The sequence below is a fragment of the Martes martes genome (genome assembly GCF_963455335.1).
Source record: "Martes martes genome assembly, chromosome: 15".
Taxonomy (NCBI): Eukaryota; Metazoa; Chordata; class Mammalia; order Carnivora; family Mustelidae; genus Martes; species Martes martes.
The window spans coordinates 55,082,549-55,154,637 of record NC_137903.1 but is presented as its reverse complement, the minus strand read 5'-3'; the positions used below and the strand labels follow the sequence as shown (position 1 = coordinate 55,154,637).

At 41.2% G+C, this 72,089-nt stretch overlaps 2 protein-coding genes across 3 annotated transcripts; one reads left to right on the top strand and one right to left on the bottom strand.

Annotated features, from left to right (window-relative positions):
* Nucleotides 1-2,238: 2,238 nt before the first annotated feature.
* Nucleotides 2,239-2,532, bottom strand: SPATA45 (spermatogenesis associated 45; the record flags this gene model as incomplete). Its single annotated transcript, XM_080824505.1, has 1 exon — nucleotides 2,239-2,532. The coding sequence occupies one exon, from the start codon at nucleotides 2,530-2,532 to the stop codon at nucleotides 2,239-2,241; it is 294 nt and encodes a 97-aa protein (XP_080680631.1).
* Nucleotides 2,533-37,358: 34,826 nt separating this feature from the next.
* On the top strand, nucleotides 37,359-67,062 carry FLVCR1 (FLVCR choline and heme transporter 1; the record flags this gene model as incomplete). 2 transcript variants are annotated; one of them, XM_080825204.1, is made up of 10 exons in its annotated part: nucleotides 37,359-38,096; nucleotides 42,859-43,003; nucleotides 48,773-48,913; nucleotides 55,909-55,976; nucleotides 57,003-57,106; nucleotides 61,249-61,359; nucleotides 62,092-62,197; nucleotides 62,406-62,517; nucleotides 63,863-63,930; nucleotides 64,087-67,062. In XM_080825204.1, 10 exons carry the CDS (start codon nucleotides 37,359-37,361, stop codon nucleotides 64,162-64,164), a joined length of 1,671 nt encoding a protein of 556 aa, XP_080681330.1. In that variant the 3' UTR covers nucleotides 64,165-67,062. The 2 variants fall into 2 exon arrangements, with proteins under 2 accessions (XP_080681330.1, XP_080681331.1); XM_080825205.1 differs by having other exon boundaries at nucleotides 63,863-63,934; nucleotides 64,094-67,062.
* Nucleotides 67,063-72,089: the final 5,027 nt, after the last annotated feature.

Below are 72,089 nucleotides of genomic sequence, written 5' to 3'. Positions count from 1 at the left end.
TTAACTCTCACTGCTTTTAAGCCAATTTTTCCAGTAGAGATAGTTTTCCAGTAACAAAGCCAATTTTTACCTCCATCCATCTCTCAATTGATGTAAACTCAGGAAAGATATTATTGTTGACATTTTAAACCTTAACAGTATTCAAAATAAAGTAGACACTCAAAAAAATGTCAGCATCCTTCTCTATACTCACATACTTTTTACTTGTGGAACTAAAATAATAATAATAATAAGCCCCCAATATATCCTAATTATCCTTGATTAAAATTGAAGTTGAAATGGAAGACCTTAAGTTTCAAGTAGAGATTAATGGGGAAAATATTCTAATAAGCTTTTGAGAATACACAGTATTGGGTCAATAATTACCTACCATTTGTTCAAAGAAATGGTTCTCAAGCTTTTTGGTCTCAAGATCCATTATATTCTTAAAAATTATTAAAGACCCTATATCACGGGGTGCCTGGGTGGGTCAGTGGGTTAAGCCTCCGCCTTCGGCTCAGGTCATGATCTCAGAGTCCTGGAATCGAGCACCACATCGGGCTTTCTGCTCAGCAGGGAGCCTGCTTCCCCTTCTCTCTGCCTGCCTCTCTACCTGCTTGTGATCTCTGTCTGTCAAATAAATAAATAAAATCTTTTTTTAAAAAAGACCCCATATCAAAATGTTGTTCATGTGTGTTGTACCTCCCAATATTTACCAATCAGAAATTTAAATGGAGAAAAAATTTAGAGCTCAGGAGTACAATTCCCCATTCCATTTAATGGTTAGAAGAATGATGTGATTGAAAGTATATTGCTTCTGGAAAACTCTGTTGCAGTCCAATGAGAGTAAAAAAGGTAAGTAATATCTCAGCATCATTATGAAAATCGCTTTGAGCTTGTGGATCCCCGAAAAAGACCTGAATACTCAGGAGTTCCCCAGGCCACCCTTTCAGAATTACTAATTTAGTCTAAAAAAGAAAAGGCATGTATTTGCATGCTAATTACCATAACATTTAAATTAGATCTATGCTTATTCTGCATCTCGTCATCATAAAGTTGAATTTCTTTTTGAGTCTGTTCACTTAAAAGAAACAAAGAGCTTTTCTGCAATATTTAAAGGTTTATTTCAATGTTCCAGAATTGTTGGTTTCTAACCTTGATATCATTCATGTTGACTATGGAAATGACGTTTATTAGACTCTGTTTTGTAGAAAACCATGTGTATTCATGTGACGTGGCAAACTATGTTTGTCATAGAAGGTGGATATTACCCTCTACCATTAAACTTGTGAAAACTAACCTTCTAGTTATGGCTTAACTCTTCTAATTCCAAGTAATTCAAGCAGAGTAAAAGATTATGCAGATGCACTTAGGACACTAGAGGCATTCCTCCTTGTAAAGAGTTATGTTTTTAGTATAATAAACACATCGCTGTTACAGATTAACTTTGAAGCACATGGAGCACCTCGGTTTCCCATGCCACCCTGTGTCACCTCTCTATCCCACTTGCTAAGAGCATGGGGCAAATGAAAAGACATAACTGCTTCATCAAAGAAGTTAAATCTCCAAAATAGTGATTCTTTTGTTTCTGATCTAACTCAATCGTGTTGTTTGTATTTAATACAATTACACTCTTTTTTCTTTTTACATCAAGGACAAAATGCCATCAGTTGCTTGTCTTGACTTAGAAACAAGCATTCACAATCAAGAATAGTTACCCTTTCTCCTCCTCCTCCTGTAAAATAATATGACCACCACCACAAACCCCCATGCCAACCTCCTTCCACATTTTATTATTGTGACTCAGGGCCTCTTGTTTGATATGTCATCAAAATCATTTCCGTTTATCTCAGTTTTGCTCATGAAATTTTTGCAGAGGCAACAGAAGTTGGTGAGAGGAGGTCTCTGCAGTTTTTGTGGTCTATTACAATGATCTACAACAACTTTCCTCAAAATACGGCTTTCAGGCCATCAGCATCAGCCTCCTTATCCTGCTGAAAATGCAGATTCTGGGACCCAAAGGAGAACCTACTCAATGAGTCAGTCTGGAGATGGAGCTTGGGATTCTCTAAGCACAAGAAACTGACAATCTCTGGTCTAGAGTAGATCTTATATCAACTAACCTCCTTTACTGATGTTTTTTACTTCAGACAGATTTCTTTTAAACTATCTCAGAACGATACTTCCTGAAACTCTCTCAACCCCAGAAACTCTCCACAAGTTTACTTATAAATCCCCCCTGACAACTGAGCGGGAATCCTACCGTAACAACTTACTTTTTGCAGGAAAGTGCTTTTTCTCCGTGTGAGCAAGGAGACTCAGTGTGATCCAGGAGCTCCTGCCACTATCAGGAACGGATTCTTTGATTTGGGTGTGAGTAGAAGACATGTATGCACCACTGAAATGCCTCTTTTGAACTCTCAGTAAACTGACTTGATTGCTTCTTTCCACAAGGCAGTTGGATTCACGCTTTTCATTTATCTCCTCCAGAAGACAGCGTTTGCCTTCTTTGAGCTTTCTAATTATTTCACTGGTTCTTCTCTTGGAAGTCATTATGCTGACAAACTAAACATCAAGTGATTCTTACTGTCCTGCAAACAAAGGACAAAATACTATCAGTGACTGCTTGACCTCGCAGCCAATACTCATAGTCGGTTCCTCCTTCCCCTCCTGGAAAATACCACCCCCACTGCGCCCCTCACCCCACATCTCACTCCATTTTATTATTGTTTCCGAAGGTCTTTTTGTTTTTTGATGTTTCTTCAGGGGAAAAACATCCTGAAAAGAGGATTTTACACTGAACTACATAAAAAACTAATGAGGTACCATATGTTGGCTAATTGAATTTAAATGCATAAAAAAAGGGAAAAAAAGAGGATTGTAGTAAAAGAATATATTTCGGTTTTGAAACAAATACTATTTGTTGATTCTTGCTTTAAGGGACTCTTGTTGTTTCTTTTCATTATAAAATAAAACATATTAACTGTAGAAAATTAAAAGAATGCAGAAAAGCATAAGGTAGACAAGCTAAAATCACTCTTGATCCAGAGACAACCAAATTAACATTTTGGATGTTTCTTTCCCAATAAATATCCAAAGGGATTTTATTATAAAAAGTACAGAAAAGGACATTAAATGGACTACGGCAGAACAGAAATTTAAAAACTTTAAGTATTGTTAAATATTGTTAAATATTTTGCTTGTTAGGGCTATCTATTTGTCTTTTCAGACACGTGAAATACTTAAAAATCAAATATGTTAAATTTACAAAAGAAGTTTAAAATATTTAAATATTTAAAGTATTAAATAAGTTTGTAAATGGACTGATTACTTAAAGGTGTTTAGTCTTCTCAATTTGGGTTAACTGAACATTAATTTCAGCGAAAATGAGGGTGAGCTATATATAAAAATAACTCAATTTATAGATAGAATACAAGAGTTATATGTTGAAATCAAAGGCTGACAGAAAGGTTTTTAATGTTTTAATTTTATAAAATCAATATTAAGGGTGCCTGGGTGGCTCAGGCATTCGACATCTGCCTTCCGTTCAGGTCATGATTCCAGGGTCCTGAGACTGAATCCAGATGTCAATCTCAGGACCGCTGCTCACCGGGAACCCTGCTTCTCCCTCTCCCACTGCTTGCGTTCCCTGTCTCGCTGTGTATCTCTCAGTCAAATAAATAAAATCTTAAAAAAAAAATATATATATATATATATATATACAATCAACTTTAATTTGAAATCCAAATAACTATAAATGGTCCTTTTTACACACAAAGGCTCCTCTCAAACATTAAAAAAAAAATTCACATCAACATTTTATCTCACATTAACATTTTATATAAATGAACAGAACTTTCTTTTTAGTGACTACATTATTTAGACATAACTCCCAGTGAAAACTACTAAAAATTCTGGGGGAAGTTGTTTTTTTTTTTAATTTGTTAACAATGAAATGATAAGAGAGCTAGAAAAGAGCAGGTCCAAAATGAAGGAAAGCAAGAACAAGGACGTAGAGAGGTGGACAGAACCTGTGCTTGCCTGAGGACATCTTCTGATCCTGGAGGTTCAAGAAGTCATTTTGCTAACCTAGAGGACAAGGGACAGAAAAATCAAAGCCCAAAGCCTATGCACAGTGGAGAGTCTAAAGTAGACCTTTTTCCACATTAAGTTGGCGTCCAAAGGGTTACCCCCTCAGGGTGAGAGTGAAGACGCAATAAACTCACATTCCTTCACCAACTTGCTGGAAGAATGTTGCCTTAGCATTAAGTGTTGCTCTGGGGGAAAACCCCTCCATGAAAAGTTGTAAGTGCTTCCTGACTCTCACATGGATTTTCAACCCAAATTCACAACTAGGGCGGTTGCAAGAAATATCAAGGTGAAACACAAGAACGGGGCAAGAAACAGCAAGCTGAGGAGCAAGGTGGTAGCAAGAATTTAGCTAAGGGGGTTCCGGGCTGGGAGGACATCCGAGTAACTGACAGAAGCAAACTCAAGTCTTTTCTGGAAGAACTTCATCCTCGGCATCTGGGGCTGCCCAACAATACTTTTTCAAAGACAACAAATAGCACACGGCCAAGAACAATCAGTCAAGCACAAAGGTAGGTGAGGCATCGTAAAGTGAGAACAGCAGCAAGAAAACCATGAAATCTACATACGTGAGAAGCATCAGATGAATTATAGAACAATTATACATACGACATCTAAAAAAAACAAGAAAATAAGTTTGCAGCAATGTTCAGGAAACAAGAAGCCAAAAAGAATTTCTAGAAATGAGAAAATGTTATTAAGTAACATTTAATAAAGGCTTAAGCAGCAGATACGGATTCAGATGAAGAGATAATTAGAGGCCTGGGGAATAAATCAGAAAGCCATTATCCCGAATGCAGCATAGAAGGACAAAAAAGACAAAAGGTATGAAAAAGCAAAATATGTGGAGGACACAGTGAGAAGGTCAAACCTACATGAAATGGGAAATCCAGAGGACAAAAGTGAGGCAGAGACAAGACATAAAAAGTTGTATGAGAAATATCCAGAACTGACAAATGATACCACTCCATAGACTCAAGAAGCTCAAAGAATAACAGTCAATATTTTTTTGTTGTTCTTAAATCCACGCTTAAAGTGGAATTTGAAAAAAATTAAAAGGAAATCTTAAAAGCCATGAGAAAATAAAAGGGCAGTTGAACTAACAGCTGACCTCTCAAAAAGGAACAATAGAAGTCATAAAACAGAGAAATCATATTTCCAATGTGGTAAAGAAGTTATATAGATGGTAAGTTAGCACACAAAGAGATGCTCCGTCTCACTGATTATTAGGGAGATGTAAATCAATACTGCAGTGAGATACTGCCTATCACTAGAATGGCTGAAATTAAAAAGATTGACCAAATCAAGTGCTGAAGATGTGGAGGAACTGGAACTATCGGACACTAATGGTTAGGATGTAGAGTGGTACAACTACTTTGGAAAATAGTGCAGTAGTTAAAAAGTTAAACATATGTCTGCCATATGTTCTACTCCTAGTATTTACCCAACAAAAGTGAAAGTCTCTCTACAAGTGTATGAAGAAACTATCTGTACACAAGAAAATTTAGATAGGAATGTTCATCACCGCTTTATTTTTATGAGCCAAAAAGTTCTACCAACCCAAATGTCCATGAACAGCTGAATGGATAAATTATAGTATATCCACACAATGGATACTACTCAGTTATAAAAAAGGAACATTTTTAAAAATATTTTATTTATTTTTATTTATTTGACAGACAGAGATCACAAGTAGGCAGAGAGGCAGGCAGAGAGAGAGGAGGAAGCAGGCTCCCTGCCGAGCAGAGAGCCCAATTCGGGGCTAGTTCGCAGGACCCTGGGATCATGACCCGAGCTGAAGGCAGAGGCTTTAACCCACTGAGCCACCCAGGCGCCCCTAATAAATATTTTTTGAATGAATGAAAAGTATATTACTTATAAATCTTGACTACTGTTCACTTACTATTATATCATGAGAATTTCTCATGCCATCACATATAGGTAATTCATAATAAAAATGAAATATTTTATGACAGTATGGTAGTCTTTCACATGGAATTAAAATAATATATTTGATTAGTCCATTTATTGTTAGGCTTGCAGGTTGTTTACACTTCGAACAGTACACTTTGAAATGTATTGAAGTGACAAAAATCACACAAACACTGTTTTAGGAAACCCATCGGAGTCATCAGTTGGTCATTCCTGGATACACAAAAGGAGAAGAGGCATATTTCCACATTCTCTGGCTAACATGTAAATCTTACATGTATTTGTATTTGCAGAAGATAGTCCCTGAACAAAAGGAAATGGTTGAAGGGAGAATGGAATTTGAACCTTTACCCCCTCCCCTTGTCCAAAGCCCAAGAAAGACTAGAATTTACTGCAAGATGGGAAAGAATTGTCTCAGGCAGATAATGCCATAGGAATGCTGCAAAACTCAACAGCATACAACAATAAACATTTATTCTCATGCTCAGTAGTGGATTGAGCTTGGCTGGGCTCACCTGAGAACTTGGCTTCTGGCTTAAAGGTCTGACTGGGCTTGGCTCCGCCAAGCTTAGGTCTGCTCCCAAAATTTTAGGACTGGGAAAAACAAAGAAATCTATTTTCCTCTAATCCAACATGTCAGATGGGATCTACCTCTCCTATCCTTATTTTGCTCCTAGGAATTTTAATAGTATAAGAGAATTTTTTCTTTTTAAGGTAAAAGGAGAAGAAAACAATTTTTTAAAAAGATTTTATTTATTTACTTGACAGATAGAGATCACAAGTAGGCAGAGAGGCAGGCAGAGAGAGAGGAGGAAGCAGGCTCCCTGCAGAGCAGAGAGCCTGATGCGGGGCTCAATCCCAGCACCCTGGGATCATGACCTGAGCTGAAGGTAGAGGCTTTAACCCACTCTGCCACCCAGGCGCCCCAACAATTTTTTTCTTGAACTGCAGTTTCATTTTGCCACCTCTGGCAGGCATAGCATTTCCATTTTCCATTTCTGTTTCCTGTCTCCCTGGAAAACCCTCGATATTAGGCAGCGTATCTTTCACAGTAAAATTGGAGTTCAAGCTCATATAATGTAGTAGTAGCCCAATAAAAAGCAGTTGACAACTGACCTTCTTAAATGTATAAATCCAGTAATGTTTGCTTGCAAACATAAAAGAAAATATACAACCCACCAGAAAATGAACCCTTGCTACTCAAATGATTTAAGTAAACTTTCTCTTTAGACAAGATGTCAGTTGCAGACGTGAAAAGAGAAAAGATGCCTTTTCAACTTTGGATCTAGCAAGTTTAAATTGAAGGAAGACAAAATATTTTACGTACTCAATTAACACTAAAGAACTGAATTGGCCTCAATAAGCCTAACTCTATTCCAATCACCAATTAATTATCTAGTGTAGTGGAAACAAAATATGGTTTTACTTAAATAGTTTAAATACCTCATTTTTTGTCATCAGTTTCAACTTACTTTTACTAGAGATACTAGTTTGTCAGAATTTAGACTTTTTGAATTATATCCCTTCTAACACTTCTCCTGCTTATCCTCTCTAGGGGATGAAATCAAATTGGGACATGACTAAAGGAAAAGAAAACAAGGTATGTTTTTATATGACACACAAAATAACTGTATGACCTTAGTTAAGTCACCTTAAGAAACTAAGGCACTCAGTTTCCTTAAATGTTAAGTGCAAATAATACCCAACTCGCAGAGTGTTACAAGGGTTAAATGACCTAATACAGCCAATCCTTAATAAGTGGTAACCTTTTTGTAAAGATTGGTGTATTTATTTGAGAGACAGCACAAGCCGGGGCAGGAGCAGAGGGAGAGGGAGAGAGAGAATCTCAGACCCCCCTACAGAGCTCAGAGCCTGACGAGGGGCTTGATCTCACGACCCTGAGATCATGACCTGAGCTGAAACCATGAATCAGAAGCTTAAGCAGCAGAGCCACCCAGATGCTCCAAATGGTAACTTTAATACATCAGTTAGGCACGGTGAAATAAAGGATTTGGGCAATTGGAGAAATAGTATTTCTTGTCCCTCCAGTTATTTTTTGTTTTGTTTCTTGTTTGTCCCTCTAGTTATTGATCTGTTTACTTGCTATGTAGCCAGAATCAGCTACGTCATTTGTGGGGCCTAGTGAAAAATGAAATTGTACGGCTCCTTATTGAAAATTTCAAGATGGCGATAGTAGAGCATTAAAGCAAGTGTGGGGCCCTTTTGAGCATAGGATCCCTGTGTTAGTGCAGAGGTCACATGCCTATGAAACTGACTCTGTGTATGATATAGTAACAGGATGATTTCTATGATTTATTCACCCAGTTTTAGTCTTTTAAATGGCGGTAAGTAATGTGCATAACCTAAGGTTTTCTAAAGGGCTTTGAGTGGCACCTTGCTGGCTCAGTAGATGGACCTTTGACTCTTGATCTCAGGGTTGTAAGTTCAAGCCCCACAACGGGTGTAGAAATAACTTTAAAAAAAAACAAAATCTTAAAAAAAACCTAAAAAAATTAAGAAGAGGGTTTTGAAAATAATAAACATACACAGAGAGAACATCTTCATTATTCATGAATTCCATATTAGCAAATATGCCTACTCATAAAAATTTGTTATCTCAAAATCAATACTTGTGGCATTTTCATTGTTATTCCCAGAAATTGACAGAGCAGCAAAAATTTGAGTCTCCTTAATGTGCATATTCCCAGCTAAGGTCAAACAAGGGAACACTTTCCCTTCTTGCTTCAGCTCTCATACTATAAACAAGCGTCCTTTTCCTCATGTATTGAGTGTCATTATATTTTAGGATGCTCCCCCACCCAAGTTCAGTGCCAAAGTGTTGTCCGGGGCTCTGAACAGCGAGGCGGCTATAATGAGCCTTATGTGTGTTAGATAAGCTTTGTTCAGGTGTGACTTATAGTGCTTTTGGTTTTGAGTTCAATGTTAATAAATCAACAGTATGTATTAAATATTGTGTCTTTAAATAGATACATACATAAAATAAGGTTACATATTGATTGGTTGACAAATATGTTATGGCCAGAGGCTCACAAGAACCTAACCGTCTTTTTCCCCTAGGAACAGTGGCTGAGTATTTGATAATTTAGTGTTTGGGGCCACTTTATAGAACATAACTACTGCAATAACAAGAATCAACAGTGCAAATAGAGAAAATAGACTACTGTTCCTACAGGTATGTTATCATAAATTACCTTTACTGTACTGCAACCCGAAGCCTATTTGAAGTCCACTGGTTTGCATCAGCCTACTGGAACGTTACCCTGGTGATGGAACATTATGATCTAAGCCATTCCATTGTTGTTCTATTCATAGAACCCTAATTAAGAGAAACTTTAGAGTTAGAGAGACCATTTACTTATCAGCCATGTATCCTTGAATAAATTACTCAATCTGTCTTAATATCAGTTTCTTCATCTGAGATGAAGATATCAATTTCGTGAAGTTGTGTGTTTGTGTGTGGGTGGTAGGAGGCAGAAGGGGGCTGGAATTAAATGAAATATGCGTGTAAATTAGATGAGAAATACATTTTTACATTGTGCCTGGTATCGATTTATTACATGTACTGATATTTCTTGAACATGTCCTCTGTGCCTGGTATTGTTCTGGGTAGTGAGGACAAATGGGTACCTACCCCCACAGCTTCGAGTTTAAAGGTTTAAGGTAGGTACTTAGTAAATCATAGCTACTCTTAATGATTCTTTTTGAACCTCATATTTTACTTGGGAATTATTTTATTCATTTATCATTTTTTTAGAAGAGGAAGCCTCCCACAAAAACAAGTCTTCAGAAATACAAAAGTCATAATTTCTTTCTCTCTTTACAGGACTTTGTGATAGAAGAAAGAAGACTGGTATTGAAGAAAGGAGAAATGAATTCCCTAAGGAACTATTGGAAGGGTCAGCAAAAAAAGACCACCTAACTCTGCTGAGACTGGGGTAAAACAAACAAACAAACAAACAAGAAAACTCTTGAGACTAATGCAGGTGGTTGCTGAGGATGAGAAGGTATTTTGCCACTGCTGGCTTTTTGTTTTTTAGCAAAGTTCCCAGATAATCCAAAAGGCTTCCAAGAGACCTAATTTGTTGGGCACAACCCTGACATCTGAGGGCCAGGGGCTATATTCAAACCCTCTTCTTACAGTGCAAGCTGGAGGAAGATTTCTCCCTCTGTGGGCTTCAGTGTCCTTAGCTGTGAAAAGGGCGGCTATCACTGCAGAGCTATTGTGAGGATTAAATGAGATAACATGGGGTGCCTGGGTGGCTCAGTGGGTTAAAGCCTCTGCCTTCGACTCAGGTCATGATCCCAGGGTCCTGGGATCGAGCCCCGCATCGGGCTCTCTGCTCTGCAGGAAGCCTGCTTTCCCCTCTCTGCCTCTCTGCCTACTTGTGATCTGTCTGTCAAATAAATAAATAAAATCTAAAAAAAAAAAAATTTTTTTTTTTAAATAAATGAGATAACACATGAAGGGACTTGGAAACCATAAAGTATATAAAGCAAATGTTGGGGAGGAAAAATTTTTCTCTACCCTCAAGCTTTTTCTGGCTGGTCTAAGAATTAAATTAACATGAGACAGATAACAGGAAAGAATCAATCTAATTTGTATATAAAGAGATCCTACAGATATGGCTAAGGTAGGCAGCTTTTTTTAAACAAAGAAATAATAAATTAGTGAGGAATTGACAGGATAAAGAAGACTTATGTTTGGGAACTTCAACTAGTAAGGAATTCGAAACAATTTGGGTGGGGGTTGTCAGTTAATAAAAGTAACAAGGTTTGTTTCTATAGGCTTCGTCACCCTAAATTCTCTGTGATGATAAGGATGTCTCTCTACCTCCTGATACAGGGAGGGTACCTTTCACATGGGAGGTTAGTTTCTTGCTCTCTGGACACAAAGGAGAGTCAGTGTATCTATCCTTTTTGCACTGGCTGTTTCTTAAGTAACTTTAATTCAAAATAATCAAGATGCCAACATAGCATATTTTGGAGTAGCCTACCCTGAGCCCCAACACCAGCATTATGAGTTTTTCTAAAATGTACATTGGTTAGACAGATTATTAATTCAGAAAGTTATGTGTGTTGTATCCAAGAGTAATTCTCCATCATTATTTTACAATGCAATCATTTGTCACTTAAGAAAGCCAATTTGAGTAATTCTTAAGCCAACGATTTTTCTCTCACTCAAAGGTTACTCTCCCAGGAGAGAGTTCAGGCTCCATGCTAAGGTATCCTATTCCTGTCTTCCTGGATTTACTCTGGCTTGCTACCATGAGTTTAGGGTAGGCCACCAGAGGATGTAATGCTTTAGCGTGAGCATTATTTTGAACCCCAAACAATCACTGCACATAAGCATGAGGGTATACCCAATGCTATAGGGTCTAACTGGCATGAGAAATATGCTATAGGTTGTATCTGAGAGGCAAAAGTTTGTCCTAGAATGCTTGTAGCAATGCCATTATTTTCAAGGCAGTATTGATGTAAAGGTTTGTTAAAATTAGGTAAGCCTAGGGCTGGGGGTGTTGACAATATTGATTCCCAGGCTTTAAAGGATGGTAATGTCTCTGAAGGCCAGGAAATGGGCTCTGGGGTTGTCTCTGGGAGAAGAGCACACAGAGGTTTAACAAAGTCTACAGAATCAGGAACCCACTGGCTGCAGTAGCCAGCTGCCCCCCAAATTCACATAATAACCACTTACTTGTCTGGGGGAGAGGGATGAACAAAAGTGACTCGGAGCCAACTTTCGAATGCCCTGAGGTCTCTCCTGTCCTAAGTAATGAGCAGTTGTTTTCACCCACTGAAGTTTAAATCTGGAGGCTTTATGGCCTCAGTCAGCCAGTGCCTTTAGGAGGATGAGGGAATCTATGAGCTCCCTGCTTGGTTTGATTATCCCCTGATTAGAGTCAGAGGTGACAGGTAGAGATAAATCTTCTGAGCAGATGGTACAGAAAGTCACATGAGTGTCAATTTAAAAATCCCATTCCTGGGGCGCCTGGGTGGCTCAGTGAGTTAAGCCTCTGCCTTTGGCTCAGGTCATGATCTCAGGGTCCTGGGATCGAGCCCCGCATTGAGCCCCGCATTGGGCTCTCTGCTCAGCTGTGCGCCTGCTTCCCCCTCCCTCTCTGCCTGCCTCTCTGCCTACTTGTGATCTGTCAAAAAAATAAATTAAATCTTTAAAAAAAAATCCCATTCCCAATCCTCTATTTTAAAGTTAATGGTGGGCTTTGGGGTGTGACTGAGGCCTGGCTAGCCACTGTCATTTAAGGGCGAATTGTCCCTCAGGAGAAAAACAAATTCTCTCAGGGTGATGGAGCTTAGAGACATTGCTTCTTAAACTTTACTTTTTCATAAGTACAGGACAATTTCTCTTCCAGTGACCTGGATTCTTGAAATATCTATCATTGCCTGGAGGCGAACAGTGAGAGCTCTGAATGGGCCTTGAATTACTCTCAGTCACGCTCTCACCTTTCCAAAGACTCAAGTTGCAAAGCAAGAATTGTTGCCTTGAGTTCTTGCTATGAGTTCTTTTTTAATCCTGCTTTCCTGCTCTTTTCAAAGAATTAAGTAGCTGCCTCCATTATTATGCCTAGTGGCTGCCCTGACCAACCGACCATGTGGATTTGTTATTTGATATCAGGGAGAAAATTTCCCACTAAAGCAGAAATTAAAGGTTCCTATGTTCCAGAGCTTCTGGATTTAATAATGTCTGCCTTTGAAAAGTTTATATAAAACATTCAACAAAGGCTTTTATGTGCTCTTCTAAGTACATGGTTCAACCTCAGACCAATTTACTTTGAGGGGGAACACCTCTAACGGAGCTCCCATGTGAGCCTCCAGCTGAGCTGTTTCCTGGTCATGTGCAGGAGGGCCTGGGAAAGGCTCAGGCCATCTGCTTCCTCTGGGAGGGGTTTTCTCCAGGGACCATCTAGCTTGTCTCCTAACCATCATATAATCCTGGGTAGGAAGAACACCCCTTCATAGCCGGTCTAGGTCTCTGTGAGTGGGGTTGTAAATAACCACTAATCTTTCTAACTCATCTCTAAATTTGGTAGGATGTGGAGAACAAAGGCAAAAGAAAAAATTAAATTTCTTTACGACTTACAGCCCATTGACAAGTCCTTGAGACAGGCCAAGTGACATTTCTCTAGGGACTCAACTGCCTCCATGTTAATACTTTGATAGGCAAAAGGCAGCCTTAGCTTAACATTAGCACAAACTGCAGGAGCCTATTAGTCTTCTTTAGCATATGCAAATCCCTTTGGAAACTTCCTTATCTCTCCGCCCAACCCCAAGATACCTGTTAGAAATCACCCTCCAAGCATATGGCCCACTGATACACATCTGAAGCGTCTCATGACTAGGGTTTTACTAGACAGTAGTAAATGACTTTTCCTAACAACAGCTAGCCCCTCAAGGTGCTGGAAACCTTGCCCCCAAATTCCTTAGAGACTTCACCATCCCAACACCCCCTCCCAACTTGAGAGTATATGATCAGCCCCTCCTCATGCCCCCAGTGCTGCTCTCCCTGCCTGCTGGTCCTATTCCCGAGCTTTCATAAAACCACCCCTTTTGCACCAAAGACACCTCAAGAATTCTTTCTTGACTGTTCACTACCGAACTCCAACATTGTCACATCACTCCAAGGGCAGAAGTAAAAGGATTTTATAATTTAAAAGATCTGCTGCTGTCCTGGGGACATGAATTCTTTGCCCTGGCGGTCCAGGATACATGCACAAAGGACATAGCACAGGAATGCCTGAAACTGGCAGAGCTTGATTACAGAGCCCTGGGAAGTAGGAGGAGTTGAATCGTAAGGGATAGCAAAGCAAGCCCTGTTGCTCTTCCTGGGCACTTTTGCTAAATTCACTTCCTGACATTCAGTACTTACATAAGGAAACTATTTCCTGGGCCTAGAGATCAGGCAGAAGTACTCTCTGCAAATCTCATGAAGAAAGGGAAATTATAACAGGCAGCTGGTTGTTAAAGAGGTTTTTTGGGGGTAAGGGGAGGTGATAGCAAAGGCCTTTGTTGTTGCACAGGCAATAAAGATGCTGTTGGGAAAACATGAAACACTTCCGGTCACAGATCACTAATCTGTGACACCAGGCAGGTGCTACTGAAATGGGACTTTTCCGGCACTAACAAGCAACAAAGTTTGAGAAAACAAAGGTCCCTTATGTTCTGGGCCCCTTACAACAAACTCCTCTGACTGCTGACGCTGCCAGCCAAAGAGCATGTCTTGGAGCCCCAACTGGCCACCAGGTAGACCCCAGGAGGTGCACGCTCCAGATGGTGAAGACCAGAGAGCGTATTTTTACTGGTCATAAAAATAAGCAACAAAGGCCTTTACTTTTATACTCTATCTTTGTAAATGAACTCTCTAGATCTTGCGAGAGCAGCATATTTTACACTCTCTTGTGAGACGCCTCTTGTGTCCTTGGCTTAGGTTTGACTCACTGTTGAGATGAATAGATCCTATTCATCAATGACCAGACAATGGAGCTTCTTTTTTTGTTTGTTTGTTTTTTTAAGATTTTATTTATTTATTTGACAGAGAGAGAGAGAGAGAGAGATCACAAGTAGGCAGAGCAGCAGGCAGAGAGAGAGGGGGAAGCAGGCTCCCTGCCGAGCAGAGAGTTGGATGCGGGGCTCCATCCTAGGACCCTGAGATCATAACCTGAGGCGTAGGCAGAGGCTTAACCCCCTGAGCCACCCAGGTGCCCCGACAATGGATCTTCTGAATCAGAGAAACTTTGATGTTTGAAAAATTTAACAGGGCTTTCATCCTAAAGAATTGTCTTAACGGCATCTATGCAAAGACCAAATTCAGAAGTGGATACAAAAGAATATAACAGCCTTTTTCCAAGGGAAATCCTGGAATCCTTTTTCCAAGATGAGAACAAAAACAAAAACAAAAACAGAAATTAGACTTGGAAGAAAAATTTAAAAAATTAAAACTCCACATCCGACATAAGTTCCTCCTTGTGGGGTGTCAGCTTCTGCCTTGTCATCAGCTTGCTTTCTGCTCCCTCATCATTAAGAAGGAGGAATGTCAGATGTGGAGTTTTAATTTTTGTTCCAAGTCTAGTTTCTGTTTTTGTTTTCATCTTGGAAAAAGGATTCCAAGATCCAACCCCCCCAATAGTATATAATCAGCCACCCCTCACAACGCCTGTGCAGCAGCTCTTTCTGCCCACGAGTCCTGTCCCCGTGCTTTAATAAAACCACCTTTTTACACCAAAGACATCGCAAGAATTCTTTCTTGCTCATTGACTCCTGACTCTACCCCACCAAACCTCACCTATATTCTAAAATCCTATCATTAAGAACCAAACAATTAAATGCACCATCTTCTGGCACACCTGTTTATTTTATGTCTAAGATCTGTGGTCCTGGAAACCGTAAGAAAAAAGTTGGTCACTATTGCTTTAGCAGCAGATTTTGCAATACCTTTAAGAATCAAGGGAAAGTTCCTGATTATTAGCCTTAATTTACATTTATCCCTAACCAGAGAAGTAGGGACCTGCCAAAAGAACTAAAACCCTTCTAGTGGTTCCTTTCTAACTCCATGATGTAAATTTGGGGAACTGACCAATGAGATGTCTTCTTTAGCTTGTAAACACTTAGAGGCATAGTTAGATTTTCAACTTCCCTGAAATAAAAGGTTGCTTTCAGTTGCAGAGGTCACCCCTTTAGCTATGGCCTGGGAAATACACATGAGAGCATTATCCTTCCGGCCAATGCCAGAATCAAGGAAAGGAAAAAGAGAAAGGGTTTCATGTTTAGTTCAAGTATGAAGTCTTGATCCGCCGTCTTGGGCAGAAGCAGTTTACCTCGATGCCAGCTACTTCTCTTCCTTGCCAATTTGATTTGGAGATCTCCAGCATCTATGGAGGGATCAGGGGGACCTCCTTCAGCTGTGACGTGTATATCCAAGGCTCAATGCCTTCTACTTTTGCAGCAGTATTGGTCATCAGGGGCACTTGGTAAAGTCTCTTTCAATGGGGCTCAAGGGCTGCCTTTCTTTGATAATATTTTCAGAATACCTCATCATCAGGCTCTAAACCGTGACCAACAGAATCCTTTGAACTGGGAAACCAGGGAGCCTTCTTTAACCTGTGGATGATAGACATTAGAGACGTACAGCAGCTCGTCATGCTTTCATGAGACAACCAAGTCAGCAGAAAGTAGTACAGTGGTAGAATTTTAAGAAGCTTGCAAGGTTTTTGTTAAGGCTGGTGTGATTTGCTCAGTGAAGTGGGTGCCCCGATCATTAGAGATTATAGATGTACCCCAAGTGGGAAGTACATTTTTTAAACAGTTTTTGTTTTTTTAAACCCATTGTAAAGGCATCAGACTTTCCATGGGGAGAGGCTTCAACCCACCTGGAAAAACATACAAACAGTAACAAGAACATATTGATCACCCATATGAAGTGGCAGATGAATGAAGTCCAGCTGTAGTTGTTCAGAGGGTCCAAAGGGAAGATGTCCTCTGGAGACAAAAACAATTTTTTTAGGATTATGGACCTGACAAGTCGGACATTGCTCATGGACTGTTCTTGCAATTTTATCCAAGTCTCCCCACCAATGTCTATAGTTTGAGTCATCTTAAATGCCCCATGGTGGGTAAAGGAATGCAAAACCCCAAAAAATGGGATTTGCCAGGGACCTGGGAAAAACCCAGCAGCTGTCTCGGTTTTCCCATAGCTCTGACTGTTTATTTTACAGCCATTGTTCAATTTCGCAGATTCAGGAGCTGACTATTGCTATGTTACAAGGACATCAGGATGGGAAGAGTCTGGCTGTGAGGGTTTATTGTTTGTAGAAGCAGAATGGACTTATCACATGTGCCTAAATCTTACAAATACAACATAAAGAAAACTTAGTATTACTTCTAATTTGGCAATGCTTCCTATATAATTTGACACATCAAACGAGCCTACTTAGTTCAGTAAATCTTTTGGAATGTTCCAGGTCAAAAAGACTTAAGCAGACCAAAAGTCTACAAACAAAACAAAATCAAAAAAACCAGTTACCCTTTTAACATAGAGAAAACCAAATTTTAATTTTGTACCAATTTACTTTTGATATTAAAACGTACTCATTTTAATCTTAGTCCTAACCGCTCATAAAATTCCTTTCCAAGGATTCCTTTTTCATAAACCTCTGGCAACTTTATTTTTTACATTCAGATTTCGTCCTGAGGTTTCCATCTTAAAATAACCAGCCTCACTTCGGACAGAATTACTTTCTTCTCCCTCAGCTAAAATGTATTCCCATCTCTCTTATTTATTATTTTTTAAAAATTGTTTTTATTAACATATAATGTATTATTTGCCCCAGGGGTACAGGTCTGTGACTCATGAGGCTTACACATTTCACAGCACTCACCATAGCACATACCCACCCCAATGTCCATCACCCAGCCACCCTATCCCTCTTATTTATTTTAACGGAAAATACACATCTTACTTCTTTTGCATGGAGTATGTTTCCCTTGTTAGAATTTTTTACCTCTTAGAAACCTTAATTTCTAGTGAAAGCTAATAAGTAAGCAATGATGAACTCTGTTACACCAGTACTTTTTTTAAGTTGGTTAAATGACATTTTGGTCCACGCTTATTTTGGGGTCCTCAACCTGACGGTTACTGATCGAAGTTCCTCAGGATACAAAACAGGCTTAATAAGATTTGCTGTTTTTGCTACATATCTACAACTTCTGGGGCTATAGGTCTTAGACATAATATGCTGAAAGGTGGCACACTTGACTCTAGGATCCAAGGATCCCATTAGCTAAGCCTTTGGGTTTCCTAGAGCCGAAGTAATACTTAAAAGGAACATGCCGCTGGATTTGGGGATTGAGTTTGACAGTTTACCTCACTGCACTGAGATTTTCTTGAGGTTGGCAGGTGACCTAGTGTCAGTTTAACCCATTCTGTGACCCACTTATCCTATCATTGGAGTCTTCTTGAGGTGCCTAGAACTCTAGCAGCCTTTAAATGGTTGACCCATGCCCACAGTTTTTGTGGCTTTTTGACCTCTGAGATCCTCTCTAGCAGTAGCCTTTATCTCCACCAAACAAGACAAACAAACACGTGCACCTTAAAGTATTGGCCGTTACCCAGAGGTAGATGTTTCTTCATCTTGACCACAAGAAGGGCCTGTGCACATACCATCAATTCCCATGGAACCTTGCTAAGGTTTTTCCCCGGGGGCTCTATGGCCTGAAAGGTTAGGGCCTTGGCTCTGGGGAGACCTTTCTCCAGCTGAGTCGGGCTATAAGCAAAACTGCTAGCTCTCCTGAGCTCTAGGCTGGTCTGTCAGCTCTGTTGGCAGAGTAGCCAACTCAACTGGGCTCCAGCTGGCTCCGGGCATAATGCAAATATGCCAGCTCAGTTGGCTCCAGGCATTATCATGTCAGCTCAAGCTGACCTACCCAGTAAAGGAAAAGGAAAGCCAATTAGACAGGGATCTTAAACACACAAAGAGCAGAGCTCAGAATCAACAGGGACTTATCCGTGGCCCTTGGAAACGTGAGAGAGTCAACTCAAAGTATTCTCGGGTACCACACCTGTTTTTCTTGTTGTCCCCAGACGCTGCCACCAAATCTGTTAATTAACAAAAATTCAACCGAGGAAATTTTTGAAGGTATAACTGGCTTCGTTTAGTCAATTCATGAATCAGGCAGAGTCCCATTTAGCAAGTACAGGGGAACTCCAAAGGGCTACAGAAAAGGTAAAGGCTTTTAAAGGGAGAGAGGGAGTTGAAAAAAGGAAATTATTAGCAAAGAATCCATTGTTTTAGGCAAGGTCACCTCCTAAGTAAACTTCCTAGTGCTGACCAGGAAATTCCCGTGTTGACCGGTTAAAGATTCTGGAACATTGAAACTGCTGTCAGGTTAGGTATTAAGCCTTGGCTTACTGACTTGGGGACTTAACCTACATAACACCATTTTGGGCCTGTGGTTTTTCTTTTTAACAATCCAGAAAAATAAAGCAAGTGGGAGCTAATGTAACTGGATGGGCAGATCAACCCCTGGTTATCATTTACGCTCCAACCCAATTCCTTGGGGGAAAAAATGAAGAGCAATTATCCTTATATTAAATCTTTACTAAATAAAAAAAATGCAGCTCTAGAGGCAGTGCAAAGTCCATTTATTCCTTCTCGCCAGTCCTAAAACTTCCCCTATTTTTTTCATAAGGCTTGCAAAATTGTTGGCCTTAAAAAACCAAAGTCTTTCTTGGGGAACTTACATTTTTTCTCTGTCCTTTCAAGATATGAATCTTACCTTGTATTTGCAATGTAAATACCCAGGAGGCATCTGAAACAATGCCAACCCTAAGACCAAATGGGGGATGGGGTTAGGGACCTTTTAAAGAATACGAAGTGCTCCACAGCTCCTGTAAGATTTCTTGTCAAGGACAAATATAAATCACATGCCTTCTCTACAAATATTACCAGTAAAAAGCTTTAGATATCCAAGCAGATAAACTTAACTTACAAACTAGTGAGTTTTGTATTGTTATGCCTGTTTCATGCTAAAATTTTAAAATGGAAAGCTATAACAACCTGTTTTAGACATTATAAATATGATATTTTTCTACCTCCAGCTAGTATTTCCAAAATTAACTTGTAAGAGAGCTGTATTTGATTGGCCTAACGTTAAGCACTTACACATTCAAGCATTTCTAAATCTCAAAACATATAATAGAAACTAACCGGTTTTTCAAGTTCATGTGACCTAGGAAAATTTTCAGTAAATAAAAGCTAAGTTTAAATTTGTTGGTTTAATTAATGTAAGAAATACAGACAGCCAACAGATACATGAAAGCATGTTCAATATCACTCATCATTAGTGAAATGCAAATCAAAACTACAATGAGATATTACCTCACCTTGTCAGAATGGCTCAAATCAAAAATATGAGAAAGAACAAGTGCTGGTGAGATGTGAAGAGAAAAGACCCTTCATGCACGGTTGGTGGGAATGTAAACTGATGCAGCCACCGTGGAAACAGTACGGAAGTTGGTCAAAAAATTAAAAATAGAACCAACATATGACCCAGGAATCACACTACTGGGTATTTACCCAAAGAAAATGAAAACACTAATTTGAAAATATATATGCACCCCTATGTTTACTGCAATATTATTTACAATAGCAAAGATATGGAAGCAACCCAAGTGTCCATCCAGAGATGAATGGATAAAGAAGATGTGATATATATGTTTTATACATAGAATGGAATATTAAATAACATACAATATATGCAGTGGACTATTACTCAGCCATAAAAGGAATTTTTTTTTTTGCCATTTGCAATGACATGGATGGACCTAAAGGGTATGACACTCAGTGGAATAAGTCAGTCAGTCAGAGACAAATATCCTATGAGTTCACTCATATGCGGAAGTTAAGAAACCAAACAAATGAACAAACAGAAAAAAAGAGACAAAAACACAGACTCAAACACAGAAAACTGATGGATACCAGAGGGGAGGTAAGTGGGGGGATGGGTGAAATCGGTGAAGGAGATTAAGGGTACACTTACTGTGATGAGCACTGAGTAATATGCAGAATTGTCAACTCACTATATTGTACGCCTGAAACTAATATAACATTTTATGTTAATTACACTTCAGTTAAAAAAGAGGAGGGATGCCTGGGTGGCTCAGGAGGTTAAGTCTTTGCCTTCGGCTTAGATCATGATCGCAGGGTCCTGGGATCGAGTTCCGCATCGGGTTCTCTGCTCAGCAGGGAGCCTGCTTCCCCCCTTTCTCTGCCTGCCTCTCTGCCTACTTGTGATCTCTCTGTCTGTCAAAGAAATAAATAAAATCTTAAAAAAAAAAAAGAGGGAAAAAGTATGATGCAGATGCTAAAAAAATAGAGAGAGAGAGATGTATCTTTTGAGTTATTGGCATTAAGTATGATACTTTTCTACTTCAGTTTACTAAAAGTCAAACAAGATCATGTTATCTTTGTTACCAAATTTGTCAGCAAAAAGTAAGTAACTTAAGATGATGGCTAACTGCTTTAATGTCTCATGAAATTTTCATAAGCAATCTAAGTATTATTACTAATAAATAAATTAAAAAGATGAATAGTTCCAGCAAGCAAATTCAAAGGACCCCAAATGATCAGTTGCTACTCTTGCTGCCTTTATGTAAATAATCAGGCCAAGTTTATTCAAAGTATACTTATTTTGCAAACAGATTAGTCTTAATTTGGCTAACTTTTATAGAAATGGCAGTATTTATAAAGAAAAAAGTTACGTTTCAATAACAAAGCTTTGTGGACATTAGAAGCTAATACTATTCATTATAAACTGGACTGGATCCTAAAGTCTTCTAGCTACAAATCTCCAAACTCACATTTCCAATTTTTCTCCTACCATCTTGTCTTAGAATCATTAAGAACTAAAACTGTGCTTTTCCCAAAGCCATGCAAACTGCAGTTGGACAACTTGACATATAAACTTCAAGGGAATCACCACAACAGTTCATGTATGGACAATCCTTGTTGCCCATTGCCGTGAGGGCCACTCAGAGAAATGACCAGAGACATTCAAACTGCAAACAAGGAAAGTCTCTCAGATGACCCATGTCTGCCCTCACTCCGTCTAGAAATGCTTTGAGGCGGACAAAGAAATGCTTTGAGGCGGACATCTAGAAATCCTCTCAACTGGCTACCCTCAGAACTCAGAGACTGGTTTAAAATTTACTCCAACCATTAACAGTTCCTTTTCTTTGCTCCTACAGAAATGCCTCTTACTTAATACCTGATTGTACCAGACAGGCCTAGCTTTGGGAGGCCGTCTGCAAGAGGACCCCCTGAAATGAACTGAACTCAACTGACCTATTGTCAGGACTAAGAGGCTAGTTAGTTCGATGAGATGAAACAATCTACCAGTTCAACTTCTGGACAATGAAACTTCTTGGGGGAATTTTAAAGGAGGACTGTGGGGGAGTGAAACCTGCCAACCCAAACTGTGTCTCTTTAGCTCAACAGGGAGGAATTTGTAATCATGGGTGAAAAATGTCACTTCTATATCTAACAAATCTGTTAAAAGAAAGGATTAGTAATTTTCTTCAGATAAATTAAGTTTACCCACCATATGGGACCAAACTACTCCCAGGAGTAGGAGAGATGGGTCTAATGGGGGTATGGGTAATGTGCTTCAATTTGTTCTTTTCTATTTTTTTTTAAACATTTTATTTATTTATTTGACAGAGAGAAATATCACAAGTAGGCAGAGCAGCAGACTGGGGGTGGGGGTGGGGGTGGGGGGGAAGCAGGATCCTTACTGAGCAGAGAGCCTGATGCGGGGCTTGATCCCAGGACCTTGAGATCATGACCTGAGCCGAAGGCAGAGGCTTAACCCACTGAGCCAACCAGGTGCCCCTGTTCTTTCCTATTGTTTGTCCTTATTCTAATTTATGTTGTTTCCTCCCTTTATGGATTTCTTGCCACTCAGCTACTAAGTCTCCACAACCACCAGCTCAGCATTTAATACGTGAAACTTTTAACAAAGCCTTAGAGGAAGAAGTTGTTGAGGTTCAGGGCAGGCCACCCCAGGATGTGCTGCTTTGGCATGTGGATTAATTTGAGTTAAAAACAATCAAGACCTAAAAAAGGAAGAACCTTTGACCTTCCCCCTGTCAACCTTACAAATAAAATAGCCAGTTACTTTATTTGGAAATAGCAGAGGAATTGCAATTCAGGGCAAGCAAGCTATGGTGAACCCTCGGCAAGTCCAAAGAGACAAAGGGAAGGTTAGCTTTGATTAGGTTTTAGAAGGAAATTGGGGAGGGTTGTTTTGAACAAAAGTTCATTGGAGAAGAAATAGAGTTTGGGGTTGTGGAGGTCTCTCACTGGCTGGAAGCAGTGATTAGCATGTTGTTGCTCGGGCACAGAGGGGTCTTTCTTCTTTATCTTAAAACCAAGAGATAAATACCTAGGTGGAAGATGTCCTCCCTTGTCAAGGTGATTCTTTTCTTTTTTTCCTACTGGTTATGCAGGCTGCAAGGATGTGAGAGAGCTCCCCACCCCTCCGCCACCCCCATGAGAGTTTCAAGACTCCATTTGAAATGAGGTTTCTTTTTTTTTCTTTTTTTTTTTTAAGATTTTATTTTTTTTTAAGATTTTATTTATTTATTTGACAGAGAGAGATCACAAGTAGGCAGAGAGGCAGGCAGGGAGAGAGGGGGAAGCAGGCTCCCCGTTGAGCAGAGAGCTCGATGCAGGGTTCGATCCCAGGACCCTGAGATCATAACCTGCACCAAAGGCAGAGGCTTAATCCTGAGCCACCCAGGTGCCCCATAAAAGATTTTATTTATTTATTTGAGAGAGAGAGAGAATGAGAAGGGGGAGGGTCAGAGGGAGAAGCAGACTCCCCGCTAATCAGGGAGCCTGATGAGGGACTCAATCCCAGGACTCCAGGATCACGACCCAAGCCGAAGGCAGTTGCTCAACCAACTGAGCCACCCAGGCGCCCTGGGGTTTCCTTTTTACTCATTTTCACACCCCTAACTTTCTAAAAGAATTTAGATAGAGGACCTGCTCCAGAAAGGGAACACTCACCGTTGACAACTACATTATAACATGGACTAGGTGTGGTAGAGAGAGAGAAACCTAGCTAAGTTGGTTTGTTAAAATTCCTGTGTACCATTATTTCTGTATGGCTCAGAAAACATCTGTTCACCAGACATTTGCTCTGTTTCATCTTCCTGTGAATTACTTCCTTTGTTTTGAATTACTAGACCCCTACCCACTTCTCCTTAATTCAGGATGACATATATGCCTCATTTTGTCTGACTGTCTTTGAAATCTCTGTTTATGTGGATTCCCCATGTGTACGTTAATCAACTTTGTTTTCTCCTCTTAATCTGTCTTATGTTGTCTTAATATTTTAATATTCTGAACTAAGAGGGTAAGGGGAAATTTTCCCTTCCCTGATAGCTACTCACTTCAAACCTTACCAAGGTCTTACTTCATTCCTATGCTAAGGTTATAAGATATAATAACAGGCATGCATAATCATGGCCAAATATGTGAAATTGAATTTAAAGCATGTTTAGGAGGGAAAGGGAAGACGGCAAAAGAACAGGAGACCCGTGTTTCATCTGGTCTCTTGAATTCAGCTAGTTATCTATCAAATCAGTCTGAACACCCGTGAACTCAACCAGAGATCTAAGAGTTGCTGCAATTCTATAAATAGAAAAGTGACCACTTTTTGCAAGGTAGGGGTGCAGAGAGGTGAATCGGAGGGGATATATCAGAAATTAAATGGTAGGAGGTGGGAGCCTCTGTAAGCCAGCTAGTGGAAAGTGATATAGCCCCAGAGTGCAAAATTGGGACTCTTAGAGGTCTGCTCCTGTGAGAGACGTCCCTGCCTGAAAGGTACTCAGGTGGCGAAGTGGGGCGGAATCCTAGGTGGGACAGTGTGGTCTTAGGATCCCCAGGGCCACAGAAAGAACAGGGGGGCCTGAGTGCCACAGAGTTCCCAAGCATTAGAATGAGGAAACCGGCTACAATTAGTGAGACCCACAGTGGTCTCTCAGCTAGGAGTGGCCATAAACCAGGAACTCGGACGTGATCGGGAGACCGCTCTCCAAGCAGGGACCAGCAAGCAACAACCCCTGGGAGACCCTGCTCCTTCCAGAGGAGCAGCGCAGGCGCGTGCAGGATCAGGCAACGGCTTCCCAAGTAGAGGCCTTGTGACCCCATGAGCCCCAGTAAGACCCTGTTCCCCTGCCTGGGAGGATCCCTGTGGATGTGCACCACAGGCCTGCGGAATGGTCCACACAAAAGGGACTGACTGCCTTTCCCTGACGGGGCGCTGAAGAGAGGGGGCAGCAATCATTCAGCTCTGGGACTGGAGAAGGGGTGCCACCACTTTCACTTTTTTTTTTTTTTTTTAATCCTCTACAGCTGTGGGGGGTGGGGTACGGAAACCTTCAGGGAACAAGCGCCACATAGAGAAATCCAAAGCAGCCTGGCAAGGGGCAGTGCAACTCCACCCAGGAAAAGACACCTGAGGGTCAGTGCAGCAGGCAGGTCCCCAGAAGACCAGCAGGAACATCAGGCGAAGATCCATTTACTGATGACTCAGGACTGAAAAACTCCTGTGCTAGGGGAAAGTAGTATGTAGAATCCAAGGGCTTTTTCTCATGAGTTTTTAGTCTTTCAGTTCAAAATGTTTTTTCGTTTCCCTTTTTTTCCCTATTTAACTAGTTTCTTATTTTATCAATTCTGTTTTTAAGTCTTTTTAATTTTCATTTTTACATTTACATTTTATAAATATACTCTTCATTTTTGGCTCCCTTTCAATTATATGTAAATTTCAATTATAGGTAAATTAGACATAGATATATATAGATGTAGATATATACACACATACATATATATATATATATAAGTTTTTCTTTCTTTATAATTTTGGGATTTAGTGTCTTCTAACAAACAGACCAAAATACACCCAGGACAAAGTGGATCACCCTGTTTTGTCCACCTGTGAGATTATATTCTCTCCTTTTTACTTTTCTTTTTTCCTTTTTTTTTTGGTTCTGACCTCTTCAGATTTGTCTAGTGTGTATTTCGCTGGGGTTGTGGTTGATACTTTTGACTTTGTACTCTTTGTCATCTATTCTTGTCTGGACAAAATGATTAGAAGGAGAAGGAGAAGTTCACAGCAAAAGAAAGAACCAGAGGTAATACTCTCTTCCAAAGATCTAATTGATATGGATATAAGTAAAATGTCAGAAATTGAATTCAGAATAAGGATTATAAGGTTACTAGCTGGGCTTGAAAAAAGCATGGAATACACTAGAGAATCTCTTAGTGCAGAAATAAAATCTAATCAGGCTGAAATTAAAAATGCTTTAACTGAGATGCAGTCTAAAATGGATGGTCTAACAGGGTAAATGAGGCAGAAGAGAGAGTCATTGACACAGGAGACAAGTTGATGAAAAACAAGGAAGCTGAGGAAAAGAGAGGAAAAACAATTAATGGACCATGAGGGGAGGCTTCAGGAAATCAGCAATACATAAAATGAAACAATATTAGGGGGTACCTGGGTGGCTCAGTCATTGGGTGTCTACCTTTGACTCGGGTCATGATCCCAGGGTCCTGGGATCAAGCCCTGCATCAAGCTCCCCACTCGGCGGGAAGCCTGCTTCTCCCTCTCCAACTCCCCCTGCTTCTGTTCCCTCTCTCGCTGTGTTTCTTTCTGTCAAATAAATAAAATATTTAAAAAAACAAAACCAAACCAAAACAGTATTAGAATTGGGTCCCAGAGGAAGAAGAAAGAGACAGAGGGACACCAGGTATATTTGAGTAAATCATAGCTGAGAACTACCTAATCTGCAGAAGGAAACAGGCATTCAAGTCCAGGAGGTACAGAGAGCCCCCCCTCAGAATCAATAAAAATAGATCAACACCTCAACAAATAACAATGAAGCCTGCCAATTTCAGAGACAAAGAGAAAATCCTGAAGGTAGCCTGAAACAAGCTCAAGGGTAGGAACATTAGACTGGCAGCGGACCTATCCATAGAGACCCGGCAGGCCAGAAAGGGCTGGTGTGATATATTCAGGATACTAAATGAGAAAAACATGCAGCTAAGAATATTTTATCAAGCAAGGCAGTCATTCAGAATGGGAGAGATAAAGAGCTTCCAGGACAAACAGAAACTAAAACTAAAAGAATTTGTGATCACTAAACCAGCCCTGCAAGAAATATTAAAGGGGATCCTGTAAAAAAGAGAGAGCCTAAAAGGAACATATACCACAAAGGAATAGAGACAATATACAGAAACAGTGACTTTACAGATAGTGCAGTGGCACTAAATTTATATCTTTCAATAGTTACTCAGAATGTAAATGGGTTAAATGCCCCAATCAAAAGACACAGGGAATCAGACTGGATAAAAAAAAGCAAGACCCATCAATATGCTACCCATAAGAGACTCACTTTAGACCCAAAGTCACCTCCAGGTTGAAAAGTGAGGGGGGTGGAGGACAATTAATCATGTTAATGGACATCCAAGAAAAGCTGGGATAGCAATCCTTATATCAAACAAATTAGATTTTAAACCAAAGACTCTAGTAAGGATTGAAGAGAGACACTATATCATACTTACAGGGTCTATCCAACAAGAAGATCTAACAATTATAAATATTTATGCTCCTAACTTGGGAGCAGCCAATTATATAAACCAACTAATAATAAAATTGAAGAAACACATTGATAATAATACAATAATACTGGAGACTTTAACACCCATTCACAGCAATGGGCAGATAATCTAAGCAGGAGATCAACAAGGAAACCAGGGCTTTGAATGACACACTGGACCGGATGGACTTCACAGATATACACAGACCATTCCAATCTAAAGCAACAGAATACACATTCTTCTCAAGTGCACATGGAACATTCTCTAGAATAGATTGCATAGTGGGTCACAAATCAGGTCTCACCAAGTACCAAAGACTGGAATTATTCCCTGAATATTTTTAGACCACAATGCTTTGGAAATGGAACTCAATCCCAAGAGGAAATTTGGAAGGAACTCAAATACTTGGAGGTTAAAGAGCATCCTACTAAAGAATGAATGGGTCAACCAGGAAATTAAAGAAAAGTTTAAAAAATTCAGGTAAACAAATGAAAATGAAAACACAATTGTTCCAAACCTTTGGGATACAGCAAAGGCATTCCTAAGAAGGAAGTACACAGCAATACAAGCCTTTCTCAAAAAATTAGGAAAGTCTTAAATACACAAGCTAACCTCCACCTAAAGGAGCTGGAGAAAGAATAGCAAATAAAACCTAAACCTAGCAAGAGAAGAGAAATAATAAAGAAATAATAAAGATTAGAGCAGAAATCAATGGAAGAGAAACCAAAAGAACAGTGGAACAGATCAATGAAACTAGAAGCTGGTCCTTTAAAAGAATTAGATTGATAAATGCCTAACTAGACTTATCAAAAAGAAAGAAGAAAGGACCCAAATTAATAAAATCATGAATGAAAGAGGAGAGATCATGACTAACACCAAGGATATACAAACAATTTTAAGAACATTCTATGAGCAACTATATGCCAACAAAATAGGCAATCTGGAAGAAATGGATGCATTTCTAGAAACTTATAAACTACCAAAATGGAAACAGGAAGAAATAGAAAACCTGAACAGACCCATAACCAGCAAGGAAATTGGTAATCAAACATCTCCAGTAATCAAACATCTCCAACAAATAAGAGTCCAGGGCTGGGTGGCTTCCCAGGGGATTTCTACCAAACATTTAAAGAACTAATACCTATTCTTCTGAAACTGTTTACAAAAAAAAAAAAAAAAAAAAGAAAGAAATGAAAGGAAAACGTCCAGACTCATTCTATGAGAACAGCATTACCTTGAACCCAAACCACACAAAGACCCCACCAGAAAGGAGAATTACAGACCAATATCACTGATGAACATGGATGTCAAAAATCTCACCAAGATACTAGCCAATAGGGTCCAGCAGTACGTTAAAAGGATTATTCACCACAACCAAGTGGGATTTATTCCTGGGCTGCAATGGTGGTTCAATATTTGCAAATCAATCAACATGATGCATCACATTAAGAAAAGAAAGGACAAGAACCATAAGATCCTCTCAACTGATGCAGAAAAAGTATTTGGCAAAATATAGCATTCTTTCTTGATTAAAACTCTCCACAGTAGAGGGATAAAGGGTATATACCTCAGTATCATAAAAGTCATCTACAAAAAACCCACAGTGAATATCATTCTCAAAAGGGAAAACCTGTGAGTTTTTCCCCTAAGGCCAGGGATGCCCACTCTCACCACTGTTGTTCAGCATAGTACTACAAGTCCCAGCCTCAGCAATCAGACAACAAAAAGAAATAAAAGGCATTCAAAGTGGCAGAGAAGAAGTCAAAGTCTCTCTCTTTGCAGATGATATGATACTTTATGTGGAAAACCCAAAACACTCCACCACAAAACTGCTAGAAGTCATACAGGAATTCAGCAACATGGCAGGATATAAAATTAATACACAGAAAGCAGTTGCATTTTGGAGGGATGGGGTAATTGGATGATGGGCATTAAGGAGGGCACATGATATGATGAGCACAGGGTGTTATACACAACTGATGAATTACTAAACACTACATCTGAAACTCATGTGTTGGTTAATTGAATTTAAATTTAAAAAAAAAGAAATGAGTTGTATATTTATACACTAACAATAAAGAATCAGAACATTTCTATACACTAACACAGAAGAATCAGAAATTAAGGAGCCTATCCCATTTACATTTGCATCAAAAACCATAAGATACCTAGGAATAAGCCTAACCAAAGACATAAAGGATCTGTACTCTAGAAACTATAAAACATTTATGAAGAAATTGAGGAAGACACAAAGAAATGGAAAAACATTCCATGCTCATGGATTAGAAGAATAAATATTGTTAAAATGTCTATGCTGCCCAGAGCAATATACACATTCGATGCAATTTCTGTCAAAATACCATTGACATTTTTCACAGAACTGGAATAAATAGTCCTAAAATTTGTACGGAACCAGAAAGGACCCCTAATAGCCAGGGGACTGCTGAAAAAGAAAACCAAAGCTGGTGGCTTCACAATGCCTGACTTCAAGCTCTATTACAAAGCTGTGATCGACAAGACAGTATGGTACTGGCACAAAAACCAACAAGTAGATCAGTGGAACAGAATAGAGAACCCAGAAATGGACCCTCAACTCTATGGTCAACTAATCTTCAACAAAGTGGGAAAGAATATCCAGTGAAAAAAGGACAGTCTCTTCAACAATTGGTGTTGGGAAAATTGGACAACCACATGTAGAAGAATGAAACTGGACCATTTTCTTACACCATACACAAAGATACACTCAAAATGGATGAAAGACCTAAATGTGAGACAGGAATCCATCAAAATGTTAGAGGAGAACACAGGCAGCAACCTCTTCAACCTCAGCCACAGCAACTTCTTGCTAGACACGTCTCCAAAGGAAAGGGAAATAAAAGCAATAATGAACTATTGGGACTTCATCAAGATAAAAAGCTTTTGCACAGCAAAGGAAATAGTCAACAAAACTAAAAGGCAACTGAGGAAATGGGAGAAGATATTTCAAACGACATGTCAGATAAAGGGCTAGTATTCAAGATCTATAAAGCACTTGGAATGCCTCTGTGGCTGGGTTGGTTAAGTGTTTGTCTTCAGCTCGGGTCGTGATCCCAGGATTCTGGTATCGAATCATGTGGCTCCTTGCTCAGTGGGAAGCCTGCTCTCCCTCTGTCTGCCACTCTCCCTGCTGTGCTCTCTCATTCTCTCTCCTCTCTCTGACAAATAACTAAATAAATAAAATTAAAAAAAAAAATAAAAGAAAGAAAGAAAGAAAAGAAAATCATTAAAGATCTATAAAGCACTTATCAAACTCAACATCCAAAAAACAAATAGCCCAGTCAGGAAATGGGCAGAAGACATGAACAGACACTTCTCCGAAGAAGACATACAAATGGCAGCAGACACATTGAAAAAATGCTCCATGTCACTTGCCATCAGGGAAATATAAATCAAAACCACAATGAGATACTACCTTACACTAGTTAGGATGGCTGAAATTAACAAGTCAGGCAACAACAAATGTTGGCAAGGATGCAGCGTAAGGGGAATCCTCTTACACTGTTGATGGGAATGCAAGTCCATGCAGCCACTGTGGAAAACAGTATGGAGTTTCCTCAAGAAATTAAAAATAGGGCTACTCTATAACCCAGAAATTGTACTAGTAGGCATTTACTCCAAAGATATAAATGTAGTGATCTGAAGGGGCACATGCACCCCAATGTTTATAGCAACAATGTCCACAATAGCCAAACTGTGGAAAGAGCCCAGATGTCCATGGACAGATGAATGGATAAAGATAATGTGGTATATATACAATGGACTATTACTCAGCCATCAGAAAGGATGAATAGTTACCCTTTACTTCAGTGTGGATGGAATTGGAGGGTATATGATGAGCAAAATAAGTCAATCAGAGAAAGACAATTTATCATTTGGTTTCACTCATAAGTGGAATATAAGAAACAGTGTGAAGGATCATAGGGGAAGGGAGGGAAAACTGAGTGGGAAGTCATCAGAGAGGGAGACAAACCACAAGAGACTCTTAACTATAGGAAACAAACTGAGGGTTGCTGGAGGGGAGGTGAGGGGGGCCATGGGGTAACTGGGTGATGGGCATCAAGTAGGGCATGTGATGTGATGAGCGCTGGGTGTTATATGCAACTGAGGAATTATTGAATGCAACATCTGAAACTAATGATGTACTACATGTTGGCTAATTAATTTTAAATAAAATAAAAATAAATTTTAAAAAAGTGTGTTTATTTACATTTCAGAGGGAGAAAGGGCCTGATTTAACTTCTGATATAAATTAAATTAAATATAATTTAAATATAAATATATTTATATAAATATAAATATAAATTAAATATAAATATAAATATAAATTAAATTTTAGCAATAATGGAGCTGGCCATTTTCCTAGTAGTCACTGTCACCTAAAAGCATTTGTTGTTTTAGATGCCAGTGACTCTGTATGAAATGAACTGTTGTCCAGGAGTAAAAATTTGTCTGTAATCTTCAAGTTTCTTTCATCTGGTCTAAAAATGAACTAGACATGAGACAGACTAACAGGAGAAGAAAAAAAGCTCCAGATTTTAATTATGCACACATGGAGGGTAATGAAATTGAGACCTAAGGAAATTGAAACCTACAGCAATGATCACAGCAAGAAGTTTTTATACTTCTTAGTCAAAGAGACAATAAATTTGTGAGGAGTAGACAGACAGGAAAAAGAACACTCATGTTCAGGAGCTTCAATTAGTAAGAAATTCTAAACAGAATGTGGGCTGAGGTAGTAAATTAGTAAAAAGTAACAGGGTTTGTTTATATGGTCTTCTTAGGCTCTAAATTCTGTATTTCTGGTGATAAGGATTCCCTATCTCTCTACCTCCTGGTACAGCAAGGGTACCTTTCGCATAGGAGATTTATTTCCCATTTTCCTCGGGACAGAGGAAGGTCAGAGTGTCCTTGCGCTGGCTGTTCCTTCAGTAGCTTGAATTCAAAGTCATCAACATGCCATTATGGCACATTTTGGGGGCAACCTGCCCTGGGCCTCTACACTGCCAAGTAAAACATTTTTTTAGGTACTGATGGTGTTATAAAGTAAAATCCAGTCCCTGGCTTCAGGACGCTCAAGTCTAGATAAGGGACAAAATATACAAAGAAAAGCTAGGTAGCTGCCAGGCAATGTTCAGTGAGTAGCTCCAGGGGTGTTAATGGTCAGAAGAGGATGATAGCTCTAGGGGCTCTAACCATAGAGACAGACTAAGGAAGGGAGTGGGAATGGAGTTGACCCGGACCGTAGAGAATGGGTGGGATCTGGCTAAATTAAGGGAAGATGAAGAGATCATGAGTCAGATTGCATGATAAACAAACGTGGCATATTAGAGGCCTGGAGAGGACTAATGTGGTGTGATTTCCTCTTCCCTGTGCTAGTCCTCCTCTGCTGTTGGTATGGCTTCCAGTCCGCATACTCTCTTAGCACCCTCACACTCCCAGGCCTGGGAATCAGGAATTTGTCTTGCCAATACATACCAACTACCATGCTAATGTGTTTTGTAATTTATAGTAAGAACAATACATCTGGCTTTCTCAACAAAGTTTCTTGCACAGAGCTTCTCAAACCTTGGGACTTTCCTGGGATGATTTCCTTGTACTATTAATGAAATGACTTTTGGAAAGTACCAAGGGATGGGTTGGTTGCCAGAGGAACCAACCAATTGATGAAAGCATTGGAACTTTCAGTCCCCCACCCCATCCCTTCCATTTGGTTTCTTTGTAAGAACTCAAGAAGCAAGACAAAAATACACAGAAGGGAAAACCCTGTGATTATTTTCTATGAATGTTAGACACACACACACACACACACACACACACACACACACACAAAGTCTGGGTGGGGAAAATAACACATGGGAGGATTCTGATTTCCAGCCTCCTCTATTCCTCCATTCCCAACTTAATCTTTCCACAGACTACAACAGCAGAGATCTGGCTGCTCGGGTGGACAGAGCACAGTAGTAGTCGTGGAAACTGAAGTCAAGTTGCTAAAATCCACCCCCTTCCCCAAGAAACAAGGTGGATTCTACATCTAGTAGCATGGTTCTGGTTTGCATCTTATCCTCTTAGGTTGCAGGAAACCTTTGCTCAGGAACAGCCACATCACTCTCGATAGCAATCTTGGACCTTGGTTCCTGGATGCCATCCAGATATCATATTGCTGAACTGTTACTTATTCAAATCTCTCTCAGATGTGGCATTCCACACCCATAATGCAGCTCGGTCTCCTCTCAACTCCCAGCCATGTGATGCTCCCAGTACTGTCCTCTCTGGCAGAGAAAGGTTTATGGTTTATACCTCCAAACATATGACATAAAGTATGATTCATACCTAAATGGTTAATAAGTACCTATTATTGAAGGTTCAAGAGAGAGGAGGCAAGGTTAAGAGACTGGAATGATACTACAAAGGGATCCTGCTGAGTTTTCCCCTTTCTGTACTTCATTCTTTCCTTATGGAACTTTGTCCAACAAAGCATATGAATTTCGTCTAATCCTTTCTTTGGAAATATCTTATTTTACTTTTCATATATCATAGAAACTTAGAGTCAGAAATCTTAAATCTCACATAGTTCAATTTTCTTTTTTAAAGATATATTAATTTGAGGGGGGAGGGGCGGTGGGAGAGGAAGAGAGAATCCTCAAGCAGACTCCCCACCGAGCCTGGGCGTGGAGCCCCAAGCAGGGCTTGATCCCATGACCCCAAGATCACGACAGGAGCCGAAACCAAGAGTCAGATGCTCAACCAAATGCACCAGCCAGGTGCCCCACATAGTTCAATTTTTTATGGAATTCAGGCATCCTATCCATCACACACCTGGTCCAACACAGATAGCATCTGTTGTCTGGATATTGTCTGTTCAACTGCTGACCACCTCTGATAAGAAATCTGCCTCTTGCTAGGCCAAGGGTAGTTAGTATACACCACCATATGCTGCCCTTTCAGGGCATTCTCAGAGTACTCTCCGGGGAAGGGCTCTACAATCATAATTTCACTCTGAGAGAGCTTGGAGTAACTCCAGGACAATGCAAGCAAGCTTCAATAGGCAGGATGGGGTCAAATATAAGAGAACATGAGAACAAGATATAACTCTGAGGACAGACATGAACTGATGGACAATGGCTTTAAGTAACATTTAATGAGTATATTACGGATTACTATAGTTCAGAGGTCAGGCACTATTTAAGCACTTTGTACTTACTAGCCATTTATTTCTCACAATAATTTCATGAAGAATATTGTCTCTATTTTCTAGTTGTAGAAACTGAGTCACAGAGTAACTGATCCAAAGTCTGGAGCCTGGACCCTAACCCCTATATAAGCTATCTTAATAACTGTAACCAAGAATGCCTAAACCATGTGCCAGGCACCATTCACTCATTTATTCCTCACAATAGCAATGTGCTATTATGAAACAGCTAAGTAACTTGCCCAAGGTTGGGCAGTTAGTGAGTACTAAATTTGGGACTCAAATTCAGGTAGCCTGTCTCTAGATATGCTCTTCTCCACTACTCTAAACCCCCTTCATGCTATGCTCCACGTAGATGGTGATAGTATCAGACACAGAACTGTGCCATAGGCAGGGAAGGCAAGTGACAAAGTGGACAAGCGTAGAATAGGTACCAGCTGGTGAAAATGTGTAGGGAAATTAGATACTGACTGTTATTCAGGATACCCAGAGAGCTCTCAACCCCATCCTTCTTGCTAAGGACATAGAGAAGGCAAATTATCTCTAGACAGAAGAAGCCTACACAATCAGAAAGAATGGCCTTGCAGAAGTACATTCAGGAAGCTGCCTCTGTGAAGAGAGGGAAGTTATGTTCAGATCTAATAGAAGACAATCGCCAACACACACTGGCTAATGGGGAAATGAACCTAATATAACCTGCCAGTTTCTTCTTTCAGGAAGGGAGTGGGAGGTTTGCGGATATCTGAATGATCACTGTGACTATCTGGAATGGAGGTATGACAGGGCAAGCAAAGAAAGGTCCATTTAAAATTGTACCCACTGGATTCCCCTTCTAAACAGATTTTCTGTGAACTATGTAGAAAGTTTCATGCTACATGAACTATTTAAAAAATCCCTCTGAATGTTCAATAATATGTTGTGCTGTATATTAAGCAATGCAATGAGTATTTTTTTCAGAGACCCATAAAATAAACTTCTTAACTAAGACTGAAGTCCTTTGGAGGGCACATTTGGTTGGTTGTTCATTCAGAGAATACAGCTTAATACTCTGAAATACTATCTAAATCAATGTTTAGAAAATCATATTTGCAGGGGAAATTCACATGGTTTTTTTTTTTTTTAGATATTTATTTATTTATTTGACAGACAGAAATCACAAGTAGGCAGAGAGGCAGGCAGAGAGGAGGAAGCAGGCTCCCCAAGGAGCAGAGAGCCGGATGCGGGGCTCGATCCCAGGACCCTCCTGGGATCATGACCTGAGCTTAAGGCAGAAGCTTTAACCCACTGAGCCACCCAGGTGCCCCAAATTCGCATGTTTTTTAAAAAAGGAATGGATCCATTTACAAAGCAAGTAATTATTTAAAATAGTCAATAGTAATTCAATGCTTGTTTGCTGCAGTCATTTAAGAAATAGCAATAAATTTTCAGACTTGCCCTCATAGAGCTTACCTTCTGGTGGGGAGGGAGAAAAGAACCAGAAAAAAAAATTAAGTAAATACAGGACATTTCAGATAGTGGTAAGCACCGAGAAGAAGAATTAAGAAGGGAAGGGGACTAAGGAGGGGGGGGGGGGGCATGTGGCAATTTATATAGGGTGGCCAAGGAAGACATTAAAATGCACATATTCCTTAAAGTTTAGGATTACATAGTATTTCACTTGTACGGAGCTGTATCCGATATATATATCTAAGGCATATATCGGATGTACATCACCAAAATAATAATATTAGGCATTAAAAAGATGTAGAGGGTTTTAGGCTTCTAAATGGCAGCACCTTTTAAGATTAAACCCGTAGTTAGATATTCTGGGTTTCCATTTCACTTTAATAATGAATATTTGGAGTCTTTCGGTTGGTTTTGTTTCCAAATTAGTTTCCTAAGTAGCAGCAGGCGGCGCATTTTCTCTAGAAGACTCTCAAGGCTACGTACACGTGCTCTCGAGAGCAGGGCCGGCTTCATTGTTTGATTCCCTGGGGCACCAGTGTCTGGAACATACACAAGTGTGGTACCTGGAGTCCCCGGAGCCCACTGCACCTGCGCGTCCAGTAAGCACGAGCGGCGGGAGGGGGTCCGAGGGAGAACCTTGAGTCACAGGGTCTGCTCGGGCACAGCCCGTCTGTCCCGCCGGCCTCCGTCGTCAGCGGGGCGGGGGATTCCAACCTCACCAGCGGCAGACTGCTGACGAAATCTTTGCGGGCTGAAGCCCTTTCGGGTGTTTTTCCTCTGCCGAGGCGGCACGAATTTCTGAAAGGTGGTCCTGCCTGCTCTAAAGGCGGGGTCGGATCTTGACGGACAGCTGTGCTGGGCCGAGGCCGAACCCGTCCTCGGGCTGCGCGTGGACCCCGCCCTCGCGCGGCCCCTCCGGGTGGAGAGCGCGATGCGCACCTCTTTGTCTCCCGCGTTTCTCCCGCCCCCTCGTTCCCAGTTCCGAGGGGCCGAGGTGCCCGGGCCGCCTCCCGCCCTGCCCTCCCGCTCACCCTCCCCACCCCCTCCGCATCCCCTCCCGCCCTCTTCCCACGTTGACCACTCTCGGCGACTGCATCTCTCCGCGGCAGAGAACCGGCGGCCTTAACCTTCCAGCCCCGCCTTCCTCCTCTCCTCCCCGCAAATTTGCTCCCGCCTCATGCCTGACAGAAGCGCCCCGATTGGCTCTCGCGCCGGGGGAAGACGCCCGCTGACTGGTCGGGTGACGCTCTTGGGGCGGGGCCCGGCGCGGCCACGGCAGGCCTGGAGGCGCGCGAGGACAGCTATTTTCGCCCGCGGCCTCCGGTAGCGCCGGCTGGGTTTCGCGGGTCGCACCCAGGCTCACCCGGCCAGGGAAAGGGTTGCATGAGCGGTGGTCCAAAGGGTTGGGGTTGGGGTGCCGGGAGGGCCTCGGGTCCTGGGCCGGGGGGTGCGGGGAGGGGGAGGAGGGCCGCGGCGCGGGGGAGCGCAGGGACATGGCACGGCTGGACGATGAGGAGGGGGCAGCGGTGGCACCCGGGCACCCGCCCGCGAATGGATACCTCCTGGTGCCGGGGAGCGAGCCCCCCGGAAAGCTAAGCGCCGAGCCGCAGAACGGGCTCAAAGCCGGCTGCCTGACCCCGAATGGAGTGTCTCGGGACAGCCTCGCGGCCGCCGCTCAGTCCCTCGGCAGGCCTCAGACTCCGCTGGCTCCAGAGGAGGAGACCCAGACCCGGCTGCTGCCCACGGGCCCCGGGGAGGAGACCCCCGGGGCCGAGGGCTCCCGGGCGCCCCAGACGGCGCTCTCTGCGCGGCGCTTTGTGGTGCTCCTGATCTTCAGCCTGTACTCGCTGGTGAACGCCTTCCAGTGGATCCAGTACAGCATCATCAGCAATGTCTTTGAGGGCTTCTATGGCGTCTCCTCCCTGCACATCGACTGGCTGTCCATGGTGTACATGCTGGCCTATGTGCCCCTCATCTTTCCGGCCACGTGGCTGCTGGACACCAGAGGCCTGCGGCTCACCGCCCTGCTGGGCTCCGGCCTCAACTGCCTGGGCGCCTGGATCAAGTGCGCCAGTGTCCAGCAGCATCTCTTCTGGGTCACCATGCTGGGCCAGTGTCTCTGCTCCGTGGCCCAGGTGTTCATCCTCGGTTTGCCCTCCCGCATCGCCTCGGTGTGGTTTGGGCCCAAGGAGGTATCCACAGCTTGTGCCACCGCCGTGCTGGGCAATCAGGTAAGAACTAGGGTGACACAGGAAAACCGGATCATTAAAGGACCAGATCAAGGCATAGGCCGCGTGACCTAGGCACATGGATGGGACCCTCAGGAGGCAGTTGTGTGTAAGCGCAGGGAAGGAGATGGATCTTGGGTTCAAGAGGGTATTTATTTGTAAGGACAGAACTTTGAAACCAGTTTGAAGTGAGCACCTTGTCATCTTGCTTTGAGAATTACCTGTAAAATAACTGAACTGGCCCATATATCCCTAACATCATAGAAAACTTGTCAGTGTAATAACCAGTGAGACTGAAGTAGGTATTTTTGCTGTCCCCAGTGTATTCTTTGTAGAAGGAAGGTGTTGGATTCTGGAAAGTTTTTCTCGTTTGTAGTGATCAATGTGAACAGCTCCTGTCTTATTTTATTTTGGCTTGTTTTACTTATGTATTTATTTTTCTAAAGTTTATTTATCTTTTGTAGTACTCTCTACACCCAAGGTGGGGCTGGAATTCATGACCCTGAGATCAAGAGTTGCACACTCTTCCCACTGAGTCAGCCAGGCTCCCTTCCGGTTTAATTTCATATGTTAGCAATCAGCAGAGTACCTGGTACAAACACTTATAAATGATAGCTGCATAAATGTTAAGGTGGTAAAGACCTCTCACAACATTACTGAGTCCAATTACCAATTTTTAACAGTAAGAAAATGCAAGTCAGATCACAGATATGGAACCCATTCTAAAAGGGTGGCTTATTTTGCCAATTCCCCCTTAAAGTGCTTCCTAGTCCTTCTAACAAATTCCAGTAGCATTACTAAGTAGAATGGTGTGTGTGTGTGTGTTGTAATTGCAGACTGATTCTTTCATTGCCATTTAAAATTTGCATAATGGAGCCCTGTGATACTTTGTGTACATTATATTGAGTATCCATTCAGCTTGAGGAGAATGTAGTTAAAAATCTATATACTATGAACTTCACCTCTCTCTATGCCTATATTCCTACATGCTATGTAACAAAAGAATGTTACTCTCTTCCGGTCTAACACATGTTTCAAGATCACATAAGATTTACCTAAAATCCATAAAAAGACTAGCTCTACATGTTTATTACTTTATGTTTATCTTCTTTCTCTAAAAGTGCAGAAGAAAGGGTAGTTTGAACTGTAGTTGTTGTGTATTCAAAATAATTTATAACTGATATTTTAGTTGGTTGCTTCCATATGTTTAGATAGGAACTCTTAAAGTATTTTTCATTTACAAAATTATATTCCATATTCGTACTTCATTGAGCATGACAGAAGTATTATTAACTCCATATCTATGGATTATCTGTTTTTGGATAATAAATGGAAATGTCTTCTCAAGGCAGATTTCCCTCTGACATTCAACACACCTTTGCCTTCTTCGTACATTCTCCCTAGGCGTTCTCGTCCTTCCCAGGCTGCAGTAGCTGTACACCTGTTCATGGCCCTCATTTTCAGCCTAAATTATGGAGTGATCATTTATAATAATATTCAACAGTACTGAGCGTTCACTAAGAACCTGGCACCATGCTAAGCATTTTATATGCACTGTGTCCTTGAATTTAATAATGTAAGGTAGAAACCATTAGTCTCTCCATTTTATAGATACAGAAACAGACTTGAAGGGATGACCTTATTTTCCAGAAGCCACACAGCTAATCGGTGGCAGCATTCACACCCAAGTCTGTCTGATTCCTGCATCATGGCTTTTCACTGTCCGTCTCTACTGCCAGGTCTCTAACCTGAGAGACCCTTTAAAAACATGGATCAGATCCTGTCGTCTTTTGCTCTGCTTTGGACTCACCAGTGATTTCCCATAGTACTTAAAATCTAAACTCTTCACTCTGCGTTACAGAACCTTATACTAACATGTCTTCTTCGGCTCCTTAAACAACGCAAAGCTTGAATGTTGCATAAGGGCCTTTGCAGAAGCATTCTCTCTGCCTGGGATGTTCTTCCTCCTAGGATCACATTATTACATCCTTACCGTCACTCAACTCTCGTTTAAATTCATTTTAAATTATCATTTTGTGGCCTTTCTTGAGGATCCCAGTCACTCTCTTATCACATCATTATACTATCTCCATACGGCGCTTATCACCGTCTGATGTATTTATGCTTATATATTAATTGTTACTACTCATTTCCCATCCCCACCATTAGATTGTAAGTTTCATGAAAATAGGCATGTGGTCTGAATGTATACAGTTGTCTCACCAGCACTTAACACAGTGCCCAGCACATTATAGATTCTCCATAAAAATTTGTTGAATAAACGGATGAGCTTCTGACTCATTTGGCTACAGGCCAGCTGAATATTTCTATATGACCCCGCCCATCCAAATTTACCTCATCTCCTTGTTTATTTCTCCACATTTCTACTGCCACTATCTTAGCTTTGGCCACCGGCAGCCCTTACTTAGACATTGCTGGCTGATTTTCCTATCTGCAGCTCTTTCTCTTTCCCTGTTACTCTCCACCTCCATCCACTGTGGTCTTTCTAATGTGCAGATCTGTCCAGGACACGTCCTTCTACTCTGCAGTGGCTTCTGTTGCCCGGAGGATAAAATTCAAACTCTCTAATGAGACCGCGTGAGACCCTTTGGATCTGCCTCCCGTCAACTCTCAGCTTCCCCTCTCCACATCCCCCCATCCCTCACATCCACATTCTTTCTCTGCTCTGAGGGGAATTGTCCACTACCTCCAGCTTCTCACAAGGTCATGCTCTCCTCCTTCCTTTGTACATGATATTCCCTTGGCTGGGAACACACAGATTTCACTTGGTGAACTCCACTTTCTTTTTCAGATCTTTGCTCCTCCAGAAACTTTTCCTGAACCCCAAGTCTATACAAAGTGGTCCTTCAAAGTGGTTTCTTAGCTAGGGTGACCATATGTTCAGTTAGCCAGGGATAATCCAAGTATAGAGCTGTTCATTGTAACTACTCATTTAGTCCCTTTCACTCTGAATAGTGTTCTCATTGGGATGATAGATCCCATGATCATCCCAGGCTTTGTGCCCTTTCCCTCTCCATCGCTGTACTTACCGCACTGTCTTGTAACCACCTGTTTAATGGTCTCTATCCAGCTTTTTGTAAAGGAGCAAATGAAGTGTTTGGTGACTCTTACTATCTCTCTCAGCCTCCTTTTGGAAACCAGTCTAGGGCCCTTCCTCCTCATCTCCATCCCTGAAAGAATCTGCTGTCTTTCTCTGTTGAGCGCCTTTAATTTTCTTTCTTTCATTGTGATTATCCTATCCAACCTTGTGTTTTTCTTACTAAGGCAAAATTCACATAACATAAAATTAACCATCTTAAATTATAGCGCAGTGGCATTTAGTACATTCACAGTGTTGTACAACCATCCCTCTATCTAGATCCAAAACATTTTCATCTACCCTCAAAGAAGACCCAATACCCACTAAGCAGTCACTCTTCATTTACCCCTTCTTCTGTCCCCTGACAACCACTATTTTGCTTTTTCTATGGATTTAGCTGTTCTAGATATTTCATGTAAATGAAATCATTCAATATATGACCTTTTATGCCTGGCTTCTTTCACTTAGCTTGTTTTCAAAGTTCCTCCAGGTTAGTATTTCGTTCATTTTAGGGCTGAATAATATTTCATTATACGGAGATGCCACATTTTGTTTATCCACTCGTCCACTGACGGACACTTGGGTTTGTTTCTACCTTCTGGCCATTGCAGATAGGGCTGTTATGAATATTCATGTATAATGTTTGATATTTGAATACCTATCTTTAGTGTTTTGGGAATTTATTTAGGAATGGAATTGCTAGATCATATGGTAATTCTATGTTTAATTTTTTTTTTAAGATTTTATTTATTTATTTGACAGACAGAGATTACAAGTAGGCAGAGAAGCAGGCAGAGAGAGAGGAGGAAGCAGGCTTCCCGCTGAGCAGAGAACCCGATGCGGGACTCGATCCCAAGACCCTGGGATCATGACCTGAGCCGAAGGCAGAGGGTTAACCCACTGAACCACCCAGGGGCCCCTATGTTTGATTTTTTAAGGAACTGCCAAATTGTTTTCCACAGTGGATGCGCTATTCTAACAATCCTACTAGCAGTGTACAAGGGTTGCAGTTTTTTCACAGCTTGCCAACATTTGTCATTTTCCAGTTTTTTGTTTGTTTGTTTATTATAGCCATCTTGTGGGTACCCATTTTTGAATTGGATGTTTGTCTTTTTATTATTGAGTTGTGAGAGTTCTCTATATATTCTAGATGGTAGTCCCTTCTTTGGTATATGACTTGGAAATATTTTCTCCCGTTTTATATATCATCTTTTCTGAGCTTTACTCTGTATATTCTTATTCCTCTTTTTGATTGTAAGCATCTAAAGTGTAAAAATGGTATCTTACCCATCCTTATAGCAGAATCATTCAAATAGTAGGAGTTTGTTGAATAGGGAAGGCATTTGTCAGTAACTACCCTTTAACAGTACAGTAGTGAAAAAAACCAACAAAACATTAGAACATGGTGTTGTTGGTTTATTTTTTTAATAGTTATTTATTTGGGTAATCTCTACACGCAGTGTGGGGCTCGAACTCACGACCCCGAGATCAGGAGTCTCATGCTCCTCCAACCGAGCCAGCCCAGCACCCCAGAACATGGTGCTTTAGAATGTACACCTTACACCTTCAATACACAAGCTGTCTTCTCTATGCTGTATTAATTGCCAGTGTGTCCTTTTTTTCTCTTATTAATAGTAGCTATTAACAAGATTGTTTATTTTTCAGCTTGGAACTGCTGTTGGCTTTTTGCTACCACCAGTTTTAGTGCCCAACACACAGAATGACACAGATCTGCTGGCTTGTAATATCAGTACCATGTTTTATGGGACGTCATCCATCGCCACGTTTTTGTGTCTTTTAACAGTAATTGGTAAGCAAATTATTTTCCCTGTTGCTTAAAGAGATAAATGCATGGCCAATATATGGAAATCAAAATAGCTGACCCTGAACATTTTCATGATAATATCTCGAATGCCATTTGCTTGTTTCATTCTTGCTGTTGCACTTGTTGAGATAATGAATGCTACATCCCTAGGGATATGTTATGGTCAGCTACCATCTACTTCAGTATCGTAAAGGGTTTGAAGACTAATTCATCTGATTTCTCTCCCTACTAACTGTTCTTCCCGGATAACTATGGTTTCCAACATGCCACCTGCCTCCCGTTTGCATCTTCTTCTACATGTTCTGCGTCTTATGCTAACAAACCCAGGAACAAATTCTTGTCATGCTTTGAAATGATGCAAAGAGGCTGCAACCTTTTTTTTCTTTTTTAATGAGAAATCCTCCCAAGGATCCCTATTTTAACAATTAACTGGATCTGAACATGTTGACCAGTGAACGATCCTGGGCAGTGGCAAGCCGTTCAGCAGAGCCTCACACTGGCCACTGCCGGCTTGTTGGGCCACTCCAGCAAAGCACTGCTGTCACCACTCGTCCCTGAGTCCTCTCGTCGGGGCCTGTCTCTTGAAGCAGTCAGTCCAAATCAGCTGCAAGCAGCCATCATCATTTTGGAAGAAGGTTTGGGAAGGTCTGCTTTTTAAAGTTTATTTTTAATGCGAAAAAATTTTGCTTGCAGAGAGGACAGGTTTTTTTCAGGAATGTGGTTGATAGTATAACTGTAATATTGCCCTTTGGGCACTCAGGATATCTTAACTTGATTTGAGGAAGAAAGCAACTTTAAAGTTGAAAGATCATCTTTTAATCATTAATGTTTACATTAAATTGCATTGTAGCTGGAGTTTTAAAATTTATAAGGTTAATTTTCACCATGGCTATAATAGTAATGAAAAATCCAAATTTTGTGATCTGTAGATCACAAAGTTTTCAAAGGCATGTAGGTTAAAGACTGTTTTGGTAGAGACTGCCTTCATAGATGAACTGCCCATACATTTAATTTACCTTCAGATAATGAAAAAAGTATTCTCTTGGTAGCATATAAAGTATTCTGACATGCCAAATCCCCTCATGGTTCGTTTTTAATGTTTCAGTTAGGGAGTGACATTTTTGCTGTGTATAGACTACTGAAAAAGGACAAATTATCCCTGTACTATTTCAGCAGTTTAAAAAAGCTTTAAAAGAAATCTGCAGTTGACCCTTGAACAACATGGGTTTGAACTGCACACGTCCATTTATACATGGGTTTTTTATAGTACTGTAAAAGTATACTGTAAAAGTATAGTATTTTCTCTTCCATATGACTTTCTTTTTTTTTTATTTTATTTTATTTATTTATTTGACAGAGAGAGAAATCACAAGTAGGCAGAGAGGCAGGCCGAGAGAGGGGGAAGCAGGATCCCCGCTGAGGACAGAGCCCGATGTGGGGCTTAATCCCAGGACCCTGAGATCATGACTTGAGCCGAAGGCAGAGGCTTTAACCCACTGAGCCACCCAAGCACACCCCTCCTTATGACTTTCTTAGTAACATTTTCTTTTCTCTAGCTTACTTTATTTTGAGAATACAGTGTGTAACACATATAACATACAAAATATGTGTCAATCAGCTATGTTATTGGTAAGGCTTGTGGTCAACAGTAGGCTATTGTTAAGTTTTGGGGGAGTCAAAACTTACACATGAATTTTCAGCTGTAGGGCATTGGTGCCCCTAACCCCCATGTTGTTTAAGGGTCAACTCTATGTTTTTTAAAAATAAACTCTTAAGTCTACTTCTCCGGTAGCCATATTTGATTTGCTAGATAACATATAGTTTGTATATATTTTGCATAATGGATCCTCTGTTAGCAGTAGGGATTATTAAAATGCAAAATCCTTCTTCCTGCGATTGCTTGTGTATCTTCACATCAATTCTGGTCTTCCTTTTTAAAGTGTCTCTTCATTGCTTTATCTCTTTGGAAGAAATGAGAGAACAGGTTCTATATGATATCTCTACATGTGAAATTATATACATGACCCATATGTGCTTAAGCATTTCTATAGGGGATGCTACAAATCCAAGATTTTTATTTCTCAAAGGAAGGGGACAGAAAGGCATTAATAATAGGTTTGACGTTTGACCTGGCACCTGTGTTATTTGAGAAATTAAAGGAGACATACACATGTACATTATTACTTATTTATGCTCTCATAGCTTCTGAATACACAGTGGAGATGGGGCAGGGAAGAAAGGGCTCACTGTCAAGTTTTGCTTGGTGACCTGTAATCTTAGCCATAGGATACCAAGCATAGTATAAAAGCAAGATAATATACTGTTGTGACATGAATGTCTTGGGTTGAAAATCATGACATTTATTTATTTATTTATTTTTATTATTTTATTTTTTTTAAGATTTTTTTTAAATTATTTATTCAACAGAGAGATAAAGAGCACAAGTTGGCAGAGCGGCAGGCAGAGGGAGAGGGAGAAGCAGGCTCTCTGTTTAGCAGAGAGCCTGATGCGGGGCTCAATCCCAGGACCCTGGGATCATACCTGAGCCGAAGGCAGCAGCTTAACTGACCAAACCACCCAGGTGCCCCCAAAATCATGACATTTAAACGAAAAAATTTATCTGTTTTCCTTGTTCTAAAATACTTGCTATTGAAAAAGATAGGGATTATTTTAAAAATCCCTACTTAAAGGTCCTTAATTACTAAAAGACAATCTAACTTCCTTCTAAATACTTCCCATAAATACTCTGGAAGCCCAACCAAATTTTATAAAGTAATTTGGCTTTGCTGTTGCTTTTCAGCAATGTGACATGTACTAAATTGTTATTCAGCAGTCTTTCAAAAATAATATCTTGAGGCTTATGTCACGAACACTGTTGCCCTCCCTCATGGAGCATGCTCATGAATGTAGTCCATGTAGCATTTCTAGGAATCAATCTAAGCCTTCCACCAAATCTCACACTAATACCTCCTTCTTCATACCCTACCCGATTGTGGCCTGTAGCATTTGGTGGTTTGGTAAGTACCAAACACGTTTGGCACACTCGATGCTGTATCATGTAATCCTCATAGGCATAGGAGGACGGTACTAATATCATTCCCGTTTGGTAGAAAATTTGGTAGGAAAGTAGGACACAGCATTGAAGTAAATGTAATCTGTCCATGGTCACAGTGAATACTGAAGAAGAAATCTGAGTCTAGGTACCCTAACTCCGTATTTAAAATGTTATATATAAAAATATGTCATTTTAATTTTTATTTAGTCTTATTTTTATTCAAGTTTAAATTTCTCTTGTATAAGTGGTAATGCTGTTGTGTATGAAAGCTGTCCTTGTGTAGGAGGGCAGTAAATTCTGTCACTTAACTCAACTGTGCAAATTAAAATGCTTACCTTCCTGATTCACTAACATGAGTGGATGAGAGAAACCAGAAGTAAAGGCAATCAAAATATTTAATGTTAAGGTACTTAAACACATGCGTATATAACGTATATGTACAATTCTACTTTTGATTCCTATATTCAGGATATTTATAGATAGGCTGCTGTTGTAAACGTTTAACAGAAATATGTTTTACTTAGTCTGTAAGAATTTTAAGCAAATGAGATAAAGTCTCTGACTTTTGAAAGGAGGTATTCCTGGGGCACCTCGGTGGCTCAGTCGGTTAAGCAACTGATTTCAGCTCAGGTCATGATCTCAGGGTCCTGGGATCAAGCCCTTGGGCTCTGTGCTCAGAGGGAGTCTACTTCTCCCTTTCTCTCTCCCCCTACTTGTGCTCTCTCTCTCTCTCTCAAATAAGTAATTAGATCTTTTTAAAGAAAAAAAGTAGTCCTGAAAATGACACTGTATTCTGTGTAGCATTCAATAATTACAAGCTTTTGCATATATTATATCACATAATCCTCATAAGAACTCTCTGTTTCCATTTTATGTATGAGAAAGCTATAGTCGAGAGGCAGAAATTGACTTCTTCTGAATTACACAAAGATATGAGGCAGAGCCAGTATTCAAACCTATATGTATCTTGTACTAAGTTCATATGTGGAATGTCTGCTTGGGGGACAAATAATGAAATCTAAAGATAATGTTATTATCTAATTCCAAAAAGCACAAGTAGTCCTCAGCACAGTAGATTTCCTTCTTATTCTTCATGGGAAAAATAGTTTGAATGTGGTGCCCCAAAATCCTTTGGCTACTTTGGAGAACAGCTGCTTGAATGATATTATTTTTTAAAAAATTTTATTTATTTATTTGACAGACAGAGATCACAAGTAGGCAGAGAGGCAGGCAGAGAGAGACGGGGGAAGCAGGCTCCCTGCTGAGCAGAGAGCCCGATGCGGAGCTTGATCCCAGGACCCTGGGATCATGACCTGAGCCGAAGGCAGTCTTTAACCCAGTGAGCCATGCAGGCACCCCATTATTATTATTATTATTAGTCTAAGCTCTCTGCCCAGTGTGGGGCTTGAACTCATTATCTCAAGATCAAGAATTGCATGCTCTACCAGCTCAGCCAACCAGGGGCCCCCGTAGTTAATTATTTTATTGACATACAGTTTTGGGTGGGGAAAAGAAAGAAGAAGTCTACTGCTTTTTAGTTTCAAAGGAAAGAAAAAGCCATATTTCATCTTTTGAAGGAAGCAATGCAAAGTAAACAGAGTCATAGACCAGTGGTTTTCTGTTCCTCTGTTTCTTTTTCTTCCTATAGACTGAAACCCAACTTTAGTGTATTGTGTAGCTGATAGATACGGGCCTAATTTTGTTCAACAGGGCAGATGACTACCTGAAACTAAATGCTTTCACATCTTCAGAAAATAAATTCAGCAGAGTTGAAGACTAATCCAAATTGTTTTCTCTTTGCATTTGAATTCAAATCTGAGCCATTTATACTTACTTTACCAGAGTAAATAAGAACCTAATAAGAGAGTGACGACTCACCGAATCCCCCTGACTACCTTGTAAGCATGGTTTTTACATTCTGAAACTTTGTTTTATAACCACGTGAGTTGTGAATTACCACTGTTAGGAAAAAGAAATAGCTCCTATCTTAACTGGGACCCAAAGAGACTCTCAGGGAAGGACCACAGGTGTCCTCAATAGCAAGGAACAGATAGGGTGAACAGAAGAGAAGGAATTGTAACAACGTAAACAGTTTATGTCTACCAGTCCTCTGATACAAGGACGTTCAAAAGCAAATATTCATGAGTATGTACCCTCTTGAATTACTTATGACACCTGTAAAAATAGAAGCCTGTTTTAGTTTGATGCATTTTCAATATATCCTAATTAATTGATGTTTCGGTGAGCTCTGCTCCCATGAATCCACCTGGACCTTTTCAGTTCTAGAGGTGTAATTATTGTATCAAATATTAGAAGAAAACAGATACTAACTCAAGACAGTCCTCTGAAAGGTCGGTAACATATTGGTTTGCTTATATCAGATGTTACTTGTAATTACAAATTGAAGTAAGTTTAGAAATGGAATTGTTGAATACTACTAGAATGTAAATTAATCTTGCTTAACTAAGAATGGAATAATCAGTGGGCAAGGTTGTGACATATTACTGATGGTTTTGCAGTTATGTGAATTGGCCAGATCTCTGAGTTGTGTCCGTTTCAGAGGACTAAGAGGATATTCTTCAGAAATTAATGAAAATGAAAGGCTCTAAGACTTTAACTACCTCTTTAAGCTTAAATGGATTTAGTCTGCTCACTAAGGAAGACCATGTATTTAATTACCTTTCCATGTGTGTTTCCAGCATTCAAAGAAAAACCTCAGTATCCACCAAGTCAGGCGCAAGCAGTTCTTCAAAAAAGCCCCCGTGCTGAGTACTCCTATAAGAAATCAATAAGGAACCTATTTAAAAACATTCCTTTTGTTCTTCTGTTGATCACTTATGGTAAGTGGTTTTCTTTTACTTTCTTTGATTTCAGTATAAAACTGAGCATTGTTGGGGCACCTGGGTGGCTCAGTTGGTTAAGCGACTGCCTTCAGCTCAGGTCATGATCCTGGAGTCCCGGGATCGAGTCCCGCATCAGGCTCCCAGCTCCATGGGGAGTCTGCTTCTCGCTCTGACCTTCTCCCCTCTCATGCTCTCTCACTCTCTCTCTCAAATAAATAAATAAAATCTTTAAAAAAAACAAAACTGAGCATTGTAGATTCTTTTCATTTAATCTAGTGGTTTGAGCCTTAATTAATGAGATAGGTTTGTTAACTACAAAAATAATGATGGCATAGTCATAAACTTAAATTTTGAACTAAAAGGAAAAACTTCAAGATGGATTTTCTTCATAATTTCTTAACCTAATTTCTTAATCTAATTTCTTTTCTTTTCTTTTTTTTTTTAAGTTTTTTTATTTATTTGACAGAGACATAGCAAGAGAGGAAGCACAAACAGAGGGAGTGGGAGAGGGAGAGGCAGGCTTCCCGCCGAGCAGGGAGCCCGATGGGCGACTTGATCCCAGGACTCTGCGATCATGACCTGAGCCAAAGGCAGATGCTTGATGACTGAGCCACCCAGGCGCCCCTTAATCTAATTTCTTATGTTTTTAAAATAAGATATAATAGATCTCAAACAGACAAGCACTGTCTTCTCTTTTGAATTTTTTAAGTCCTTTATGAACTACCTTAATCATGTGGGAAATGTCATCAATAATCCCTTTCCCTGCCCGTGTGCGAACTGGCGTCTATTTTGACTACTCAGTCAATACTAGACATTCATGCGATCACCTTAACCAGTTCAAACTTGAACAACAATTCTTACCCTTCTAGATATTTCAGGGTAACTGCCGGATACTCACCCTGACGCTGTAGCTTTGACTGCAGGTACCAACCCATTTGGTCCCCTTCAGAGTTTGCTGACAGTTTGTTTTTTATATCAACACCGCTTATAAGAACTGCCAACACCCCCTGTTTCTGTCTTACTTGTCTTCAGAAGTCACTCTCTGCTCTTCCTTCTCTTCTTTACAGCTTTTTGGGAGCGTGCACCGTAGTTACGTAACTGTTGTACAAGTCGTAACAAAGTATGCCCTGACCTAAACTCTCACTCACCCTTTTATCAGGATTACTTCATCTTTTTCTCCTTTTTTTCTTTTTCAGTGAAAACAGTTGAGCACAAAAGTAGAACATTTAATATAGTGAATTCCTATGCACCGATCATCACCCAGCTGTAATCACTGACATTTCGCTATTCTTGCTTTATCCCTTCCCTCTACCTTTTTCCTGAAATTTTTTCCCCCGGAATATTTTTTTTTTAAGATTTTGTTTATTTATTTGACAGAGAGAGAGAGAGAGATCACAGTAGGCAGAGAGGCAGGCAGAAGGGGAAGAGGAAGCAGGCTCCCCGCTGAGCAGAGAGCCCGATGCGGGGCTCGATCCCAGGACCCTGGGATCATGACCTGAGCCAAAGGCAGAGGCTTAACCCACTGAGCCACGCAGGTGCCCCTTCCCTGGAATATTTTTAAGCTAATCCCAGATGTTATATCCTATCACCATTAAATATTTCAGCATGCCATAGTGCCTTAATTTTCGTGGTTACCTCCACTGGTTAGCTTAAACCTAAAACACGTAACTAGGAAGTAAAGAAAATAACAGTGGGTAACTATTATCCGTAAGAGCAAATTCATTTCTGTAGCCTGTGGTTTAAGGAGGAAAGATTCCTACCCTCCTTCTCCCTCACTGTCTCCCGAGATAAGACTTTCTTTGAGCCAATTTATAACCAGCTTCTTGTCACAGACACAGGCTCACACACACACACACAAACGTGCCTCCACGGGCTCATAGGCTATAAATTCTAGTCTCTGTAATTTTGTGCTATTATTCCTTTTACCTGGAATATGCTCCTTTTTTCCCTTAAGCAGTCATACAAGAGCTGGCTTAACGTTTGCCTCACTTACTCTCTAATATAAATAATTAAATCTTTAAAAAAAAAAAAAAAGGTAGGCAGAAGGCATTGAGAAACACTGTGGAGAGTTTGGTAATACTCCCCAGGAGAGTTGGAAAATGTTCTCAAGCTTGTTTTCTTCACTGAAGGGGTGGCTAGTTAGGGATCATGATTTTAAATGAGTGAGTCACATCACACGTTTTGACAGGGCACCTGTCTCCCTCCATGACTGTTATTATATGTAAAGTTGGAGCAAACTCGCACCTGGGATAGTCTGGATAGGTACTATATTCCTACGATAGGTTTTCAGGATTATATACAGTGTCCCAAACTTAGGAACCAGAGAGTCTAAGACAACATTTTCTTGGGTAAGGCTGTTTGGAGAGAACGTGTTCCTTCACTCTGCCACTTGTGCTATTTGCGATCTGAAACGCAGACAAATAATCTAGGCTCAGATCACAGTATTTCTTGCTCTTACCATCCTCTATCCTGACTCTTGCTGTCTTTACTCCAGTCTGGAATAGGTCCAAGACCCGCGGAAGGTGCAGCACAGGGGAGTACCCTCAGGCCAGTCTTCCTGGGCCTCCCCAGGCTAACCATGCTGGGTCCCTCTATGTATCTGAACTCAGTGGGTAGTGAGCAGCAAAGGCCAGTTACTAGGGTCCTTTGATAGGATCTTTACACAGCTCTATGTCTCATCCTGCAATCTCCCATTTAAATAGGGTTCGTAAGGGAACTTGACTAATGGTCAAATTCCTGCGAGAGAAGTAAGGGCCAAGAATGACAAAGATAGTGTCAGTGAAGAACACGCTCAAGGACGCATCCTCCGATACCAGGATTTATAAAGTGGTGGTAATTAAGATGCCGTGTGTAGTCTAGGGATAGACTATTGGGTTACTGGAGCAGAGTAGAGATCCCAGTGACCTACTTCTCTGTATGCACGTGCAGGCCGGTTTGTAGGATAGCAGTGAAATTCTGCTAGTGAAGAATCTCAGTGGCCAAACACGTCAAAAATGCAGTTATTATCGGTGCTGCGTGTTCAGTGCAAGTTGACAGCAAGGTGCTGCTCCCCGGAGTTGACTCAGGGATCCAGAATGATATCTTGGCACACGCGGATAGGATCACTAGGGCAGCAAGTGGGACAGGTCACTTTCGCTCACATTGAAAGTCATGTGGCCATGGCCCTGAGTGTCTGGAAGGAGAAAAACTAGAATGCAGTGATCCTCTCGTTCCTAGTGTCACTTTCTCTGCTTTCAGTGACCTGGTCACTCTGGTTTCAGTTCCCTGACCGGCACAGTCAGGGAGCACATGTTCCTCCTCCTGACCTGTCGCAGAGGGTCAGCACGAGCCTCACCCCGCGTCACACGGTTTAGGTCATTCACCCCACTTCATCTCATCACGTAGGTACTTTGTCACCTCACATCATCACAATTAAAAGAAAAATACAGTACGATAAGATTTTGAGAGAGAGAGAGAGACCACATTTACCTAACTTTTATTACTGCATATTGTTTTAGTTTTTCTGTTTTATTGTTGTTGATCTCTACTGTGCCTGATTTATAATTAAACTTTACCACATTATGTATATATGTATATACAGGAAAAAACATGGTATATATAGGGTTTGGTACTATCTGCAGTTTCAGGCATCCTCTGGGGGACTTGAAACAAATCCTGTGCAGATAAGAGGGGACTGGTGTATTTGCAAACAGCTCTAATGACCAGAATGTGCATATATGAAAACTAGATGTGTTGTGTAAGAGAAACCATATAGTAAATTGTCCTGGGATAATTGATTATCCATATGGGATATGAGAAAAATAAAATTAGCTCTCTGTAGCATACCATGAAAAAAATGAATTGCAATGGATTAAAGACCAAAGGGTGAAAATTAGAACTTTCAGGTTCTAAGATAGGAAACTGGCTTTAATATTCTTTTTTTTTAAGGTTTTATTTATTTATTTGACAGATATCACAAGTAGGCAGAGAGGCAGGCAGTGAGAGATGGGGGAAGCAGGCTCCCCACTAAGCAGAGAGCCCAATGTGGGGCTCGATCCCAGAACCCTGGGATCATGACCTGAGCTGAAGGCAGAGGCTTAACCCACTGAGCCACCCAGGCGCCCCCGGCTTTAATATTCTTAAAAGAATTTCTTGGGATGCCTGGGTGGCTCAGTCAGTTAAGCGTCTGCATTTGGCTCAGGTCAGGATCCCCCAGTCCTGGGATTGATCCCCATGTTGACCTCCCTGCTCGGCAGGGGAACCTGCTTCTCCCTTTCCCTCTGCCCCTCCCCCTGCTTGTGCTCTCTCTCTCTCTCTCTCTCTCACTTACTCATTCTCTCTTAAATAACTAAATAAAACCTTTTTTAAAAAAAAAAAGAATTTCTTAATATAAAGAAGAGAAGGGATGCCTGGCTGGCTCAGTCAGTAGAGCCTATGACTCTTAATCTTCGAGTTGAGACTTCGAGTCCCACATTGGGTGTAGAGATTACTTAAAAATAAAATCTTAATAAATAAACAAAACACACATAAACCCTAAAGGAAAAGATTGGTAAATATGATTACATTAAGATAATGGTCTTTTAGGGGCCCCTGGGTGGCTTAGTCACTTAAGCATCTGATTCATGATTTCACAACTCAGGTCATGATCTCAGGGTCATGAGATCAACCCCCCTGTGGGGCTCACACCAGGCATAGAGCCCACTTAAGAGTCTCTCTAACCCTCTCCCTGTGCCCCTCCCCACCCTGCATGCACATTTTCTCTCTCAAAAAAAAAAAAAAAAAAAAAAAAAGTTAATGCTCTTTTCTAAAAAGACACCATAAACAGTGAAAAGGCAGGACATAGACTATGAGAAAATGTGGTGCATATAACCTGCAAAGGCTTAGTACCTACACTGTAGAAATAACTCCCACTGCTCAGTGAGAAAAGGGCAAAGAAGTTAAGGAAACCAGAAAGCATTTATGTGTTTGCGTATGGCTCGTAGATGATGCTGAACCTTACTACTTAACCTTACTACTTACTACGTAATCAAGGAAATGCAGATCAAAACCAGAGTAAGACACAGTACACATGCATTCAAATTGGCAAGGAAATTTTGTTTTAATTTGATGAGAACAGATATGGCAAGAATGTGAAGTAAAGGAACTCTGCTGGTAGTATAAACCAGTACAACTATTTTGAAGAATAATTTGACTATACCCAGAAAATAGACGTTCTACTCCTAGGTATATACTTAGAGAAACCCTTGTATACAATAACGAAAACATAATATTCATCGCAATATCGTTTTAAATAGTGAAAAACTGGAAAACGTCTTAAGTGTCTATTGACTGGCCAGGAGATAATTAAATTGAAGTATATTCACATAATGGACTATCCTATAGTAGAGAAAATTAATGAACTAGAATTTAAAGTATTGTCTCAGATAAATCTCAAAACCGTAATATTGAATGATAAGAGCAAGCTACAGATAGATACAAATAATATATTTATATAAAGTTCAATCACATGCAAAATAATTCTAATTGTTATTTAGAGTTACACATATATTGTAATATCTAAAATGATAAGCACTGGGGGACCTGGGTGTCTCAGTCATGCGTCTGACTCTGTTCTGGCTCAGGTCATAATCTCAGGGTCCTAAGATTGAGCCCTGAGTCAGGCTCCCCATTCAGTGGGGAGTCTGTGCCCTTCTCTCCCCTCCCCACTCGTGTGCTGTCTCTGAAATCAAGAAATACATCTTTTTTTTTTTTAAGATTTTATTTATTTGGGGCTCCTGGGTGGCTCAGTGGGTTAAGCCTCTGCCTTCGGCTCAGGTCATGATCTCAGGGTCCTGGGATGGAGCCCCGCATCAGGCTTTCTGCTCAGCAGGGAGCCTCGTTCCCCCTCTCTCTGCCTCTCTGCCTACTTGTGATCTCTCCCTCTGTCAAATAAATAAATAAAATCTTTAAAAAAAAAAAAAAGATTTTATTTATTTGACAGAGAGGGAACACAAGCAGGGGCAGTGGGAGAGGGAGAAGCAGACTCCCTGCTGAGCAGGGAGCCTGATCTGGCTCAATCCCAGGACCCTGGGATCATGACCTGAGCTGAAGACAGATGCTTAACCCACTGAGCCACCCAGGCGCCCTGCAAATCAATAAATAATCTTTAAAAAAAAAGTAAATAAAATAAAATGATAAGCACTAACATGAGGATCAGGGCTACCTCTGAGAACGAGGCACATTGTTTTCTATGCTTGAAATATTTAATAATAAAGAAAGAAAGAATAAACTTAAGTCTCACTAGATTAAGAGGCTTACCTAAAGTCCTACAAACGTGCCAGGAATCAGCAGGATTCAAACCCAGTCACATGCTTTCTGATCACTGTTTTTTATTTTCCCTTTTGAAATAATCTCTAATTAATATTATCTCACAGTTGCCTTGAAGTTGTGGATGGAGGGGTGAGGTCTCTGAGGCAGGGTTTCGGTCTCATGACTGAACATTCATGAGCTTGGGTACGTTGTAGGAGCTCAGTGAGCAATCCGTTCAGTGCTTCATGGCTGTGTACAGTGTTCTACACAGACAGGAGTTATGGTTGGCATATCTGAGTCTAAATAATAATAAATGGTGTAATGACAGAATTTTACCATTGTAATCTCTAGTAAGTTCAGATGTTAAATTGATCATTCCATCGTCTAAAATGGAATGGCAGGAGTTTTTCATTTTCTCTGGCAGCTGTGTGAGAAGTGCATTCTAGGGCACCTCGGTGGCTCAGTAGGGTAAGCCTCTCTGCCTTTGGCTCGGGTCATGATCTCGGGGTCCTGGGATCAAGTCCCTCATCGGGCTCTCTGCTTGGCGGGGAGCCTGCTTCCTCCTCTCTCTCTCTGCCTGCCTCTCTGCCTACTTGTGATTCCTCTCTGGCAAATAAATAAAATCTTTAAAAAAAAAAAAAGAAGAAGAAATGTGTTCTATATTCACCATTGTCCCATATCATCTAATAAATGGCACATTTATAATTTTCCACTTATTATTGTAGGTATCATAACTGGAGCATTTTACTCAGTCTCAACATTATTAAATCAAATGATACTGACGTATTATAAGGTGAGTTTCTGTCTATACTGTGTCACGTGCCTGGCCAAAAGTGTTTCTTAAACAGTGTCATTCCTGTTAGCATGATCATAAGATTAAAGATTTCTTGGGCTCCTGGCTCGCTCAGTTGGTGGAACGTGTGACTCTTGATCTCAGGATTGTAAGTTCAAGCTCCACGTGGGATGTAGAAACTGCTTAAAAATAAAATCTTAAAACAAGACTTATGACCTTCTTGCTTTAAAAGATTCTCATTTGTTTTAATTGAGAATACGTTTAATCCAATTTATAAAACACACAAAATAGAAAGCGGAAGGTATTACTGTCACACTACCCAAGTCTTTTTCAGTACTTTTTTTTTTAAATTAAAGATTTTATTTATTTATTTGACACAGAGCGAGGGATCACAAGTAGGCAGAGAGGCAGGCAGAGAGAGAGGGGGAAGCAGGCTCCCCGCTGAGCAGAGAGCCCGATGTGGGGTTCGATCCCAGGACTCTGAGATCATGACCTGAGCTGAAGGCAGAGTCTTAACCCACTGAGCCACCCAGGCGCCCCTTTTTCAGTACTTTTTAAAAGAAATATGACTGGTTAAACGGGAAAAAACAAACGATTTTAAGGGAAACCAACCCAAATATAAAGAAATAAATATTAAGCTGTGACCTGTCTTTGCTTTTGAAAAGAGAAAGCAGTTGTAATATAAAAAAACTATCAGATTCATCTGCTTCTCCGACTGCTGTGAATTACATGAGAATTCTAACAAAAATCATTGCACTTTCTAACCGTGGAGGTTCAAGAAAAATTTCTTTCATTTCTCCCACATTTTAGGTTTTCTTTTTTTTCTGGTTTGAAAACAGAATGTCCTTGGTGTGTGCTTTACCAGCCCCCCACCACCCTCACCCTAACAGATGTACTAAATTTCCTACTATATTGTGTGTTTAATTTTATCTGATTGTTTCCATTGACTGTGAAAGGTATGAGAGTGTGAAAGGTCTATTTGAATGAAAAGTATCTGATTAACTTCTTATGAAACATTTTTTAAAGGGAGAAGAAATCAATGCTGGAAGGATTGGGCTAACATTGGTAGTGGCCGGAATGGTGGGCTCTATTCTTTGTGGCTTGTGGCTAGATCATACCAAAACATACAAGTAAGTGATAGTAGATAAATGTATGGCGTACAATCTAGGGTGTTTGGGGTTTAATGGAAACTTTGCTTCTTATTTTAAGAAATTTTAAAAGTGTTATTATTACTAAAAGACTTGGATTCTAGACATTCTTAGATTCCCTTCACTTCTGAATGAAGTCTATATATTGTCTTATTTTATCGGTCATACTTTAACTTTGAGAATTTGGATACCTTATGAAGCTTCTTCCCCTCCAGTAATAATTGTGCACACATATGTCTTTAGAAGGGATCATTGCTATTCTGTAAAAGCCCTTTCCGAGAAATATTTGACTTCTGACAGAAACTTTATCCTGTTCTTTTCTCATGTTGTAAGCTTAAAAACAAATAAACAAAAAGTTGTCTTTCCTACCAAAAAATTGTTATTGAGCACAAGGCATTTTGGTGCTTGGCTCGTTCTGTTGGTGGAACATGAAACTCTTGATCTCAGCGTCATGAGTTCAAGCCCCATGTTGGGTATAGAGTTTACTTAAAAACAAAAAAAATAATATACATACATACATACATACATAAATACAGTCTTGGAAAAAAGGCTTTAAAAGTCTTTGCCTAAAGTGCCCCATACTATAGCACCACTTAACTATACTATAATACATAATATGAAAATACAGTATTAATTATACATTTATATAATCAAAATGCTAATACAAAAGAAGAACTTAGGAATAACAACTGGGAGACTGAAAAGGGATTTCAGGGGCAGCATCTTTTGCACTGGGCCTTAAAAGAATAGGTATATGTATATTTTTATGATGTGTGACTCCATTCATATAAAGCTCATTTATATTGTTAGAAGCCAAGATAGTGGCTACTCTCGGAGATAGGGAAGCAGTGATTGGAGGGGTCTTCTGGGAGTGGGTAATGGTTTTTTCTTTGGTTTTAGTGTTTTTTGTTATTTTTTTTAATTTGAAGTACTGTTGACATACAGTATTTTATTAGTTGCAGGTGTGCAGCATGGTGATTCAACAACTATTTTCGTTAAGTTTTTCCATTCCAGTATAGTTACCATACAGTGTTAGTTTCAAGTGTATAATACAGTGATTCAACAATTCTACAGTTTATCAGGGCTCAAGAGAGAAGTGAGCTCTCAACCCCCTTCCCCTGTTCCACCCGTCCTGACACCGTCTCCCGCTGGTGATCATCACTTTGTTGACTGTAGTGAAGAGTCTGTTTCTTCGTTTTCTCTCTCTTTTGTTTGTTTTCCTTTGTTTGTTTTGTTTCTCAAATTCCACATATGATTAAAATCCTATGGGATTTGTCTTTCCCTGACTGACTTATTTCATATGGCTCGATCTGTTCTCTACATCGTCCATGTTGTTGGAAATGACAAGATCATTCATTTTTATGGGTGAATCATATTCCATTGTCTATACATGCCACATCTTTATCCATTCATTATCGGTGGGCACCTGGGCTGCTTCCATAGTTCGGCTGTTGTAAATAATGCTGCAGTAATAAACATAGGGGAATGATGATTTTCCTTATTCAGTGCTCCCCGCAGTAAGTGTAGCTGCCATCTGTCACCAGACAAAGTGATTGTAATATTATTGACTGTATTCCCTGTGCTATACTTTTCACCCCCATGACTTATTTATTTTATAACTGGAGGTTTGTATCTCTTCTGGTCTTTTTTTTTTTTTTAAGATTTTACTTATTGGGGCACCTGGGTGGCTCAGTGGGTTAAAACCTCCGCCTTCAGCTCAGGTCATGATCCCAGGGTCCTGGGATCGAGCCCTGCATCGGGCTCTCTGCTCAGCAGGGAGCCTGCTTCCCTTCCTCTCTCTGCTTGCCTCTCTGCCTACTTGTGATCTCTGTTTGTCAGATAAACAAATAAAATCTTAAAAAAAAAAAAAGATTTTACCTATTTATTTGACAGAGTAGGCAGAGAGGCAGGCGGCGGGGTGGGGAGCAGACTCCCTGCGGAGCAGAGAGCCTGATGCGGGGCTCGATCCCAAGATCCTGGGATCATGACCTGAGCTGAAGGCAGAGGTTTTAACCCACTGAGCCACCTGGGCGCCCCTCTTTTCTGGTCTTGAAGGGGTGGCCTTATGTAGGAACCTACCCCTGTGGATGCTGTGTGCCTGGCTGTTTTGGCTGATCAGTTAGAGTTGGATTTGGTCCAAGCCAGAAGTCCTGGGGTGCTCCATGCCAGAAGCCACCCTAGTGGGATGGCTAGAGCTGGAGCACATTTGGGCCCAATGGTCCCAGGGGCTTCAAGCCAGGCCCACAGGGGCAGAGTAGCTGGACCTGGGGCAGGCATGAGCTGGGGGGTGCCCTGAGGCACTCGTAGGCAGTCTGTGCCCTGGCTGCTCTGATTGCCCTGGCGGGGTGGCTAGAGCTAGAGCGAATGCTGGCAGGGGTGCTCTGTACCGGGGCTGCCCAGGAGGGACGACTTGACCCGGAGCAGATGCAGTCTGGGAGGGCTGCCCTTGCGGGACAGATGGCGCTAGTGTGGGGTAGTGGACTCTGTTCCCATCTGTGCCTTCAAGGGACCACTGTCAACAGCGGCTATCGCCAGCATCCACAACTCCACAGTGAGTTCCAGCAGTTTCCCCGCTGTTTGGCAGACACTCTAGGGTTAGTAAGTGATTTCCTCCACTCATAGTCTAGTTGCCCCTTAAACCACTGTTGGTTTTGGTTTTTGTTGTGCCCCAGGGTGGCTGAATCTGCACAGGGACAGCCCAGTGATACCCATCCCTACCGCAGGTCGTTGGGTCTGCAGTGGGGTTCCCACTGGCACCCTGTCTGTCTCTCCTGCTGCTCTCCGTGTGGTCCCTCTACCCTTTATTATGCGGAAGCTGTTCAGTCAGTCCTCAGTGCTTCAGGAGGACTTGTTTTCTAGGTAGATTCTGTGTCTGTGGGAGGACATGCGTTCAGGGTCTTCCTAGGCTGCCATCGGGTGAGCCAAGAATAGCTACATTTTTTAACAGGCGGAATCTTCCCATCTGCTTGGGAGAAATGAACGGGTGGAGCTCTGGGCAAATAAATGGAATGAAATAAAATGAATGAAATATGGAATTGTCACCTATGTATCCTATGTACCTTTCAAGGCCCAACGTATGTTTGATACCATTATAAGGGGTCCCAAGACCCCTTATTGTGAAATTCTCCAAGATAACTCTCCCATAATTTACACTTGCTGTGGTTTCTATTATGAAATGGTAGCTTCTAGTGAAACCCGTTCAGTCTGTGGATAAAGGGAACATATGTAAAAGATTAAACTTATTACTAGCCTTTGGTCCATTTTACAATTAGAAAACATGATAGGCATAGAAATGTCTTCTTTGTTGTCCTGATTTTGTCCTCAGAGTAATCGCCATTCATTCATCAAACTTGTGTAGTGGCCATAGTTCAGCTAGGGATTGCGACAAGTGATATAGCATCCCTGTCCTTGAAATATTTGTGGTCTAAATGGGGAAAATAAAGCGTTCATACATGAAAAATAAGAATAGAACAGACTAGGGGCACCTGGGTGGCTCTGTGGGTTAAGCCTCTGCCTTCAGCTCACATCATGATCTCAGGGTCCTGGGATCGAGCCCCACATCGCGCTGTCTGCTCAGCAAGGAGCCTGCTTCCCCTCTACCCCCACCTGCCTCTCTGCCTACTTGTGATCTCTGTCAAATAAATACATATTAAAAAAAAAAAAGAATAGAACAGGCTAAAATAGATGTCCTATGCCCAATAGATGTCTGTCGTGTAACAGTTATATAGATTCTAAGTTGATAAGGGAATTTGGAAGTAGAGACAATGTTGTAAGCCGCAGTGGTTAGGAAAGGCTGTTTGGAAGAGGTGGAATTTGAACTCGGTCTTGAGCTACAGACAGGGAGCTATCCCGCTTGGTGGCACAAAGGTGGTTGGATCCATGTGAATATTCCTTCCTGTCTGAACATTGGATATGGTGTGAGTTTTGTCGGTTGCTGCTGTTGAATCTTAAATGTAAGCTTTAAATTCCATGCTTTGGTGGAAACATCTTCCATACAAGGGAACCCAAATCTTGAAAACCAAGGAACTGATTATTACTCTATGGACAGAGCAATGGTTAGCAACATGATTTTTATATACCTAGGAAAGTCATGCAAAATACTAACAATTTTGTTTTTGTTTTAGACAGACTACTCTGATAGTTTACATTTTGTCTTTTTTGGGAATGGTTGTATTTACTTTCACGTTGGACCTTGGATACATTATCGTGGTGTTTGTTACTGGAGGGGTACTCGGGTAAGCATCGTTTGTGTGTGTGTGTGTGCGCGCGCGCGCACGCGTGTGTATGTAGGAAGAATGATAGCATGCTGTTATAATTCTGAAGTATTACTACTGTGGTTGTAAATTTTTAGTTCATTCAAATGTCTTGTAATATTTTAAACTTTAAAGATCTATCCGGGTGCCTGGGTGGCTCAGTGGGTTAAGCCTCTGCCTTTGGCTCAGGTCATGATCTCAGGGTCCTGGGATCAAGCCCCGCATCAGGCTCTCTGCTCATCAGGGAGCCTGCTTTCCCTCTCCCTCAGCCTGCCTCTCTGCCTACTTGTCATCTCTCTCTCTCTCTCTCTCTCTATCAAATAAATAAATAAATAAATCTTTAAAAAAAAACCTATCCTGTGCATGTAAATGCATAATTATTTAGAAATAAAAAGTAGTTTAAAAATGTTTTGGTATATATGATAAGTGGAAAATGGAAAAGTCTTTCTTAGTCCAGGTGACTTTATTTAGTTAGGAAAACAATTGACTTCATAAATCAGAGGTAAATTTTTCTCAAAAAAAGAAAAACTTAGGAACTGCTTGTTTCTCAGTACTTCTGTCGCTGGGCTGATTGGTGAATAATAATAGGGTCTACTTTCATATGTTAAGTTCAAAATATTCAGTTATCTGATCACTAGAATAGGCCTGAGAACTGGAATGATTGCCTCAATATGTGATATTATCCCTCATGTAATTCTGGATTTATTTTCCTAGTTTCTTCATGACCGGTTACCTCCCATTGGGTTTTGAATTTGCTGTTGAAATCACTTACCCTGAATCTGAAGGTACTTCCTCTGGTCTTCTTAACGCTTCGGCCCAGGTAAACCTCTGATTTCTTTTAAGTTTCAGATAATTAGTTTGCTGACGATTCTAATGGATAACAAGTTTAAAAATTGTTTCTGTTTGAAAAATTCTGCCTTTTAATGTTTCTAGAAGCTAAGTCATATGAATAAAATGGGAAAAGTTCTGGGAAAAACATTGCACTGGTTTCAAAGAAGCAAATTTAACCATTATTTCTCTTATTTTAGATATTTGGAATTTTGTTCACATTGGCTCAAGGAAAGCTCACATCAGACTATGGTCCTAAGGCAGGGAACATTTTCCTTTGTATTTGGATGTTTCTAGGCATCCTTTTAACAGGTAAATTAGGGCATTTTCCCGGCAAACGTGCTTATGTCATATTGTCTTTATATTTAATTTTTGTGTCTGTTTGTTCTCAATGGCTTGGCAGAACTCAAGGGGAAAAAAAGAGATATAAAACAGGATATTGTCTTTTCTAAGGATATGAATCCACTAATTCATTTTTCAGATTTTAACTTCAATACGGTTACTATGCATAAAAAACCAAACCATTGTATTAAGAATCAGTGAAGATTCTGGAGTGGGCAGACCAGCTTCTTTCTGGCTGTGTGACTTTAGACAAGCTACTTCACCTCTCAGATCCTCCTTTTCTCACTCATATAGCAGGATATTAAAAAGCCTGCCCTGGAGGGTTGCTACACACATTGACTGAGGTGGTTCATGAAAAGCTCCCAGCATCGTGTCTGGCACCTAGACACAGGTAGAAACAGCACGTGGAATGGTTAGCCGGTTCTTACCCTGGTTAGGGATAACCGCAGTAGACATGGTCAAGATCGAGAGTAGAGCCCAGCCTGCCCAACCGCTAGAGAAAGGGCACAGAAAAGGGCTTTAATCTGTATTTTGTCTGGGTGCACTAGCGTAGAAATGGATTTAGAAGCAAAGCTCAACGTCCAGCAGTGTTTCTACACGCGTGTTGTTTCTCCTGTCGGCTCACAGGAGAAACTGTATTGCTTTGCCCTATTCAGACGGCAGTGTAAACTCTTCCATACAGCGTACACGGCGCTGAACAACCAAGCCACACGTCCTGCCTCCTCCCCTAGTACTTGACGCTCCAGGGATCCCAAACTACCTCCGGGGCCAGATTCTTGGCTGTTCTACTCCGTCTTGCATTCTTGGCACGCACTGTTTCCTGCCTGCCCAGAGTGCCTTCCTCTCCTTATCTGCTTGACAAGTTCCTACTCATTTTTCAAGTTTCAGTTCAAATATGTCTCCTCTGGCAAGCCTTCCGTGATTTTCTCCGGACAGACAGAGGCATTTTTTTTTCTCTTTTGCTCCCACTCTACCTCTACGTAACCCGCGTGGTTGCAGTGACCCTACTGTGTTCTAGTCATTTGCTGCCCATATTTCCTTAGGTTGGAGGATGCTGTAGGGAAAGGACTGTGCTTTTCATCTTTGTATCTTGGGTTCCTCCCACCCTGTATTTGTTCACTAATGAATGAGTTGCTAATTAAGTTAGTGGCGTAGAGAAGCACTAGCATTTTTTTCATGCTGCAAGGATGCTCTTGAATGTGATGGTGCAACCGTGTGCTGAATGGGACAACATCAAAAAAGACTTTGTACTGCTTCGAGATAGATGCATTCATATATACCCTTTGGTGACCCCACTGATGTTTCTCTGTTTCAGCATTAATCAAGTCTGATCTCAAAAGACACAATATAAACATAGGAATTACAAACGGTGATATTAAAGCTGTAAGTATTGAATATTTTTATGATGCTACTCCTGAGAAATGTGTGACATCAATGTGTCTAGTCAGCTGTTTCGTATCCCCGAGCCAGCTGTTGATCTGTCATAATGGCACGTGCCAGAGGCTGTAAGGTGTTTTTATCTTCTGATTCTTTCTGCAGGTACCAGTTGAAGATAGTCCCACAGATCAAGAATCCAAAACCATGATGACGTCCAAGCAGTCAGAATCGGCAATTTGAGGCGAAGGAAAAAGTTAACATCATGTGATAGTTGAGCAGTACGTCTCGATTTATAAGTGACAGGAGATGGATACTTACTTGAAAATTATTATGTGACCCTGGACTACAATTACCGTCTTGCTTCACTGTTAATGTAAAGCAAGATTTTACTTAAAATACTTGGGCTCACCGCCTGTGAACACTACCATTTATGTACCGAGCATCCCACTGTTAATCTCCTGTCGCTGATCAGAAAGTAAGCTTCTTGATGTGTATTTTCTGTAAATTTTCTGTTTTCTTTTTTACGGAAAATGGGAGGTCAGAGGCTTTCTAAAAGGATAATGTGGCGGTCTGGTCCTTTTAAGTCACATAGAAGTACACGCCCTGTGTGCATTATATTACTCATTGGCTCCCTTTCCATTATTCTGACCAACTGTCCAGTCCACGTCAGTGGGCCTACCAACATGGCACCTCTGAGCCCTCACAGGACAGCACTGGGACGAGACTTCCACAGAAACCTCTAGGATTTTTCCAGTTTCTTCTGTTCTTGTTCAACAATGCTTTGTAACATGTACTGTCAGTGGCCATCAAAACTGTTCTGTGTTCACGCTGAACCCATGACTTTGGTCTTAGACTCGTGTTCTAATGAAGCTAAGGAGCCCAGACACAGGCTCATTGTCTTGAGTTCTCTGCACTGCCTTCCTGTCATGGTCTAAATGCTAACACTGTTCTTTTCACTCCTACTTGAAATAAGAGTAATTTTGTACCCACTGTCTTGTTCACCCTCTTTTTCTCAACACAGGCATACCTCGGGGATACTGCAGGGTCAGCTCCAGACCATTCAGAATAAAGCAAATATCACCATAAGTGACTGAGATGAATCCTTTGGTTTCCCAGTCCTTATAGAAGTCATGTTTACACTATTCTATAGTCCATTAAGTGTGCAAGGGACTGAAGGAACAATGGACAGACCTTAAATGAAAAAAGACCTCTTGCCAAAGAATGCTAACCCTCATCTGAGCTCTCCGCAAATCATAACCTCCAATCCCAGATTACCATACTAAATAGAGTAATAATGATAAAGTTTGAAATATTGCAAGAATCTCCAAAACGTGACCCAGAGACACGAGCAAGCAAATGCTGTTGGAAAAATGGCACCAATGAACTTGCTCAATGGAGTGTCAACAGAAACCTCCAATTTGTTTAAAAACAAACAACAACAACAACAAACCACAGTATCTATGAAGGGCAGGAAACGAAAGCACAATAAAACGAGGTATGCCTGTGTATAACCTTCTAGCAGGAAAATGCCATCGTATGTGTTGTTGGCTTTTTCCTGATTTCTCGCATCATGCCTAAGACTTTGGCTTGAAGGTTGCAGAGATAAATCTACGGTAACGTAGCCCGGGGGTTCTCATTTGGTGGAGACCTCTGGAGATGCTGTCTTCATTCTGCACTATCACGTGTATGCCTGTTCTCCTTCAAGGAACACTGTGCCCAGGTACGTGCTCCCTCGGTGGGCGGGGGAGTGTATTTTCTTCACCAGAGTGTACGTAGTCTCCACACTGTTGGAAAAAAGTCTGCTCTGTTACATGCTCAGGGTAAGGAAAATAGGACCAAATGTGTTTCTACAGTGCCTACCACTGCGTTTTGTTTACAGTGAGAATTTAAATGTTGTTCCTGTCCTGACTCTCTTAAGCTGATAGGAAAATATCTTTACAATAATGACATCTAAGCAGCCATGATACTCACATTATGTCCACATCAACCAAAAAAAAAAGCCAGTCAGGTATACCCTTGAATACTCCTGCTAATTAGCAATTAATTCGCTAATTAGCAATTCTGATTTGGGCACGTTCTGTGCATTGCTTTATACTGAAATGATAACATTCTCTGTAATCAAACGACCGTAAATTATGTAGACTCTTACCCTGGAGAATATGTCACCAGGAGAACGTAGCTGGGAATCAGGAGCTCTGGGTCTGTGACCTGGGTCTGTTTCGAGCTGTCCCTGCCACTCCCTGGCCAGCATTTTCCTCATCCATATAATGAATGTGTTCGCTTTGGCCTCAGAGATCTTTTTTGAATCTTAAATACCATCTGTCATGGGGTTGACCAGATCACTGAACCACAGAACTTAGGTCTAGCGAGAGAAGAATCTTCCCCTGGAGAATCCAGTCAGCAACTGTGGTGGTTACTTGGTGGATATGGGGAATTTAGTATCTGCGTTTTGCTTTTTTTTCTTCAGTGGGTGACAGGGCAGGCAGAATGTGCTGAATCATTAACTTCCTTAGATATGTACGTCACAGGTTTTATGGCCAAAAATACATTCTAAAAATCTCTCCTAAATAATTATTTTTATTTTTGAGCTATCAGTTGTTTAAAATAACATGTACTTCCTGAATTCCCGAGCTTTTAAAAAAAATTACAGACAAGAGTTGGACTACTTTGTTTCTGAAAAGCAGCATATGCATATATGTCGTATGTGTCTTTCTTTGTTGATTAGAAAAAGGAGGAAATAGGATGTTCCGAAACACAAAATGGAGTGATAATTTTTTCTGTATTTTGAGTCACACTTGTAACACGTCAAATAAGAATGTCATATAATTCTGTCTTATCTTTGGAAAATATAAGTGTTGGCTAACCCAACACTTGTGTAGGTTTTAATGAAGTGATTTTAGAAAGAAATTGGATGTTTTCAAAAACTGTTGCATTTATAAATGTGGCAAGAAAAAAAAAAACACTAGCTTTTGCCTTTTGTGAATGTTGGAGAAATGTCTCTAAAAGTATGTTTGTGTGTAAACTCAGAGTATTGCCTGTACTAAGTCATCTTTCATGTTCTAATTTTTGCTTTTTGTATTACTTGTCGGTGTGCTTGTCCTTCAGGGTTTCAGACCTGAAATAAATTTATTTTTTTAACGGTCATTTTGTGTAGCTTTTTTCCCCCCCAAGTTCTGATGCTTAGGTACCCATGGGGAGTGGAAAAGGGACTGTACAATTTCAGAATGGGCCAAGAAGGGAGTTTTGTGGAGCACAAGGAGACAAAGCACCCCAGGGTCAGACTAAACAGCAAAGTAGGACGGGCTTAATCTCCTCTCCTTGGGTGCCTGACTCCTCCTTGGGCAGACAGGTGTCTGCCACGAGCCATCTGGGGACCCAACACCCATGCTGCAGACTTTCCCTTTGGGGACCTATATGGGACCTGATATCTCACAGCAGGTGTCATTTTTTCCTCAAGGCCTTGCTGGTTAACATCATAAAACCAAACTATAAATTTCTTCATTGGAAAATTGGGCTTGATAAACGCTCGTTCTCTATGAGCTTCAGTGAGATAATACATAAAAAACATCTAGCAGAAAGCTTGACATAGCCAACACGCCAAAGTTTCGGCTACTATTTTTATGCACTAATGACTAGCACCAAATTACCACTTAAAAGTATTTGGATTTGAAGAGAGAAGTTCAAGTGACTTACATCACTGAGGTAAATTTGAGCTCCTGGAGAGCGGCCAATACAGAAGATATTTCAGGGGGAAGGGAGTAGTAACCACATTATTCAAATCAGACCTGGCAGGTGCCTGCCGACTTCACATCCTCCTGAAGCCAGTCCTGTATGCAAATAAACTGGTTGGCCACGATTAAGGAAAGTATCATTGAGACCGGAGGCTGGATGAGAGATTAGTCTAGGGCAGTGAATCCCAAAGGTTTTGGTCTCAGAATTCTTTTACACTTAGGAATCGTTGAGGAGCCTGGGTTGTCTGGGTGGCTCAGTGGGTTAAGCATCTGCCTTCAGCTCAGGTCATGATTCGGGGATCCTGGGATCGAGCCCCGCATCCAGCTCCTTGCTCTGCGGGAAGCCTGCTTCTCTCTCGCTCCCTCTGCCTGCTGCTCTCCCTGCTTGTGCTCTCCCCCATCCCATAAATAAAATCTTAAAGAACCATTGAAGAACCCAAAGAACTTTTTCTGGGTTACGGCTGTTAATGTTAATCATAGTAGAAACTAAAAAAAAACTATTTTATTCATTTAAAATGACTTCATTATATCTTAATAAATCACATTTTTAAAAAATAATTTATTTATTTGAGAGAGAAAGAGAGCAAGAACAAACGAGCAGTGAGGAGGGGCAGAGGGAGAGGGAGAAGCAGACTTTCTCCTGAGCGAGAGCCCAACTCGAGGCTCGATCCCAGGACCCTGAGATCATGACCGGGGCCGAAGGCAGATGCTTAACCAACTGAGCCACCCAGGTGTCCCTTAATTAATTACATTTTTATGAAAAATAATTACTTTCCAAAATAAATGTAGTGAGAACAATGACACTTTTTAAAAAAATAATGTATAATGTGTTATTTGGCCCAGGGGTACAGGTCTGTGAATCATCGGGCTTACACATGACACTTAAATGTTGAAAGAGGGCAAAAATCTTCCATGTCTGGCTTCATAGAAGGCCACTGGATTCTCCTACCAGATCCTACATTCAGTCTGTAGGGATAGGTTATTTTGACATGTTTGAAGAAAAGCTTTGCACACATGTGCCGTTGGAAAAGGAGAAGTATTTTAGCAGCCTTTTCAGGGAATTGTGGATAGTCTTTTTTGTTTTTTTTTTTAAGATATTTATTTATTTGACAGAGAGAGACATGGTGAGAGAGGGAACAGAAGCAGGGGGAGTAGGAGAGGGAGAAGCAGTCCCCCTGCTGAGCAGGGGGCCCAACATCGGGCTCCATCCCAGGACCCCAGGATCATGACCTGAGCCGAAGGCAGACAGACGCCCAACGACTGAGCCGTCCAGGCAGCCCTGTGGATAGTCTTTAATACGATCACAAGTTGGAGCTGGTAGTATCTTATAAATTCTTTTTTTTTTTTTTTTTTTTAATTTTTATTTATTTATTTGACAGACAGAGATCACAAATAGGCAGAGAGGCAGGCAGAGAGAGAGGAAGGGAAGCAGGCTTCCCGCTGAGCAGGGAGCCCGATGCGGGGCTCGATCCCAGGACCCTGGGACCATGACCTGAGCTGAAGGCAGAGGCTTTAACCCACTGAGCCACCCAGGTGCCCCAGGAGCTGGTAGTATCTTAAAGACTAGTTGCTATGTGGACTCTGAAGCCATATCAGTAACCTTCCCTACTTCGTTAACGTTAAAATCTAATGGTCCCTCTTGTACTTCCAATAGATCTTTAACTATGCATGGTTTTGTAACATTCTGCATTGCCATTTGGAAAGTATTACTTCACTGAGTTATGCAGCTCTTCCAAATATTGATTTATCTCATGATAGGATGCCAGATAGATCACATTCGTTAAGACCTCTGATCTCATCAGAAATTCTTCTCAGTGCTGGGAAGCCGTCAAGCTCATACGAGTCTCCTAACACTTGCTTTGGCAGACCCGGGGCTTCCAGGATGCTAATTTTAGTTTGGAAACTTGATTCTTAACATTGAGGAGGGGAAAAAAAAAAATCTGTCCGTTGTTTCTTGAAGCAAGGGACGCGCTTCATTGCTTTTTGAAAAAATACCTGCCAAACCCTCATCTGAATAACTCCAATGTATCTGGCAGCCATCCTTCCAAGTGAAAAATGACGTTCTTTGAAAATCAACCTCTCGTTCAGCTTGCGTCTCAAACAAATGTACCGCAGCTTTTCCTCGAAGCAAGCCTCATCCTTGGGCGTGTTCAGAAGTGTGTGGTGCGTACCTGCCGGTCCATCACACCACAGTGGAAAGTCACGTGCCCGAGGATCAGCGTTAAAGAGCTTTGACTTTTTGCATCAAGGAGAGTCTTCGGCGGCGCTGACTTTCTTTTTTTTTTTTTTTTTTTAAGATTTTATTTACTTATTTGACAGACAGAGATCACAAGTAGGCAGAGAGGCAGGCAGAGAGAGAGAGGAAGGGAAGCAGGCTCCGTGCCGAGCAGGGAGCCCGATGCGGGGCTCGATCCCAGGACCCTGGGATCATGACCTGAGCTGAAGGCAGAGGCTTTAACCCACTGAGCCACCCAGGTGTCCCGCTGACTTTCTTTTTTTCACTGCCACTGAATGACGGGGAGGAACCCTGCGGCCACCAGAGCCGCTGGATGCCTGGGTCTTGATTCAGCGCGAAGGTTCCCCAGTTTTTTCCACCCCTGCCTCTGTGCCGTCCAAGCAAATGTCAGTGCAGTGAAAAAGGCGCATCTCTTCTTTCTAGGGGGATGCAAGCGTTCGACGCGGGTCTTAGGGACTCCCAAGGTTCCACGGACCACACTTTGAGAACCACTCTTGTGGAAAAGAGACTGGCTGACATCAGCGCAGATCAGGGATGGACGGCAAGAGAAACCAGGGAGAGCGGGCAGGAGAGCAGGGCCGAAGTTCCAAGGCCTCTAAAGAGGGGCCCCATGGAAGAAAAGCCACTGGAGACACAGCGGAGCCTGTGGGGAAAGAAAGGGAAAAACTGATAGTTTGTTAATGAATCAAAGGGAAGAAGCAGGCAGGGGCAATGAAGATGCTCCCGAAGCCGTAAAAATGTTAGCAGTACCGCTTTTCAATCTATTTTAATTATAATCAGTGTGGCAGTTCAAGATGAAATTTCCAGTTTTACGTAGCTTTGTAGGTAGCTAAACGTTAAGGCAAAGGTCATAAAATTGAAATAAAACAACTACGGGGACACCTGGATGGCCCAGTTGGTTAAACGCCAGCTTTTGGTTTGGCCCAGGGTCCTGGGATCAAGTCCCGCCTCGGGCTCCTTGCTCAGCTGGGAGCCTGCTTCTCTCTCTGCCTGCCCCTCCCCCTGCTTGTGCGCTCTCTCTCTCTCTCTCTCTCTCTGTCAAATTAATAAATAAATTATATATATTTTTAAAACCAACTATAGGGGCGCCTGGGTGGCTCAGTGGGTTAAAGCCTCTGCCTTCGGCTCAGGTCATGATCCCAGGGTCCTGGGATCGAGCCCCGCATCGGGCTCTCTGCTCGGCAGGGAGCCTGCTTCCCTTCCTCTCTCTCTGCCTGCCTCTCTGCCTACTTGTGATCTCTCTCTGTCAAATAAACAAATAAAATCTGTAAAAAAATAAATAAAGAAATAAAGCCAACTATGTAGCGTTGTATCTGTAACTGTCACCCGATAATAAACAGGGCCTTTGAAATCTCAGAACCTTCTCTAGAATCACAACCATTCTGATCGTCCACAGCCTCTCTAGGTCAGTGACCCATCTCCGAGGCCTGTCATTTGTCCTGTAGCCTGCCGGCTGCTCTCACACACCGGCCTGTGTCACACTGCCCCTCCGTCTCTGCAAGGCGAGCTAGCCCTCTGCGTAGGTGACAGCCTGCCCTGAAATGACTGCAGGGCTCTTGACGAGGTCCTGTGCCTGGAGGGCGCCTTTATGATGCTTCACAGGAGGTAAAACGTCTTTGGGTCCCCAAAGAGAGGCAAGGTTTCAAACCCCACTGACCACCAAGACGGAATACCTTATCTGAAATCTGAATTAGGGTCTGGGGTTGTCCTTGAGCAGGTTTGAGAAGGAAGGGGGAGATGTGGCCCGGAGACCCTAAAGCCTTGAGAAAAGAGGAGAACGATGGGGGGAGGGGGGCCTCATTAAGATCAGGTATGCGAGCTTCGTTTCCCACTTCGACAGATGATGTGTTAGGCCTCCGCGGAATCTTGTTGGATGTATTCATTTGCACTTCCCCTTCCATTTGTGACTTTAAGCCCATGACGAAATGGTCACTGTAAAGAGAACAAACTGTCAGAAGCCAGTAGACACTTGATTTCCAGCTGGAGCCTCGGGATCTTGATCCATGGAGGCTGCCGGAGCACTTCCCTTTCCCAGAGATTCGCCTGACGTCCTCCAGGGACCGAAGTCGTCCCTGACCCCTGAGATTAGCCAAGGGATTACATTCTCATAAAGCCTCATCAGGCGTGAAAGCGAAGCTGAAGGGAGAGTGACGGTGATTTCTTTTTCCGCAAAAAGCCTGAATTCTTCCAAACACATC